The sequence below is a fragment of the Notechis scutatus genome, chromosome 6 (genome assembly GCF_049901735.1).
Source record: "Notechis scutatus isolate UNSWTSFEM ecotype Mainland chromosome 6, rNotScu1.2, whole genome shotgun sequence".
Classification (NCBI taxonomy): domain Eukaryota; kingdom Metazoa; phylum Chordata; class Lepidosauria; order Squamata; family Elapidae; genus Notechis; species Notechis scutatus.
Genome location: NC_142014.1, coordinates 44,236,644 through 44,308,732, shown reverse-complemented (window position 1 = coordinate 44,308,732; position 72,089 = coordinate 44,236,644). Strand labels below are relative to the sequence as shown.

At 37.0% G+C, this 72,089-nt stretch overlaps 1 protein-coding gene across 1 annotated transcript; it reads left to right on the top strand.

The window, feature by feature from the left end:
- The first annotated feature begins 20,438 nt into the window (after positions 1-20,438).
- Positions 20,439-68,906, top strand: KITLG (KIT ligand). The gene is made up of 10 exons (XM_087968071.1): positions 20,439-21,030; positions 48,867-48,980; positions 57,672-57,734; positions 59,696-59,878; positions 60,762-60,921; positions 62,218-62,307; positions 64,063-64,172; positions 65,312-65,388; positions 65,852-65,938; positions 67,705-68,906. Exons 1-9 carry the CDS (start codon positions 21,016-21,018, stop codon positions 65,889-65,891), a joined length of 852 nt encoding a protein of 283 aa, XP_087824197.1. The 5' UTR covers positions 20,439-21,015; the 3' UTR covers positions 65,892-65,938; positions 67,705-68,906.
- The last annotated feature ends 3,183 nt before the right edge of the window (positions 68,907-72,089 follow it).

Here is a 72,089-nt window from a genome sequence, read left to right as displayed (position 1 = left end):
CAGGACTGGTAGATGTTTTATGTTCCTGCTGGGGGAAGCTGAAGTGTGGATATACTCCCTATTGATTTAGAAATAGCTGTGGTCTAAGTACTTTTGGAAGGTTTCTCCCAAAATATGCCATGTCATTTCCAAAATAGGTGGCCTTATTTTGGAATTCCTGTATTTAAAGTTATGTGCTATAGAGAGACATAATTGGAAGTTTCTGCCTTCAGTGTCTACTTAAAATGGCTTCATTCATTTTTGTTTCATATGATATATTGGCTCCTGCTGATTTTAAATATTTTGTGTTTTAGTGTAGTTAAAATGATTTATAATATCATCAATTAATAATGTAATAATTTGGAATAAATTCTAGTTTTAGATTTAAGTTACACCTGAGACACAGATTCACTAGTGTAGTGATATTTTAAAACATTTGTCACTTAATACTAAGATCCCTTCTGTTCCGAACTAAGCAGACTCGTAAGCCTGCAACTCTAATAGTTTTCTTTCCACGGCAGGATCGTAATCCTGCACTTTTGATTGGTCCATGAATAGCGGATCGTGATTGGTCATTTTGGGCTAATCCGATTGGCTAATAGTGGGCCGCCGTGATTGGATGCTCCAAAGCACGGCAAACTCAAATCATTGGTTGATGATACAGCAGCCAGCTCTATAAAAGGAGCTGCTGCTGCCCAAGTATTTTCAATCTGTTCTGAAGTCACTAATAAAGAGTTTGGAGTCACTATTCGATGCCTCGTCTCCGTTCCTTGCACCCACTCTCCCAGATCTAACACTGGCGACGAAGGTGGGATGCGGAGACGATAGAGCTGACTGAGCACTCGCTGAACACTAACAGAGCACATGGCTGAGAGCGCACCAATAGCGGCAGAATGACCAGCGGCGCCATACCACCCACTCCATTTGATCCAGCCAACGAAGACTGGAACTCGTATATGGACAGGTTTCAAATGTTCCTGGAAACCAATAATTTGAAGGATGCTACGCCTGGCAAGAAACGAGCTGTCTTCCTAACCCATTGCGGACCTGCCATTTTCAAGATGGCAAAGGCACTCGCCAAACCAGCAGAAGTCAAAACGATGGACTGGGATACCCTTGCTCCCATCCTCAGGGTCCATTATGCCCCAGCGGTGCCAACCCTCATTAGAAGACACGAATTTTACCAGAGGGACCAACGGGAAAGCGAGAGCGTTGGAGACTTCGTAGCGGACCTCAGAAACTTGGGTGGACTCTGTGGCTTCGCAAATCTGGAAGAAGCCATGAGAGATCGGATTGTTCTGGGTCTGAGAGACCTCACCACCCAGAGCAAGATTATGGCGAAGGGGACATCGCCCTCGCAGATGTCATCGCCGATGCTACTGCAGCAGAAGCAACCAGGAAGTCAGCAGCCCGTATGCGCCCGAGCGAACGGACCAAATCGCCAACTCGCCAGCGACACTACTCTTCCCTCGGAAAGGCACACAATGGCCACCCACCATGAAGACCTCGAATCCTCATCAGAAAGTGAGGAAGAGGAAGTCAACAGACTCAGGTCGGAGCACGATCAGCGAGACCAGCAGAGTCGTAAGCCCCCGTATCAGTGTGCTGGATGCGGGGGAAACCACCCATGGTCAGACTGCAAGTTCCTAGACACCTTCTGCCGTTCCTGTGGGAAGAGGGGCCACATTGCAAAAGTCTGCAGGGGCAAGAGAGGTTCCAGCCAAAACCGAACAGAAAATAGTTTCCGGGAGGCAACAGGCACCCCACCATTAAATCAGGACCGCCCAAGCAACCCATGGAACCACTACAATAGAAATCGAGCACCAGCCACTTCTACCAGACGAGAAGAGGCACACCAGACCATCACCATTGGCCACGCTTCATCCCTTGATGCAAGGAAAATCCGAGTAAGAGTCACCATTGAAGATCGCCCATGCATTATGGAAGTTGACTCCGGGTCTTCCCTATCAATGGTCTCCTGGAAAACCCTCAAACAGCTGATCCCTGACATCCGCCGCCAGGATCTCAGCACTCAGAAACTTATATTGAAGGACTATCAGGGAAATCGAATCCCAGTTGCCGGTTCCAGTCACGTCCAAGTCTCCTTCAAAGACCACACCGCAACCCTACCTCTCACCATCGTCGACAAAGACCGACCCAGCTTATTAGGCTTGCAGTGGTTCGCGCCGCTAGGAATCGAGCTGGCAGGCATCAACCAGACCGTAAGCGATGACTGGGAGGCGGCCCTCGTCCAGGACTTCCAAGAAGTTTTGTCCGAGAAATTAGGCAAGTACAAGGGGTCCCCTATATCGTTTAATCTCTGCCCTGATATTGCACCCATTCGCCTTAAGCCTTGTCGAGTGCCCTTTGCACTCAAACCAAAAATTGGACAAGTTAATAGCCCAGGGCATATTGGAACCCATCGACCATGCCCGATGGGAGACCCCAATTGTAACCCCCATAAAACCTGACGGCTCTTTGAGAATCTGTGGGGATTACAAGGCCACCCTGAACCACGCACTGCAGCAGAGCGCCTATCCCGTGCCCGTGGTCCAACACCTTCTTCATTCACTTGGGGGTGGAAAAATATTCGCGAAGCTTGACCTAGCCCAAGCGTACCAGCAGCTGCCCGTAGATGCAGAGACCGCAGAAGCCCAAACTATAGTCACGCACAGAGGTGCGTTCAAATGTAACAGACTCCAGTTCGGAGTGAACGTAGCACCTGGCATCTTTCAAAGTCTGATGAAAAGGTTGCTGCAGGGCATAAAAGGGGTTGTACCCTACTTCAATGATGTCTTGATAGCTGCCCCCACAAGAAGCCAACTAGAAAAACGCCTAAGGATGGTCCTTCAAAAATTTAAAGATGCAGGCCTAAAGGTTAAGAAGGAAAAGTGCACTGAGAGGGTTGAATTCCTTGGTTACCTGCTTGACAAACAAGGAATTCACCCTACTGAGAAGAAATTGGCTGCAATAAAAAAATGCCCCAAGACCTAGGAACAAGACGGATCTCCAAGCCTTCCTGGGACTCATTAACTTTTATAACATCTTCCTACCCCAGAAGGCGACCGTTGCTGAACCCCTGCATAGGCTCCTCGACAAGAAGGCTTCCTGGTTCTGGGGACGAGAAGAGCAGGCTTTCCAGCAAGTAAAAGACCTTTTAACATCAAACGCTGTATTGATACAATATAACAAGACTCTACCATTAACTGTCACCTGTGACGCCTCACCGTTCGGAGTAGGAGCCATCCTGAGCCACGTCCCGCCAAACGGGACGGAGGCACCAATTGCATTTTTTTCAAGAACTTTATCTAAAACTGAGAGAAACTATAGCCAATTAGATAAAGAGGCCCTCGCTATTGTGTCTGCAATCAAACGATTCCACAAGTACGTGTATGGACGATCCTTTTCCATAATCACCGATCACAAACCATTGCTTGGCATTTTGGCAGGGGATAAACCAACTTCCCACATCCTATCGCCAAGAATGACACGCTGGTCAGAATTTTTAGCCGCATACAATTACCAATTAAGACATCGACCGGGGAAAGCCATTCCCCACGCTGACGCCTTAAGCCACTCACCACTACCTGAATTCCTAGACGATCCAGCTCCAACCATATCCACACTGCAAATCGAGACACTCCCTTCACCACCACTAACTGTGCAAGACATCGCATCAGAAACAAAGAAGGACCCTTGTTTGGCACGGGTCCTCAGCTGGGTGGAGAGAGGTTGGCCTGACAGCGAACCCAATGACACATTTAAACCTTTCAAAAACAGACAGATAGAACTTTTCTCCCAAAAAGGGTGCGTGTTGTGGGGAGACAGAGTTATCATCCCAGGAAGACTACAAAATAAAGTCCTGAAACTACTGCATGATGGACACCCGGGCATCGTGCAAATGAAGGCACTAGCAAGGAGCTACGCATGGTGGCCAGGTATGGACAGACAAATAGAAACCTGGGTGGCCACCTGCAACAAATGCCAGGAAACACGTTCGGATCCACCAAAAGCACCACCAACAGAATGGGAAACGCCCAGAGTTCCTTGGTCCCGTATCCACATCGATTTTGCGGGACCTACCAAAGGACATACATTTCTCATAATAGTGGATGCCTATTCAAACTGGTTCGAGGTCCACAAAATGAAGAGCACCACCACAGAGGCAGTCGTTAAAAAATTAAACAGACTGTTTGCTACACATGGCTTACCAGATGTCTTGGTTTCAGACAATGGCCCGCAATTTACTGCTTTGGAGTTTGAACAGTACCTAGCAGACCGGGGGATACGCCACACCTTAACATCGCCTGCTCACCCTGCGGCCAATTGTAGGGCTGAACGCATGGTCCAGTTCACAAAGAAAACATTACACAAAATGGAGCAAGGAAACATCCACGACAAAGTCACCAGGATGCTTCTCCTTCAACATATTACTCCAAACAGCACCACGAACAAAAGCCCAGCCGAACTCCTGATGGGCAGGAGACTTAGATCACATCTCGACTGTCTGCACCCTGCCTACACGCCCGGAAAAGCCCCTGGGTTCCAGCAGCAAATATCGCACATTTAAGGTAGGCGACCCGGTTTTCGCAAAAAACTTTACCGGTGACCCATTGTGGGTTCCCGCTAAAATAACACAACTTACGGGTCCCCGTTCCTACCATTTAGAAACCACAGATGGGAAACTGTGGAAGCGCCACATCGACCAACTACGCTCGAGGATGACACCTACCCCCTTCACAAACCCTGAACTCCAAACCAGGGGGGGAAGGGAACTCGAGGGGGTTGAAAACGAACTAGCACCTGACCCAATACACGAAACCCCACAATCAGTACAAACAAGCCCAGAATATTTACCATTCGAAGAGGAGCCGTGGCAGGTGGTCATCTCTCCGAGAAACAGCAAAGCGAGATCAACAAGCCCAGAGGATCCAGAGAACAGCCTTGAAGGGAGTAGTAATGGCACCCCCGAGTCGCCCAGCACAGAAGTCAGGTCACCCTTACAGCGGGACACAACAAACAGCCCATGGGAACCAGAGTCCGGGCAAAGACTGGTTGAGCAACGCAAATCAGGTAGACAGGTGCGAAGGCCTGCCTACCTGCGAGAATACATCACCCCACCCTTGAGACGGAACCTAGAGGGGAGGGGTGTTCCGAACTAAGCAGACTCGTAAGCCTGCAACTCTAATAGTTTTCTTTCCACGGCAGGATCGTAATCCTGCACTTTTGATTGGTCCGTGAATAGCAGATCGTGATTGGTCATTTTGGGCTAATCTGATTGGCTAATAGCGGGCCACCGTGATTGGACGCTCCAAAGCGCGGCAAACTCAAATCATTGGTTGATGATACAGCAGCCAGCTCTATAAAAGGAGCTGCTGCTGCCCGAGTATTTTCACTCTGTTCTGAAGTCACTAATAGTTTGGAGTCACTATTCGATGCCTCGTCTCCGTTCCTTGCACCCACTCTCCCAGATCTAACACCTTCTATGTTAACAAATGATTCATATTTATTTATTTATTAGATTTATAAGCTTCCCAAGCTCAAGGCAGTATACAGAGTACTCCCTCTACCCATGGCATGCCTGTCAATGTTTGTGATAAGACTGTTGTAGTAGGAATATATTTGGAACATGTTCAGTACTAAAAAGCACTCTAAATTTAGCTGTTTAAAGATCAGGATTTTTCTTTGGCCTTCTTCAGAGTGATATTGAAATAAATAAATAAACAATCAATAATTTCTAAAACACAAACAGAATAGCCCCTTACCTAGTGAGCATAAGTAAAGAGGGAAAAACTTTAATGAGATTTAAGAAAAAAAGACAGAATAAATCAATGCTATTGGGCTTTGAACATTATTAAGCTTTATTCAGATGATGCTGAAAGACTGTGAAACAATTCTAAGAATCTGTTTCAACCAATTTTAGTTCCAGTAACTTCAACAGGTACGATCACTCTTTCTTCTAGCCCTGATGTGGCAGAACTTTGTACTTCATTAAACAAAAAGAATGACAGGATAATGACACTGATTTAAACTGTGTGCAGAATTCAGTTAGCTGTTCATTGTTTGAATGTCCTACTTGCGTCATTTATGTATTCGTGAGAACAGAAATATAGACAAGTGATGTATAATGTGACAAAGATTACATGGATTGGCTGAGCATTAACGCCTACCCCAGGAACTTCCTTATGGACATTCCTCAGGCCTCATATTCAATCAAGACCTGACATGAAGTGACACAACTCCTTGCTTGTTTTATGCTTCTAACTTGTTGCACCTGAATTTAATCACTGAGATGATACAGGTAATGACAGAAGAGCACAAAAACTCTCATATAGCCTTTAAAAAAGACCCTTGCTTCTTTTGATAGAAATCAATGTTGCATTAGGAAAAATTTCCAAAGAGATACTATTTTCCAACGAATACAACAGAAAGACTTGCAATGATACCTAAAGGACTAATACATTTATTGTTGCATAAGGTTGTTTTATTTATTCACTCCATTGCTATGCCACTAAATCAACTATTGACTCATGACAGTTTATTTTTTCACCAAAAAAATTCACCAAAGACAACTACCAGAGGTGAATTAAAATCAATACAAGCAATAAATACAAACAATAATGTACAATATAAAAACCCATATTAAAAATATCATAAAAGTGAAAGTGCAAATCACAGGATAAAAATGACTGCCTCAACAATAGAGCCATCTGAACAGGTCCCTGGTCACCTGGGAGGCCCCAACATGACAATGTAGCAAAGACTTGGGGGGTTTTCAGAATACCGAAAGGGATATAGCTAATCTAATTTTGGGTGGAAGAACATTTCATAAGAGTAGCACTGCAGCTGGAAAAGCACATCTCCTAGGATCATCAAATGAAGGTCCCTGGCCAATGGTATCTGCAACATGTCTATGCTGATCAAGTGGGTTGGATGTATAATCCTTATTAGTCCCTCAAATAACCTGATCTCATGCTATGAAGGACATTAAAAATTAAAATTAGCACCTTGAACTGAACCCAGAAGCAACCAATGTAGCTCACAGAGCAGAGCTCTACTCTAGAGGTGCATATACCTATCTGTCTACTGTCTACTGTAGTTTTACAACAATAAAACATTTATAATTTACCATAAGGATTTTAAATATTCATTGTAAGACTATAATAAAAGTCCCTAGAGCAAATGTAATTAAATAATGAAAGCAATGCCTATCAAGTACTGAATAAAGAGATAACATTTAGAAGTGGCTCAGGTAGATAGCTCACTAATTTACTGGTGTATAAAATGTGGAGTGGGTGTGGCACAATTAGACTTGAAATATTTTGTTATTTCATCCAATCTCAACAAAATAGTTTGTCTTCATGGGATGCTTATTTTCTAATCGAACTGACAGTGAGGCACTCTTTAGCTGAATTTGAACTACCCTCTCAACAGTCTCTAAAAAGTGAAGGTGGATCCAAGGAAAGCTTCTTCAGGTGGGACCATACCATAGTAGTTTTCAAGGCTGCCAGCAAAGGGTCATTAACAATTTCCTGGATTCAATCAATCATGTCTCCATCTGTTCTCTAAAGCTTGTGTGAATCATTAGTTGCACTAGGAAAAAATGCCATTTCAGTGAATGCTGTCCACAAAACTTATGGAATAGAATAGAATTCTTTATTGGACAAGTGTGATTGAACACACAAGGAATTCGTCTTGATGCAAATGCTCTCAGTGTACATAAAATAAAAGATACATTCATCAAGAGTCAAGAATCATAAGGTACAACACTTAATAATAGTCATAGGGTACAATAAGCAATCAAATCATACTAGGAAACAACCAATATAATTGTAAGAATACAAGGGACAAAGTTACAGTCATACAGTCACAAGTGGGAGGGGATGGGTGATAAGGAGTGATGAGAAGATTAATAGTAATAGCAATGCAGACTTTGTAAATAGTTGGACAGTGTTGAGGGAATTATTTGTTTAGCAGGGTGATGGCGTTCGTGGAGAAAACTGTCCTTGTGTCTAATTGTTCTGATGTGCAGTGCTCTATAGCGTCGTTTTGAGGGTAGGAGTTGAAACAGTTTATGTCCAGGATGTGAGGGGTCTGTAGATATTTTCACAACCCTCTTTTTGAGTATACACTATACACAGGGGTGGGATTCAAATTTTTTAACAACCGGTTCTGTGGGTGTGGTTAAGTTGGTGGGCGTGGCTTGATAATCATGTTATTGGCTGGGCAGGGCCAACTCAATATCACTCACATCGAGGCATGCATCTCCTCGCCTGGCCTCTCATGACTGTGGGGATGCTGCAACAATCATAAGTGTGAAAAATGGTCATAAGTCACTTTTTTCAGTGCCATTGTAACTTTGAATGGTCACTCCATACAAGCAAAGTACCAGCAAAGGAGGGGAAAAATACTCCAGAGATGTTCCTGAGACAGGAAGTCTAGTCCTGCCAAGAACGTAATAAGGATTAATGGAGAGGCAGTTTCTGTAAACAACACCAGAATGTTTCCTTCCTGCCTTCCTTACAGGATTAGGCCAGTAATTTCTTCTAACAACTGGTTCTCCAAACTGCTTAGAATATTAACAACTGGTTCTAGCGAATAAGTGAGAACTGGTAGAATCCCACCCCTGAGTATACAGATCCTCATGCAGTATACAGATCCACAATGGAAGGAGGTTGTTAGTAAGTGTTTTTTCTGCAGTCCTAATTACTCTCTGAAGTCTGTGTCTGTCTTGCAGAACTAAACCAGACAGTTATAGAGGTACAGATGACAGACTCAATTATTCCTCTGTAGAACTGTACCAGTATTATCTGATAACTGTATTATCTGAAAGCAATTTGATTTAAAGTCTGATTCAATGTACTTAAACAGGAAGGAACCTTGCATAACATACTTATCCCACTTCCAAGCAATTTCAGGTGATACCTGGGAATCTATTGTTTTTGGAAAGAAGTCATGGAAATGAAAGGCATTGTTTAATAAAATATTGTGCAAACTGAACATAGGTGAGAGTTCCTGAGTTCACGTCAAAAGATTCCTGCTCCTATTAGATTTCTAAGAAAATCCTTTTGATGATAGAATTTCCCACAGAGGGCAGAAAGTAGGCTCTCTATTTGTTTCAGACCCAGTTTAGCACAGATTCTTCTTTGTTGTGCACACTGGGGTGAATATGTGCAGGAGAGATCATATATTCCAGCCATCACATCTTCCAAGATGGGCTAAGAATTGTTTGAACTACAATCCATGGTTCTATAATCCCGGCCCATGTCTTCAGGGACTATAAATTCAGAGGTGTCAAACTGGCGGCCTGAGGGCTGGATGCGTTATACATAGGCCATGCCCATCCCAGTTCCACGAAAGCAAAACATGTCATGATACATCACATGACATTGTGACATGGCAAGTTTGATACATGTGGACTATATGAATCTCATTCAAATACATCATCAAAATGTTAATGGCTGTTAAGTGCTTTGTGTCAGCCTTCAAAAGCCATTGTTTCAAGGATCCCAGAAATCTCTGTAAATCTATGTCAAGAAGGACTGACAATTAGGATTTAAACAAATCCAATGAAGTCACCTTGACCAACTCTTAGGCTTGTTACGAAATACTTCTAAGAATGAAATTCTTAAATCAACACACACACATGCTTTTTCCTTTTTCCTTTTGGTCACTTTTGTATTTGGAAAAGACAAATGGGAAAAACTAACAAAGAAAGAAATCATGCTTTTCAAATAACATTCCAAATAGATAAAATGGATTAAATAGATAAGTCAGTACTGAAACTGATAAAACCCAGGGGATGCTTCAGGAAGAATTAGTACATTTTTGATATGCACAATATGATTATATTCATATAGAGACAAAGCAAAGAAGGGTGAAAGGCAATATGATACTGAAGGCAAAGCAAAGGGATTACTTATTCTAGAAGCAAAGGTTAAAGAATTGTTGATTTAAAGATTTGTCAGAATCCAAATGAATAACGACTCCATTTCTTCTGGTCTGAAACTGTTCCTCCCAGAGGTATGATTGCTTTCCACCATCTTCTTCCTCAGGAATGCATCTAAAACTAACATGCTTTTGGGACCTGATTCTGGGTTCTGATTTTTCATGTTGGTTTTGTACATTGCACATTGCACACTGTTACATTGGGGCAGTTTATAAATGCTCCTAGACAAATAAATAATGTTTGCATGCCTTGAAGTATTTTATTTACAATCAGGGAAAAATATGAGAATAGTAGTGATAAATAGAGAAATTTTTAAAACATGTTCTTCCATGAACTTTGCTATGAGAAATTGCTCCTTTCCCCCTTGGAGGAGCATTTTAATTCCAAGAAGAAAGGTTCTGTTGACGCCAATGGTAGCTTGTCTTCAAATAGCAGGGTTTAATTTATTTTTTAAAGATGGGATAACTTTCACTGCCAGGTAAAAGGTCGATTATTCTTTTTTACAAAATGTGATCCTAATCCTTATCAGCCCTCCAGACCACAATAGTACATTTATGATCAAAAATCTACTATGAGAAAACATTTATTGTTGTATTCATAATGTCAAATAAAGAGAATTATAGTAATGTTATGATAAAATACTGATTATAAAAAGGGACATCAGCAGAGCCTTTTTTAAAAACTCAGTGATACTCCAGGTTAGAGGCTCATTTGAGTCCTCCTTCTCACTGTAGTCACTGTCTGTATGTCTGTCTGTCTGTCTGTCTGTCTGTCTGTCTGTCTGTCTGTCTATCTATCTATTATTTGACCAAGTCATAGAATCTAAACATACAGTCCACCATTAATACTTGCATATATAACAGTACATACATATATATAAGGAAAAAACCCTATAAAATTAACAATTCACACAATGTACAAAATGGTTTCTCTAAGCTAGGGCTATAGATAAAATTTTTGAAACACCTGTTTATTGATAATTTAATAAGAATACTTCAATCTCCTTGTCATGAATGGAGTGCATCAGCCTCAAAATAGGTATATTAGTCCCAATTACCAATGCAATTAGTGGGCACTTTAAAAGGATATGTAAAAAAGACTATCTGTATATCTGAGCAGATATATATTCATGTATTCATTCCATTCAAATGGAAGGTTGACATATCAGGTAGTTGTCACCCTAGTAGGGAGAATGATCCAAGGTAGGGAGAAGAACTTTCTATGTAAGGGATACAGAAATATATAGGAATGATTGAAGAGTCTCCATGGACAGAGAACAATTTGTCTGTATGACACATGGAAAAGTTTTGTTCTGTCTACTTGGTTGTCTAAGTCCCATACCAATGGTTAAGTTCTTTGAGGGTTTTTTTCTAGACCGAAAGCAAGTTGGCATGATATTGACTGTCTGTACTGTTTCAGGTCTTGGATGATTTTTTGCTGCTGGATTAGATTGTTCTATAGTTAAAGTTGAGTAGGTTGATTATCAGTCACCTGCTAGGAAAGAGTCCCTATTCTCTTCAAAATTGGCAGGGTGGACTATAAACTCTTCGCAGTTCCCACGCCTCTAGCTTTTGCCCAAGCATGCCTTCAAGCAATTTGTCAAACAATATTTACTTGATTTGGTTTGTTAGGCTGAGAAATACAAGAAGATTCTATTTTCTATATGTGCAAGTTTAGGCTTGCTTATTGCCTTAAAATTGTAAATATACAGAGTTTAAGAATATTTTTAAAATGCTTGCACTATTCTGCATTGCATTGCATTAGTATTAGCTTTACCATTTTTACTCCCAAGATAGGCGCTATGAAAGAGAATAAAAATGGAAATTTCTAAAGATTTTCTAAAGAGACTCATAGAGTTGTCATTTCTAGGAAACTGAATTGAGAATATGCTGAGTAGCCAATACCATCAGTGCCAGAACTGAAGTGCAGGAAAAAGAACCCAGCAGATATCATACACAGATTTAAAACATAAGTGTTCTAAATCGTTTCAAAAGTGTGTGATTGAGAATGAGTGTATCAGTTTAACTAGTTCCACTCATGTTCATGTTGCGAACCTGTAATCTAAAGAAGATGGTGTTTTCAATCTGCAGATTCTCTGAATAAATAAATTTTCCAAATATTACATTTATATTTAAACTTAAAGAATCATAAAATAATAAAATAGCAGCTAGTATCTTGATTAATAGTATCAGAGCAGGCATACAGGATATTTAACCACACAACAGCATTTTGTCATACAAAATAGCCTCTAGATTCATGGTCCAGCTTGCACAGAATAGTGTAACATAATGACAGAATTGGAAGGGACCTTGGAGGTCTTCTAGACCAACCTTCCTGCACAAGCAGGAGGCCCTATGCCATTACAGACAACTGGCTGTGCGTCTCTTCTTGAAAGCCTCCAGTGAAAGCGCATCCACAACTTCTGAAGGCAAGCTGTTCTGAAGGAAAGCAGCATGTGTAAACATACTGAGAGTAACACTGTGATTGGTTGTATTTATGATGAAATACCAATGGGCCACATAATCAGTGGTAGAGGCCCATTTTAGTAAACATGACAAATGGATGATTGCAACTTGAACTGTAAGAGAAATAAATGATAAAGGAAGTGAATGAATGAAAAATAGCAATGATGTACGTCTGTGAAACTAACCCCAAGGAAAAGTATGTAAGAGGGATGAACGAAAGTAGTCAGAGTTTGAGAAATAGAATTGACATGCAGGGAAATGAATCCTTTGACTTAGGTATGAATGAAAAAGACATGTTGGTATGTCAGAAAGTATAAACTGATGTCTTCTAGATAGATTTGCGTGAAGGTAGGAAACACATTGATGACAGTTGCATGTCATACTCCAGTGAATGGTGATGATGGGAGGACTAGAAAGGAGTTCAAGAGGGGAACTGGGTCACATTTTGAAATAATGTAATTTGAGGGGGAAATGAATTTGTGAGGTGACATAAATTGGAATCAAATGTAGGGATACACAAAAAGTAATCATGACATTCAGAGACTGAAGAATGAACGAGACTGGTAAGTGGTCAGTATCTGTTCAGAAAAATGACAATTGTGAATTAAATATAATGAATACTTAAACATAAGTGTATTCATGCATATACATGGTAAAAAAATTACTGTAAATTTAGACTGATAAATTTAGAATGACTATTACAAGCATAAGAGGTTCTAAGAGGGAATACTATTTTGGAATAATTTTTGGAATAATTTCAAAAATGGACCCTGAGGAAAATGAGCATGGGGAGGGGGGGGGAGGAAATAAGTGACAGAAAATATATTGAAAGTAAAATTTCTTGCAAAAAACTTGAATTTTGCCTGAAAAAAAAATTAGAAGGGAGATTATTCTCCCAACAAACTGAATGAAAAGTGAATATAAGGAAAGAGGAAGAGGGTGAAATGAATGTTACAGAGCATGCTTTTGTGGAATTACACTTACAGTATGGGAATTGTGATTAAACGGCTTTATGGAATGATGATGAAGAAGAAAATGAGAATGAATGCATACAAAGAATGATTATTGGAAAAAGTGAGAATGAGAGAAAAAGATTCTATGTATTATGTGTTCGGAGAGAAAAAATGCAGACTGAAAAAATGCAGATCGACGAAAGACAGTTCAAACGTAAGGGAGAGAAAATGCAGCCTGATTTAGGTGTAACTAAAAATGTGATTCAGGTGTACTGTAAGTAAAAATGATTTTATGTTTTATTTTCAAGAACTAAACAACAAGCATCCAGCAGATTAAATAGAACTAAAAATAAAAATGTTGAAATGGTTTGAAATAAATCTTAGGCGGGAGAATGCTGGAAGAAGCATTTTAGAGATTTGTATTGGAATGATAGTGATGTCAGAGTAGAATTGAAGAAAATACTAAGAATGCTAGTATCCAAGAAAAAAATGATAAAAGGGGGTAAAATATTATGAAAACATAAAAATGTTAAACAATGTTAAGGCTCTTTCTAATTAAAATTTTATTTTATTTGTTATGAATGCCTTTATGTAGCTTCAGTCATCCAGATCCACACATACAGTACACTATATATTTATAGTACATATTGTAATAACTGAAAATCTCTACAGTATGGATAGATAAATACAGTAGTATACAATACAGCATATGCTAAAATATACTTTAACATTCATCATAAAGTTTGAAAAAAAGTTAGTCAATTTTTCAAACTTGAGATATAAACTGAATCTGATGGATTGTTTTCATATTAAGAGGCTATTCACTATTTTACAATTTGAACAGTATCAATTTTGCTATTTTGTTTATTGTATAGAGTTATGTGAACTAACTGTGAACTAAACAAACAGATATACTGCAGGATCCAATCTGGGTAAGTCACCAGGACCAGAAGTTTAGTCTTCCAAGCTTTCAGACTTGTGCTGGAGCCCATGATCCACTTCTGGTCCCCAGTGACTGATCCAGATTGGATCCTGCAACATTATCCTGGAACATGTATATTCGCCTTCATTAGAAACAGAAATGTTATTTATGGCTAGTAATGTAGGTGATATAACAAGAAAAACATTAGAATAAATATTCTATGATTTATACCTTTCAATGAGTGAAGATAAAATCTCTGCTCTGCTCAATAAAAGTATTACTGTTCTCCATACATATGGAAAAGTAGCAAGAATGAATGACTAAGCTATAGGGATTTATCTCATATGGCCGGAAGGCGGTTTGTAAATTTCTGATTGAAAGCATTCCAGAGGTGATACCGAACACAATTTTAAAAATGCAATGCCACTATATTCCAGGCAGGAATATGCAGACCAGATTTTGGGTCTTCCACAAACCCTTGAGAGATGGAGTATGAGAATCTGCACCATGCTTATTGCTGCATATCCTCCAAAGGCAAAGCATCATGGATATGTTTATAGTTGTCCATGTTTGCAAGTATATTAATTTCTATCAAAATTTGCATCATGTTTTTTTTTGTGACGATTTATTCTTTTTGAACAACTTTAGTATATGATTATCATATGGATATCCATTGGATTGTTTGCATTTAATATTCTTTCTTTTGGCTAATACTAGACCTAGAAGTCATGAGGTAATGATTCAAGAATGCAGCACCATGATCCATAACTGTTAGTCTCAGATAAATATGTTACATAAAAATCTATGCTGTACTAACAAGATTGATTCCATGGCTGAGGGACTATTAGTACCAGCAATCTGTAGACAATGATACTAGATACATAATAGGTTCATTCTTTCTGTGAAAAAATATAATTAAATATTGCTTAATAATTTAGGAAATTGGGGTCATGTTGAATATGCTAATGATTGGTTCAAGATTCAACCTCCCCACAGTCAGGAATTTATATTTCAAAACAGAGTCATACTTCCAGATGGCAACCAGGTAAATATAAATTGTACATAAAAATGCAGATAAAAATTCCATTACATATTTTGTTTGCATTATTTAATAAATTATGTGTGCAGAAGGTATTCATGGAAACACACATGTACAGATGCACATACTTACTAAATGTAGCCACTCATTATGGCAGTATTTATAGCTGTAGTCCTCCAAAAATTAGGGGTGTGTTTTCTTTTGTTATAGATCTTTTACCCATTTGTATCAAACTTTTCAAAAATAAAAGAACTTCAGCTAAAGTTAGAGAAGATAGAAACTATGTGTAGGCATAAATGATATTGCCCCTAATAAAATGAATAAAGCCTGGAATTTTAGATATTCTGCATCTAAAGCCTTTGTAAAGCCTTTGATTCAGTGGTACACGACAAACTACTCCTAAAACTAAAATCTTACGGTATCTCTGGACACCTGCATAACTGGATAGAAGCATTCCTGTCAAACAGACAACAAGTGGTCAAAATTGGGAGCGTCCTATCAAATTCTGTACCTGTCAACAGTGGTGTCCCCCAAGGCAGTGTTCTAGGACCAACTCTCTTCATACTCTACATAAATGACCTCTGTGATCACATTAAGAGCAACTGCATTCTCTTCACTGATGATGTAAAGCTATTCAACACCACAGACAATACTGCTACCCTTCAAAAAGACCTTGACTATGTATCAGAATGGTCAAACAAATGGCAACTTCAAATCTCAACAAATAAATGCTCTGTCTTACACATTGGCAAAAAAATCAAAAAATAAAATACAGGCTGAATAGTCAAGACCTTGTTGATGATCCAAACTCTGTCAAGGATCTTGGAATACTCATCTCTAATGATCTAAGTGCTAGAGCCCACTGTAACTACATAGCCAAAAAGGCATTCAGAGTTGCTAACCTAATCTTACATAGCTTTTTCTCTGGTAATATTACACTACTAACTAGAGCATACAAAACATTTGCTAGACCAATACTCGAATACAGCTCATCAGTCTGGAACCCACATTAAGTATCTGATATTAACACAGTTGAGAAAGTCCAGAAATATTTTACAAGAAGAGTTCTCCACTCCTCTACTTGTTGCAGAATTCTTATGCCACCAGACTTGAAATTCTAGACCTAGAAAACCTAGAACTATCGCTGCCTTCAGTCTGATCTAAGTATAATACATAAAATTATATATTGCAATGTCCTACCTGTCAATGAATACTTCAGCTTCAGCCATAACAATACAAGAGCAAACAATAGTTACAAATTCAAGGTTAATCACACCAAACTTGATTGCAGGAAATACGACTTCTGCAACAGAGTGGTCAATGTCTGGAATACTTTACCTGACTCTGTGGTTTCTTCCCCAAACCCCAAAAACTTTAACCTTAGACTGTCTACTATTGAAACTCACCCCTTTCCTAAGAGGTCTGTAGGGGCCGTGAATAAGTGCACCAACATGCCAACCATCCCTGTCCTATTGTTTCTTTTATTTTTTTTATTTTTAATCCATGAATAATCCATGTATTATTCATAATGGTGTTTTTACTTATACCTATTATCTTGTAAGCAATTGACAAACCAAAATAATAATAATAATAAATAAATAAATAAATAAATAAATATGCAAATAACTTTAGCCAAGTAGCTATTTTTTAAGGCATGCCCACATCATGGAGCTGGACATGACATCAAGGAGTAAGAGAGAATGGTTCTTGCCATTGGGGCAAACATTCAGTGATGTTTTTCTTCATTGTGATTCCCAAATGGTGCAAATGCACATACACAAATACAAAAGAAGTAAATTCTATCTGCAATTATGTTTTGGAAATAGCTATATTAATCAGTTATCACTCTGAAACTGTGCTAAAATATTCATTTCTGACTATAAAAGTAGCTGTACTCATTCAAATTCTTGTTCTTTGGAACTATGACTTTATATTTCCTTTACTAGTAAGTAAGTGTAGCTAGCCAGTTCATTAGATAGTGACTCAACTAATATTGGGAACTGACTTTTTTTTTAAAAAAACTTTTTTTTACAAATTCCATAGATATTGACCTATTGCTGTATATTAACTGGTTTTTCTGTATTTGGTTTGTGAGAATGGAAGGCTAGATTGTTGAGATACTTATTTCTGTGACTTTTATTTCCTACAGCTCACTTCCTATCTCAGTTAAGGTCTTTGTTTTTCCCATCACTAGCTCATAATATTTTTCATGCCACCAATTTGCCCGGTCATTACTTAATCTTGTGGGTCTCTGTTTCTTTCATTCTGTGTGATTTGGCTCCTTACACAATTGCTGTTTTCTAAGTCCTGAGTAGATGAAGGAAAGCTCATACAGTACACCAGTGACAAAGAAAAAAAATGTTCTAAAAAAATTAAGATCCTGCTGCATTTTCCCTGGATTATTATGCTTTTAACAAGGAAGATTAAAAAAGGGAGGCAACAATGCAGCTACCATTAATATGTGAAATTGCGATTGCAGTAAGTTTGCCAATCAAATTGTGTCTGATGAATGACAAAACGTTTATCTAACATTCATTCATTTTATCTAGTAAACAAACATTAAGGAATCTTATCGGTATAAGAAACATCATCTGCAGTATTGAAATAATGTGCTTCATTTATGAAGCTTCACTGTGCTTCATTTCTGAATATCTCTCCATACAGAAAAAGAAGTTAGGGAGAAATAAGAAAGTTAAAGAAAAGATCTTCCAGTGGCCTCAATGAAAACAAAAAGAGGTCCTAGGAACAGCATCAGCATCACCAGTTTGGAACTATGCTGAAAAGAATTATCAGTTTTATGATAATACAGAATTGACATTCATGTGTTTTCGTAGTGACATGAGTGAATCACTGAAATAGAAGTGTCTATTTTTAATTGTCCGTTCCTATACTAGATCCAGGGTTGGTATAAAGTTGTGCATGGCACAGACAAACCTGAATGTGGGGAAATTGCAATGAATTAACACTGACATCCACTTGACTCACCAGAATGTGAGGGCGGGATATGTTACAGGTCCCCTCTCTTAAGGAACTCCATCTACTGGGACCAAGAAAACGGGCCTTCTCCATGTTGGTTCCCTCCCAGTAGAACATCATTCCCATAAAGATAAGTTTGATCCTCACCTTAATATTCTTTTGAAAGGCTCTGAAGACATGGTTTTGCCAGTCAGCCTGGGGACTCCAGGATGATACAGAGCCCATCAAGTTATTTGTTTGATTGTTGTCACCACACGGACAGGGTTTCATGGATATGCAGGCAAAACAACAAATGAACCTGGTTGATATATCAAATGTGCCTGTGAGGCGGAGGTCTGTTGGTGTGAGGAAGGAGGCCAGAGAGAATGCTGCCAAAGTAATAGCTGACAGTTCAACACCATTTCCTGGGGATGAGCAACCTAAGCGGGGCGCGGTAGGGGAGGAAGCAATAGGAGTTAAGCCTCCATCGATTAACATGTCTGAAGTAAAAATGATAGAGCTAATCACAGGTGGAAGGTGGGTGGATGGGCCCATTATGCATGCAATGGCTAAATTGATCAATGATGCATATACACAGGGGTGGGATTCTACCAGTTCGCACCTATTCGCTAGAACCGGTTGTTAACATTCTAAGCAGTTTGGAGAACCAGTTGTAAGAAGAAATTACTGGCCTAATCCTGTAAGGAAGGCAGGAAGGAAACATTCTGGTGTTGCTTACAAAAACTGCCTCTCCGTTGACCCTTATTACATTCTTGGCAGGGCTAGACTTCCTGTCTCAGGAACATCTCTGGAGGTTTTTTCCCCTCCTTTGTTGGTAGTTTGCTTGTGTGGAGTGTTCAAAGTTACAATGGCACTGAACAAAGTGACTTATGACCATTTTTCACACTTACAGCATCCCCACAGTCATGAGAGGCCAGGCAAGGAGATGCGTGCCTCGATGGGAGTGATATTGAGTTGGCCATACCCAGCCAATAACATGACCATGAGTAAGCCATGCCCACAGAACCGGTTGTTAAAAAATTTGAATCTTACCCCTGCATATACAGATATCCTTGACTTGTGACCACAACAGATTATCATTGTCATAGTAGCAAATCATGTCACCTACATGACTGATACTATTTTATGACCTTTTTTTGCAGAGGTCATTAAGTGAATGTCACAGTACTTAAGCAAACCAATAGTTTGCCACAGGCTGTAAGAAAATGCCAGTTTTTCGCAATATCATTGTAAGCATGCCATGTGACTGGGGGATCATTGCAAATGGCTGTAAATGCAGGCCAGTTGTCAAGTGTCTGACATGTGGTCAGATTACTACTGGGGGTTGCTGTTTGGTATTTTGGAACTGGGTTGTAATTACTTTGAACAGTGGCTAAGTGAATGGTCTTAAGTCAAGAACTGCCTTTATTCTCATGTGATATTCCTATATATGCACTCAAATGGCTCTATCCTCTTTTGATATATATTCCCTGGTGGAACAGCTCCATTCACATTGTCTCTCAGGCAATTCAACTAGCATAGTTTTCAGAGGAATAAATTATCAATTTGGGTTATGAAACTTCTATTAGATCTTTAATTAGAAAAACAAGAATATAGCATTGAGCTGTTCCAAAAGGATCAAGAATGTTTCTACCACAGCAAAGAAGCCAAGACAATGGCAATAGAATTTCAAATCCATTCTATTGCTAGCTACGTTTATTTCCATAATAAAATGAGGTAAAATCTTCCTCAAGTCCATCTCAAGTGCCAGTGGCTTCATGAACCCATCCCACATTTTCTTGATGTATCGTTTGCCACTTCTTTCTTCTTTCAATGTCCTAATACTGCCAACATTCCTGAAATTCCTAAGTAAGACTCCATCCCAATACAACAGGGGCAACTTTGCTTAGCTTCCAAGATTAGCTAGATACATTGTGGGCTTTTCCCCACCTTTCCTTAACTGCGACAGGACTCTGCCCCGTTAACATCTTTTCTTCTAAGACTTCCTTGTGATGTTGCCTTCATCTCATCATCCATCTATAGGTGACACACTTTAAAGCGTCCTTTGCTATACCAGTGTTGAATTTGCATTTTTGACTTGGACAGTGTCCAAAGTTTGCCTTAAGGTGTGTAAAATACTTGCAGGAAAGTCAGGTGACTCAAGTGACCGGGAACAGGGGCAGAGAGGGTGGGGACAGCAAACTGCATGCGGCATAGTTTTCTGCCTACTCAGTGGTGTGTGGCTAGCAGTTCAACCCAGGCAGTGGAGAAAGGCTGGGACTCTTTTTTTTTCCCCCTCTCGCTCTCCCTGTCGGCGTTTATATACAGCAATTGTCGGTCTGGTCCTGCTTGATTCCGTTCTCTTCCTTTCCTCGGGCGCCTCCACCGCTCCACTCTCCCTGTCCCCTGACAAGGACTCACACAGAAGGCGTGTCCTCTCGGGGCGGTTGCTGCCGCTGCGGAAGGCAGCTTAAAGCTATAAAAGAAGTGATCGGGTGCCGGGTTGAGCTGCACTTCCCGCCTCTGCTTTCTTCCGAAGGACTTGGAGCCGGTGCCGAATAGAGCAGCAGGAGCGCCGCCCGCGTGCTTGGGGGCGAAGGGAAGGCCAGGGCACGGCACAGCACAGCCATAGAGGGCGCTAGGCAAGCCTCAATGCGTGGTCTAGGTGCCTTTGCAACATGCTGGAACTACAGATCAGCTAAAAGGAGTTTGCACACCACTGTTGGAGCTGGATTGCAGCGCTCTCTTTCCTTATGAAGAAGACACAAGTGAGTAGTATCCAGTGAAGAAGTTTTGCGTCCCGGCGGGGACTTAACTTGGCGGTGCTCGTGATGGTGGTGATGGTACCTGGACAGACTTATTCAGGGCGGGTGGGATGTGCGCTCCGCGGGGAAAGGCGTCCAGTGCCCAGGCAAGTGGAAGTTTAGCGGGGAGAGCGGGTTGTCTTCTATAAGAGCCGGATGAGCGATCACCTTCTGACTGTTGAGTTGCCTCAGTTTCTTGCAGAAGCGCCGCTAACTTCCCCCCCCCCTCGTCTTGCGCGTGGATTTGCGTGGCGGAGTGTTGTAAGCCGCCTTGAACCAACCTCACGCTTCTATTCAACGGGATCATTCTAATTCGGAGGCAGTTAGGTAGAGGAGGGGGTATCTTGGTGACGACGGCTCACTCTATAGCAGAGGGCAAAAGCATTCTTAAGGCCATTGGGGCTGATGATGGTTTTTCAAATCTCCCCTTTCCTGCCCTGTGACTACCTGGTCGTTTCCACCTGGCAGGATCCTAATTAACAAACAGTTCTTTACAGATGGAATGCAAATACTGGATCAATAGGTAAACTGAAATTGCTCAACACCAGCCAGAACTAAAGGGTAGAAGTATTGCTTCTTTAATAATCATGCAAAGAATGCCTGTTTGGGCTGTTCCTCTTTGCTTTTATCTTTCATTAACACCCCCCCCCCCCCATTTTTTAAATTCCATATCTGAATAAGCTCCTTTCTCTACAAGCTGCATTTTGTGTCGTAATTTCTTTCCACGAGGGGACTGGCTGTAGAACAGCAGTGGAATAGGAATTGAAAGAAGATTGTCCAGAATGACAAGGAATTGCTGACAAGATTGAGCTAAATGAGTTTGGGACCCTAGAAGAATATTTAACCAGGCTCCCTTGCAATAGATAGATGATAAATAGATAGATGGAATCTCCCAATGTTGTTGCCTTGCCAGTTTTCACACAACACTGCTATCTTCACCCTACCCTTTAATCCCAATGTTTTCCTAGCTACTTTCTTTGGTCTTGGTTCATGTGCTTTCCTGCTGTCTTGGCTCATGTGCCATTTTGGGTCTTGCGTAAGCCATGAAACGAAGGGATTCAGGCAAGGAGACCTGGGTGGGATCTGCAACATTTATTCGGTGTCATTCAAACAGAAGCAATGGAATTAGATTGTTTAATTGGAAAAGTTGTGAAACAGAAAGGGATTTTGGGATCAGTAAGGTGTACAGAAGTATTAATTATATCTTCTGCATAATTTGAGATCTTGCCATATCTGCAATTGTAAGATGTGATAGGTAGATTGAAAAACATCACATCAGAGTCTTGAGGGGGGGTGGGAATGCTTTGTGCAGTCAATATATATTTTATACAAATTATAGTAGCGGCAGTTGCTGCTTAATTTTGCTTAGTTTATGCTAATGTCTGCTCAGAATGGAAAGTAGGAGCTGGGTTGGAGAAAATTCCAAAGTCTGTACTCTGTATGATGGAAAGGGTTTCTTAAAAAGGCAAAAGTGTTACTTAAAAAGGAAGGCAAGTAGAATTCAGTTTGCAAGCTGTTGAGTTTCACCCTACAGCTCCATTTTGCACATGTAAATATGACTTTGAAAGTTACCAGTTGCATAGCAGATTACTGGAGATGAGGTACTGATTTTATTCTAAAAACTGGTGCAGTAGTCTTTGGTGGGTTCAATAATTCTTTTCTGTGGCTTATGAATCACCTTCTGACCTACCAGCTTTCTTCTAGTCAGAATTCAGAGGTGCAATTGAACAGAGAACATTTTTAGGAAAGAAGGATGGATAGTTGCAGACAAATTTCTCTGATCTTTCTTTATTCTGTTAGGTGATGGGAAAAAAGGTCAGGTTTAATTGGGGAAAATGTTGGGTTTCAGAAGTTAAAATACAAGAAACCAAGATAATAGTTTATAATAAGGCAATGTTTCATGTTTAGGAGAAGTGGAGATGAATCCTGTCAACAGTGCATTGTATTTCTCTTGTTCTTTTCCTAGGATGCACTGTGAACTGGGATTAAGGAAGCTTCCCTGCAGATTGTGCAGTGCGGGTTTAGGTTGTCATCAGATTGTAACCATACTGGCTGATCTCGGCCTCTTCAGCGCCTGAGGGAATTAGTCACTGTTCCATGCTACCTTAGCCATTGTTTTGTACCTTTCAATCTGCTCTATTGTTCACACTTCTGTACTGCTGAAAGCTCTGGGGGAGGGCAGTAAGGGTGGAAGGGAAGGGAGGGAAAAGCCAGTTGAATCTTTTCTGGTGCAGGAATCTTTTATTACAATTGGTATTAGATATTGGAATTCAGATTTTTCTTCTGGAGTTTTAGTGTATTTACTCAGAAGCAAATCCATCTATATTTCTGCTTAGTAGCATAAATTATGGCTATAGTAGAATACTATACTTACTATGCATGCTTACTATGTGTTAATCCTTAGCTTTAATCATTAGCAATGCATTAGATGACCTGACAGAAAAATACTTCTGTATGTAAATGTATTTTCAACGGGATATTTGATTGCATTTAGAGATTATATAATTATCAACTCTATATGAAGATATAAAATTCTGTGTTGCCCATTTATAGTTTGATCGTACCCATTCTCATTTGGGATAATTGTGATGATGTCATCTTGTTGAAGGATTGTTCTGATGAGAGGCTTTGCATGATTATATGCAACAGTAAATGACTACTAATATAAGAAACAAATCTGTGTAATTGTACCAGAGAAGGATTTCAAAATACTAATTTCTGTAAACATGCATTTAATTTTTTTAAAAAGCAACCTGATTGATAGACATTTTTCACTGTCAACTTACTGTAAAGACAGTATTTCATAATATATTGGGGAAAGTACTTTTTAGAAGCATGGGGTTGATCACAACAAGTTTGGAGATGACCAGGCAGATTCAGAAATTTGACCTGTTGGCTAGACATGCAAACTTTAGGAGACCTTAACAGTAGAAAAGAGCTAGAGGCAGAAAGAATACAGCTTTCTTTTGCTGAATGGGTACATTCATTGCCAGCAGTTATATGACCTTCAGGGCTTCTTTGGGAAGACGTCCGAGTCCGAATAGTACAGCATTTTTGCTGTTGGAAGAGACTTTTGGAAATAATGAAATAGATGGTGCACAAAATCCTGGGGGAAGCCAGTAATTTATGGAGGCATAATTGTATCCTGTTCTGAAAACATATGTTGCAAGGGGCCAGGATCCATTTAGCTTAGACTTACAGACATTCAAAGTAGGCTTTTGTGAAGTAGATGTATACAAAGTTATTCTGTTGAAAAGAACTATGTTCCTATGCAACTAGGATTGATATGCATGACTGATAAGTCTATATAAATGTCAATTCACAGGTTTATAATTAAGCATAGCCCTCATTTGTTAGAAACAGCAAACAACAATCAAATCTACTAATCAGTGTTGCTAAGAGAGTATAGAACATAAAATGAATACATACAAAGAAAGACTCAGGTGAAGGACTGGTAAAAGTTGTTTTACAAATCACAAGGGATGGACTAAATTGAAAATATAAAAGAATTTTAGTTTCATTTTTGTCTGAAGCTGATGTAAGAAAAGTCATCCTTCTCTTAAATTTCACAAACCTCGGTTTGGAAGTATGTTGGTTGTGGCCAATAAGTCTTGTTAATAGTCAGTTTTAAATCTGGATGTGTTTGCAGAACTAATTCAATAAGTACTGTTGTTTTTACAAGTACTTAACTGTAGGACATGCAGCATAGTAATATTCATTCATTCAATCAATCAATCAATTATTTATTTATTTATTTATTATTTATTTATTTATTTATTATTTATTTATTTATTTATTTATTTCCTGCCTTTATTATTTTTCTAAACAATTCAGGGCAATGAACATATCTTATACTCCTTACTTCCTTCTATCTTCTTCCACAACAACCTTGTGAAGTGAATTAGGCTGAGAGAAAGTAACTGGCTCAAGGTCACCCCCGCCTTTCATGACTAAGGCAGTATTAGAACTCATGGTCTTTCACTTTCTAGCCTGGTGCTTTAACTACTAGACCAAACTGGCTCTCATTACTGATATATGTAAAGTGAAGTTTCTTTGGGACAAATGGATCTTAACTACACTTTTGCAAGAGTGGGGATTGAAGAAAGGATTCCGTGTAAATTTGCACTTCCTTTACACATTGCTTTGTTTCAAATCCAAGACTATTTGCATCGACTGTATCTTTTATAACATTCAGAGTACTTAGTTTGGTATTTTTGGCACACTACTCTTAGTGTTTAAAACAAACATCAATCATTTTGGTTGCTGAAAGCCTTTGGCCTCCTGTGTTAACTAGCATGTACATGATTCAACGTTAAAATATGAAGTTATATTCCTACAGTTCAAGCAGGGTAATTTGGTAGTTGAAATTGAACAACATGGGATAACATATAGTAAAGTCAAGATTTAAAAATGACACCCACTTCAAATACAGCATATCAACTCAATTCACCTAATCTTCAGTTGTGTTTTGTTGGGAGCGTCCATATTGCTAGTGGGCGTTCTGCAAATGAAATGACAAATCAATAAATATAAAAGAACCTAATGAGAGATAGAATAAAGGTTATATTAATAACCTTTATTCCCACACCTTTTTTCTTCGAACTCAGCATGTACTTTATTTAGCTAGTCTAATGAAACTAAGGATAATCTATTTTAATATAGCATTTCCTGGAAACATTTATCCAAAAATCTTTGCATTGCCCACTTAAAGCTTGTTAAGTGTAAATATTAATATGATGTTTAGATTAAAAAATGAAAATGAATCCAAGAGTTGCTGGATGAGGGGTGGTGATAGGCAGGAGATCTTCCCTGAATATATCATTTGAAAACTATAAGCATCCACAGGTCTTAATCCTCAAATTACTTGTTCTTGCATGGATCCTTAGAGGTTATCGGATCTGCTTCTAAAAATTATTTGAGATCTGTAGACTGAGTTGTTTAAATTTGTAGGTTAAAAAAATGAATTTTTAGTTTCTTATGGCATTAATAGCAATCAATAAAACGCACTGTGGTTTCCAATATTTGTAGTTACTCAAGAAATATTAATGCTTGAAAATTAATTTATAAATAATATGTTTTTAACTTTTGTTGAAGAATTCATCTGTATTTCTGTTGATCTGGTAATCATTTCTGCAGCTGGCAAATGCTCAGGAAATCCAGGCAGAGGATAGTTAGATATTATACCCTGAAATGCCATGCTGTGGAAAACAATAGGAGAAGGAAACTCTAGGAAAAAAGTGGGAGAGAGACTTATTGGTATACTACTTGTGTTATGTAGTATACTAAGTGAAGACATAGGAGACACATACTCCAACAGCCCCCAAAAACAATACTGTGCTCTACTTATCTCCAGTGCTGAGCATTATGCAACCATAGGATTGATGAGCTAGACATGCTCCAGGGGAACTTAATGAAAAAGACTTTCAGTTATTGCTAATCCCTGGGTGGTAGATTAGATAGGCCTTTTTCTGATCTAATATGGTTTTTCATTTTACTTGGGTAAATATTTGAAATACAAACAGAAGAATGTAGATGGAACTAGGCATTATAGGTAGCTCTTGACTTAGGATGTAATAGAGTCTGCCCATTTACATAGTTGCAAGTTATGACAGTTGTAAAGTGGGCCACCATTTAACAAGGTCCATTTTTATGACCTTTTTGCAGCAGCCATAAAGCAAATTTAAGCTGCTGCCATTAAGCAAATTCTTTATTCTCTATATTTTTGTAGAATACCAGAAGTAAACACAGCAAAACAGTTGTTAATTGTGGTTGTCTAACCATGGGATGCTGTAAATGCAGGCCAGTTATCAAGCACTCAAAATGTGGTCATGTGACTCTGGAGGGGCAGACTTCAGAATTGGGTAAAACTGGTTACTAAGTGACCAGTCATAAGTCGAAGACTATCCATATATAAGCAACAACAAAAACAAGGTAAAGTGTAATATTCATAGGAATTTCTAGAAATTTGTGACAAAATGTTTATTTGTTTTAATTTATTTGTTTTAATTTAATTTAATTTCTATACATTTCTATATATTTGTTTGTTTAGAAAATGTATACAGCTGCCCAACTTAAGTGAATAATTCTAGGTGATTAACAACAATACAGAGTTAAATCCTTTGTAGAGAAGATTTTCCTTTGAGTTTTCAGGTATGCATTGCTAGTTCTTATGAGTCTATATGAATATGTGTGCAATTTACCATCTGTTCATCTGTAAGGATATCCTTTTCCAGAGTTTATATTGGTAATTTTTTAAGATAGAGTTTGTACAGAAGAATAAGAAATAGAGAGAATAGATGGGATACACCGGTTGAGTTCTCTCTTGCTTCCTTGGCAATTAGATCTGAGAACTGAGATAGCTAGTCAGAAAAATATAACTTACAGATTTTTGAAGAACTATTGAATAACTACACAGAAGTGACTATATACACTGTGTCTTGTTTCCAAGGCTATATTCAGTAGGTCATCCTCTTGATTAATTGCTCACAGTCTGTACTGGATGTAGATGGGCAAAACAGATTTTCTGATTGCTTTCCAGTTCTGAATATTATCAAGAAAAATTTAATTATAGAAGCAGATTTGAGCATGTATGTATTTGTGAACTTCTAGATGCTGATATGTGATCACACTCCACAACTTGCTGCATTTGTCAATTCAGGAAGACAAAACTTTAAGTATATTGAAAGAGGCTTCATTGCCAGAATTGCAAAATGCCATGTATACAGTGATCACAGAAGAAAGTATGCAGAGGCTGTAGGTTTCAACAGCAACTGCTGCCCTTTTGACAGATGCATGCTTCAGTACAAAGTATACACTACTGTATATAAACTATGAAAATGCAGACAGAGAAGATGGTTTAGCCAAGATACGGTACACTGCATATTAAAAGCATATTGAAATGTTCTGACAGACTCTTTCCTGAGTTTGTCTGACATACTCAGAAAGAAGGATTAAGAAATTAATTATCTATTACTATTTCTGCAAATTGAAGGTTTGTTTTTTTTAAAAAAGACTAACATATAAGATTTTCTGATCATGTGTTTTCTTTAAACTTGTTTGCAATATTGGTAATGAAATAGACAAATGTTTGTTCATCGTAATATTCTAATGGTACAGATTTTGTCATCTGCATATTGTCTGTCTGTCTGTCCGTCTATCTATCTATCATGATCTAGCTAGCTAGCTAATCTCAAGAAAGAAAGTAAATACTTTGCTTTCTTTATCAAAATCCTTCCTCACAGTTTAACCTGCTAAGCTGTTTCTTGCAATGTAAATAATACTATGGTACCTCCCAAAAATTGCTTAGGAGCTTATGTTTATGCTTTAAAAATCCCTGAATATCTCTTTTTGTGCTATCTAGAATGTATTAGGAAGTGTAAATTGCATTACATAGTGTGAAAACAGCAATTTCTTGTGATGTTAAGGTTTGATTTTGAAGTATAGGGAAGGGAACTGAGTGTAATAAAGATATGGTCCAATTTATCAAATGGAGTTCAAAAGAATTTAAAGGAAGCACAATAAGTAAACAAGGTTAAAATAAAAATAATAATAGGATTGTGTAAAAGAAACATCTACCGAGAATATGTAAGCGTGTTCAGAATGCAAGCTTCCTTCTGTACTGTTTCTTTTCCCAAGAGAAGATCTTTAAGATCTGCTAATATGTTATTTCAGTCTTGACATTTGGTGTGTATCAGCAATAATTTAAGCATATTCATCATATTTGTATCCCTTTTCTTGAAGCAAAATGTTCATAGCAGCTCTCTCCACTATACACTATCAATGATTATTTGGAAGCTTTTGTTAATATAATTGCAATGTCTGTCTATATTTCTGTTTGTTTTCCTTTCAATGTAATTTTATTTTTTAATACTAGTTATATGAGTAATTTTCCTATTGCAATACTCCCTTCAGGCTTATTGTCTGTGGGCTATACTTTAGCTACCATAGTTCTATACTTCCTTTTATTCCCATGTGGATCCCACTACTTTCTTTGCCTTCTGTATAAATATTTGCCCTTTGTCATGGGGGGGGGGGGCTGTTCATGGAAATACAGTGAGATAAAAACAGCCATTATATTCCTAGTAAACTTAAATGGCATGAAAAAGGAGTAAGGTGGCTGCAGGCCTTGAATTGCCAAATAGTTGGAACTTGGAGATTTCTGGACAATGAAGTTCTAGTTAGCCAGCAGTGAGATTCTAATTAACCATTGTAGAGTAAAATATCATTCATTTCTCTGGACTGTTTATACTCACAACCTCTTGCATGCATATTTTGATCCAAAGAAACATGATACATTCTCAAAGTTAAAGTCAGTAGTAGGCACCTTCCTGCTCCTTGAGCAACACTCATATTTAGAGATAAAGAGGATTTCTCTTTCAGCCAAATTGCCTGGCCTCTGTCCAAGCTTTAGAGAAAACAGTTATTGATCTCATCTTGTCCTTCTCAAAGGGGTCTCCTTTCACTTTAGAGCCAAATCTCTGGACCTGGTGTGTGTTTGTTGTTCTGCAGTGGCTCTGATATCCCTTTGCCACTACTCTCCTTGAAGAGTAAACCAACTTCTACAGAATTAATGTTTTCTATGACTAATAAATCTTAATTCTTGGCCATAGTCCAGAATGATTTGACATTGTCTTCTTCCATAGTGGTTTTTCAATCTCATTTCAATGTTGGGTCCACTTAATTTTTCTGAGATTAGCAAAATGGCTGCATCTGATAATGTATAGGTCTATATTCCTATCTCCTTTTTTACTTATGGTTGTTGTTATTCGTTGTTTGATAGCGAGATGTTTTCTTGGGAGGGTGACTATTATTTTATGATGATATTAAACTGTCTATTAGAACTGTAATTAATGCTGACAACTTGTTACAATAATCATATTAATTAGTTTGTCTTACAAGTAATGTTACAGGCAGAAATATGTTCTTACTCATAATTTTAAAATTCTGTTATATAAAGCTGGGACTTATGTGTGTATATATGTTTTTAATAGAATAAGATTGACACCCAGAAAATAGAAAACAAGGCAGCTCAATTAGATTGCCATAGCTTTCATTCATGAGCAACTAGGAGTAAAAATTAATAATGTTGCAATCTTAACAAACAGCCATAAGGTAGCATAACTACTGAGTATACGGTATTTGGCAAGCAGAAATTCAGAATTGCATAAGTTCATATACAGTATAATCATGAACCACACTGAATAGCAGGGAGGGAGGAAACTGCAAAAAAAGTCTTCTTTTGTTTAACCACAAGTTATGAATTACTCCAAGCTAATTTAATTAAATCCATTTGCATTTCTATGTCTGAAACTTTTAATTTGATTTTGACTTCAAAGTGCATAAGAGTATAGATTAGTTAAGCAATGCTAACATTACATTTTCTTTTTTAGTATTCTAAGAAAAAGATTTTAGCTGGGGAATTGCATGTTATCAGCTTATTGCATCAGAGGGCCTCATAATAGAACTTTTGAATGTTTCTTCATATTTAAACTACCAAACTTACGCTACTGGACTATTGGCCTCCTCTGGCCCACAGACAGACCTACTCACAGAAATGCTTATTTTGTGAAGTATAATAGGCTGTTGGCTGGATTTTTGGTTGATTCTCTTTTAAGAGTTTGGACTTTTATTGGTCTAGAGCAGTGGTCTCCAACCTTGGCAACTTCAAGCCTGGCGGACTTCAACTGCCAGAATTTCCCAGCCAGCAAAGCTCTAGAGCAGGGGTGTCAAACTTGATTGCATTGAGGGTGGCATCAGGGTTGTGTTTTACCTTGGAGGACCGGGGTGGGGCATGGCCAGGATGGGTGTGGCCAGCTTGATGTCACTTGTGTCAAGGCACCTGTGGTGGCCAAGTGCTAAGGCAGGACTTCCCTAAGACCCTCCCTCACTATCATTATAATCTTCCTTCCTTCCTTCCTTCCCTCCCTCCCTCCCTCTTCATTCTTCTTTCTCCTTCCTTCCCCTCTTTCCTTATTTTTCTTCCTTGCTCTCTTCCCATCTTTCCTTCTTTTTCTTTGTTTTTCCTCTTTCCCTTTCTCCTTTCCTGTCCCTTCTTGCCTGCTTAAATGCAAAAGGGGAAACATTTCCTCTTTTGTTTTGTTTTTGGTTTGTTTTGATAGCCCTCTGCCAGCGAAAATGAAACTCAGGGGGCTTCTCTGAGCTCTGTTTTCATTGGAAGAAGCACCGTGGACCGGTCTGTTGCTGTTTCCAGGCCCACTTCATGGGCCAGATCTAAGCTCCCCCACGGGCCTTGAGTTTGACTCTCCTGCTGTAGAGCTTGGTGCAGTGCAGTATATTTTGGGGTTACTGGTCTGATTATCTTTGAGGCTGATCTCTGGTTTTGTTTACGATCTGACTTTGGGAGATTGTACAAGAGAACATAAGAGTTGTGGAGAAGATTGAGAAGAGTCAGATTGACTATGTCTGTCCTTCTCTTCTGGGTGAGAGCTTGTGTGTGTGTGTGTGTGTGTGTGTGTGTGTGTGTAAATGTCCCATTCCCTGTTTGTGGGTGAGAATGATCAGAGAGTGTGGTGTTTGAGGGTTGTATGGATGTAAGATGAATGTTATAGCGGGATGAGGAGGTATTTGATGTGACATCTCTTTTGTTGCAGTAAAGAAATGGTAGTGACTTAAAGGCACTTAAAGGCACTGAGAATAAATTCTACAGCACCTGTTGAACTCACATTCTCAATATTTAGTACTGGTCTTATGTTCCAGCCCTTGCATTCATAGTGAAACCTGAGTGGGTTTCAGAAGGAACTGCAGGTTATAACTGAGGATCAGGCCTGGATATGGAAATGTCATTGGTTTTGCTTTTTGATGATCTCTAGTGGGATTGGGATGGAGTAGTGTGTCCATCCTTGTTCTACTTGATGTCTTGGTCATCTTCAATACCATTCATATCTTTCTGAAGTAGCTTCAGGGTTGGGAATGGAGAGCACTGTGTTGTGTTGGTTCACTTCCTTCCTTTGACCATTTTCATTCAGTGTTGATAGGAAGTGAAAGTTTCCCACCCTTAGGTTAGGTACTTTCTCTGCTTTTGTTTAATATCTACATGAAACCACTGAGTGAAATTGTCATCATTTGCTGAGATATCATCATGATGGAATGTAGTAAGGAGGTGGAAGGAGACATGTTAAAGAAAGTAAGACAGCCCCACCCTAATAGTTTGCAGAGTATATTGTAGATGTCAATAGTTGAATGCTCAGTCTGACAAGATGTTGTCTTTTGGGGGTGAAACTATAAAAATTCAGCTTGGAAGAATCACCATGTGTCCTTGATTTTGGGTTTACAGATTTTCAGCTGTATGTCTCAGCTGAAATTAAGCAATGTCGAGTCCTCCCTCTTGCAGCGCTTGGAGACTGTTAAGAACTGATTAGGGAGCAATGGGCTGAAACTGATCTTTGGTAAGATGGAATGGCTCTGGATTAGGGTTTTTTTGTCCATGGAGATTTGGCATCTTTGGCCTTGGGTTTGTAATTCAGGGATTCTCTTGGACTTGCAACTTGTGTAGCACTTGTGGCCAGGAAGACCTTCGTGCAACAGTGAGCTGTGAATTAGCTATACTCTTTCCAGGATCAAAAAAGCCCTCCTCACAATCATCCATGTCCTAGTCCTCTCTCAACTTGACTACTGCAATGTACTGTACCTGGAACTGCCTTTGAAAAGTATCTGGGAGTTTCAGTTGGTTCAACATGTGGTTTTGTGAAGGTCTAAATTTGCACATGTGTCACCTCACTTGCAGGAACTGCATTGGTTGCCAGTTTGCTTCTGGGTCCAATTTAAGCTATTGGTTGTTAGCTTTAAATTTCTACATTACTTGGGGCTGGATTAGTTGAAGGATTATTTTTCCCAATTATATCTACCCAATCCACCAGAGTGGGGACATAAGGTATGTTATGGGTCCCCTCTATTAATGAGGTCCATCTAGTCTAGTGGGACCAAGAAGCCTTTTCCACTATTGCTCCCTTCCTGTGGAACATCATCCCCACAAAGATAAGATTGGCTTCCTTGATACTCTTTTGAAAGGCCCTGAAGACATGGTTTTGCTAATGGGCCTGCAAACCCCCGGCTGATACAGAGCCCATTTTACTTCTGTAAGATTATTTGAATCTCTGTGAGTGAGTTGGGGGCAGTTATATAAATTTTCTTAATAAAATAAATAAATCGGCTGGTGCAGTTCTAGACTTCAATCAGTTTATTTTAAAATAAATATACTTATACATATTAATAAAGGAAGAATGTGGACTTGATTTTAGTTCATCCTTCTGCCCCTTCCTGCATCTCCAAGGAGAGCCACAAAGAGTGATAATTCTGTATTGTGCTCAGCTGCTGAATTGCAACATTTCCCTGTAATTCTACTGACTATATGTTGCCTACTGATACTCTTCTGAATTGACCTTACTTCTGGTGATTTCAAGGACATCTGTTCTGACTCAACACATTGTCTCTAAAATATTAAAGTGTAGTATGTGTGTGTTTGTATATATGTGTGTCTGTGTGTGTATGTATGTGTGCTTCAGGAGCAAAAGACCAAGGCTATGCTTTAAATTCCAGTTAAACTGATTTCTTATTCATGCCCATGTACAGGAATCTAGTCAATTAACAGCACTATTTTGACAATAATAAGAGTTAAAAGAATTCAAGATGGGTTGGACTTGTGGCAATGTAGAGACTCTAGACTGATTCCTCTTTTGACTCCTCCCCAGCCTTGCCACTCTTACTCCCACACACACACACATACACGCACACTAAAACCAAATAATAAAATCTCAGTATCAAACTGGGATAACAAGTTGCCCTTCTCCAAAGACCCATTTTAAGAGTTTTCCTAAAAGACAGCAAAATCAGGCTCTGTGCATTTTGAAGGGAGCATGTAGTATCACACAGCATATGGGCAGCTCCAGGAAAGTGACATTTCCAAGAACTTCCACGATAATATAAACTGCACATTTAAATATACAGTGGTACCTTGATAGTCAACTGCTTTGAAACTCATTAAATTTGGTCCTCAATGCATTTTGATGTGAAATTTTTGTCCCAGTATTCATTGGTTTTTGGGTATTCAATGCACAAGTTATAGCTTATCAGTGTTGGCTTCCTGGTGACTCACTATATTATTCCTTATGGAAAAAACTTATTTGGTACTCATTGTTTTTGGTACTCATTGTGCCTCCCAGAACCAATTAACAATGAGTATCCAGGTACCACTGCAAAGTTTAAAAGGTTTGGGTAGCATATGAGCTATATGAAAGATAGTTTTAAAAAATGGGAGATAGCCTATCTTATTAATTTCAAAGGGCACTTTTGAATTTCCTCTGTCTCTAACTGCAGTATCTTTATTTCAGAGGTCTTTCCAAAATTGACAGGAATTGGAAAGAAAGCAGACTAAAACTAAAAATATCACCCACTGTCTCCAGATATATCTATGAAACTGTCCTGTTATTAATAACCTGTTCCAAATCATGAATACAGTAAAGTTGCCTTTTCCTTTTTATTATCATTCTGTTTCTCTACAAAGGCACCATCCAGTGAAATAAACAAAGTTCATTTTATTGTATTTTCTTACATCATTATATTAAATTAAATCTGGAATCCAATGTGGTAAATAAGACCTGGCAGCCTGGAGATTTTTTTTTCCTAACTATAATTCTTAGGGTTTTAATTTATTTTAGGTTCCAAGAAAGCAGATGGAAAAAGTAACTAAAGCTAAAATAATTTCTTATAGCTAAGAAAATTTGAGAAACATTGAAATAATTGAAAGTACAAAAGAGAATACCCTCTTGCCCCCACTCCCTCTCCCTCTCCAAAAGGCCTGGTGTTATTAAAGTATCTATAGTGGAGACACCAGTTATAGTCATGCATTCAACATGCTATGGTGGGGCTTTTCTTGATTTTTTTAAATACTGCAACAAACTTTTTCTGTACTGATATACGTGGGACCCAAAGGAAGTGCCAGCCTTTTGCAAGGCTTCTTTTTAAAAGATGGCTACTAATAAGGAGACAGGCCACTTTGACATATAAAAATCAGTTTCTTTGTGGCTTTATGTATAGCAGTAGTAAATTCAAAGAAATATTAAGAGTCTTTTCATTCCTCAGGAACAGAGATATGATACGATGTGAAAATCTTAAAATACAGCACAGTCAACAAATAGCATTCTGCTTACTCTGGTACTACTTGTAAAAGTAATTGTCTTATGACACATTGTGATAATCACTTTCATTCTTTCATTACATATCTCTTATGTTTGTGCTTAATTGTTTCCCATATTGCATAATATTTTAACTTGTAGTAACATCAATTACCAATAACTTTATTTGGGGCCATTTTATATCACAGGGAAGTAGTTTTGCTGCAGGTCCAAATTACTTCCAGACAAGCCCATGTGTGACACTTTTGATATGTACCACAATAGGAAATCACCACAAACCAAAGAAAACATAGTTAAAGCTATTAGTCACAAACAGACTCCAGGATATTTTTCTCATGATAGCAATAGCACTTAAGACTTATATACTGCTTCACAGAGCTTTACAGCCCCCTCTAAATGGTTTACAGAGTCAGCATATTGCCCCCAATCATCTGGGTCCTCATTTTACTGATCTCGGAAGGATGGAAGGCTGAATCAACTTGAACTGCCAAACTGCTGGCAGCCGGCAGTCAACAGAAGTAGCCTACAGTACTGGCATTCTAATCACTGTGCCACCACAGCTCCTATGATGGTATTTTGCAATTGTTCCGGACATTGGGGTTCCATGAGTGCTGATTGACTAAGCCCATGATGATCAGAAGCTTTTCTAGAGAAGGCAGCTTGCTCTGGTACAGTCTGCAGAAAGAGTTAATTAAGTCAAGACTTGATGCTTTTCATGGGACACTTATGGGAAATATTTCATACTGAGGACAAAGTTATGTAAATGCCAACATTGTCTATGAACATTCCAAACATGATTCATAAATGAAGAAGCTGTACACTTGTGCCATTGATTGTAATCTATATATGAAAAGGCTGTTGGTAAGATGAGGGAGAAACAGCACTCAAAAAGAAAACTATTTCTAGAAGAAAGAATACAACTTGTTAACCAGATAATTGGGGGTATCATATATTTTGACAGTAGATTAAATATGTGTCCTAAAAGGCATAGAAAACATACATATGAACATAGCAAAATATCCATAGTAATGTAATAATATTTAGAATGTGAATACTGGACTGCCTATAAAAAAATAAATGGGACTTTTTATACATTCTTCATACCTGCAATTTTTCCAAACTACAAATTAATACATCTAATTTTATATGAAATGTTAATCATAAATAGCCTTTAGGGAACATCCCAATTCTTGATAGATTTGAGAGGGGGAGAAAACCCAACCACAATTGGTTGGTTATGCAATAGTTTGCACTATGGACTACAGTTTTTAAACTTTGGTGACTAAATTCATTCTGCATGTCTAACAAAAATCAAATTGAAAACTTCATACTTCACAGACTGTGTAAGCCCAGATTCACACTACATTAAGCAAAGCTTCTAAGCCTACTTCAAGTGGAAATCCCCACACAGAACTGGATAAGTAATCCAGGTGGGATGACTGAGCAGATTGCATACCCTCTCCTTATTAATTGATGATTTATTGAGGATAGGATCATATGATGCCTTTCTCTACCAATATGCAGTTTACTGGGAAGATTATTCATTTTTTTCCTGCTGTGCATCAGAAGTATGTTTTTGCTCTGATTATTACACTGATTGCTTTCATTTAATTTATTAATGGATCAGTAAAAATATGTACGTGTTCTGAAAAAAAAAAAAAGAACAAAAATGATCCAGGAGCAGTGGTGATCTGCTGACTGGTCGCATGGGTTCGGGTGAACCTGCAATAACCTCGCTCGTTCTCTCCACCCACGTTGCCCAGCTGAGTGCCGCACCACCCCTGCTGCACTCACTGGAGCTACCAGAGTTGATTAGCTGCATGTTTGAAGCTCCGTTTCAGTCCGAAAGGGCGCACGCTCACAACCAGCGAAGTGGTTGGTGACATAAGTGCAGCCCACCTCTGTCCAGGAGAGATAATTAAGCAGGGAAATCTACCCAGCAGGGCTTTGGTAATTGTGATTTAAAAAAAAAATCACTAGCCAGAGTGGAGAAGCAGGTTGAAATCTGGAAAAGGGTTTTTTTAAAGCTATTTTCCTGCCAGTTTACACACAGGAAACATGCTGCTGAAAGTTCCCATGTGGAAAAGTCTGTAATTAAAGATAAGAAAAGGCTGCTTTTATGGGAAGAGAAAGTAAATAATGGCTTGGTCCATGACTTTCTCTGGCCTATGAGGAGTTATGGAGGGATTTTGTTAGTTGGATCTATAATACCTGTGAATCTGCTGGACATCTGGTCAGCATTCCCATAAGAGGGAAGTGAATATTGCTTTTGCTTGCACACATTGCTGAGTATTGTATTACTAGAAGCTGTAGTATTCTTTACTGGTGAAGAAGAAAAAGATTTTGATAGAGGAATAACACTTTCTACTGAAGAGGTATGGAATGGAAAGGGAATAAATAGTTTTATCTAAAAATAATATCTTTTTATTTTGTATGTGGATTGGGGAAGTGGGAGGTTTTATATCATGTGAAAGACTTATATAATGCATATACATACAAAAATTAGGGTATGTACTATATAATAGATCTGAAAAGCAATATGTTGGCAATGCACCCAGCCTGTTCTACACTCAGGCTTCTATTTCCTGTATGTTCCAAATGATTTTCATTATAGCACTATTTTCTCCTGTGTGTTCAAAATATAAACAACATGAGAGTCAAGAAATATAGATTGAGTATTGTTTTGTTCTTTATTAGTATGTGAAATTTAAGTGTTCTTCTCCTTTAACTGTATCCTTTTTTTTCTGGTATCCAACCTATCTTATCAATTTTTTAAAGAATTCAAAAGAACAGTATCTCTCAGAGATAGGATTCTTACAAATAATTTTAAAATATTTTGAATCCATCTGCATTAGTCCATTTGTAACTTTCCAAAGTGAAATTTTTAATATCCACCTTTTGCTATTTATTTAAAAAAAAAGATTTTTTAAAAAATTCATTAGTGCTATTTAAAACTTTTTTCATTAAGAATTGAAGGAAATTTACCAAGAGCAGTAAAACCTGCCATTCGAAATAGCTGAAAAGCAGTTAATAAGCAATTTCCAAAGGTGATTAGAAAAAGAAGTACTGTAGGTGAATCCTGTGTCCATAAAGGCACCAACCACAATTTGGGCAAAGATGGCATTGCCTTGTCTCCAGATCTCTAAACCTGTTGGAGACTGTTGTTTCATTCTCACCTTGTGAGAAACATATAACTGGAACAATTGTGGATGAGCTGTGGCGACTCAGTGGTTAGAATGCAGTATTGCAGGCTAATTCTGTCAACTGCCAGCTGGTCAGGAGATCGATCCTGACCAACTCAAGGTTGACTCAACATTCCAAGGTCAGTAAAATGAGGAGTCAGATTGTTGGGGGCAATGTACTGACTCTGTAAACCACTTAAGGGGGGCTGTAAAGCACTATGAAGTGGTATATAAGTCTATGTGCTATTGCTATCCCAAATCTTCTGCCTGTTGAGAGAAGAATTCTAAAGAATAGAACAGAACAGAATACTTTATTGGCCAAGTGTGATTGGACACACAAAGAGCTGGTCCACCTACGACTCTTTGCTCCATTGTGATTATGAGACCAGAATCATCTTCAGTTCACCAATTCTTCCTTGAAAGTTCTCCATTTTTATTTTTATTTTAAAAGGTTTTGAGTACCGAAGCATTCTTAGAAATAAAAATGGTGCTGAAAGCTTGCACTTTGCTTTGTAGCATTCAAACTTCCTTTTTGCATACTAAAAATACTTTTAAATATTAAAAAAAATCAGGTAGAACAAGAAGCCTGATTGTTTCCACAGAAAGTGCCACTATACATTTTGATGTTTATGGAGGCTAGGTTTGGGATCCAGACTCTACACTATCCTTGTGCCACATTAACATTCTGCTGGTAAAAAGTCTGCAAGCCAAGGTTGAAATTGTACAGGATTGATATTAATCTAGTTTCTTCACATGGATTATTAGTCTATCCACTAGAAGAAGATTCTGCTCATATATTGCAGTTTTTTGTTGCCATATGATCACATATAGTCTCCAAAATATCTGACCAGAGACTCCAAGCCATTTCTTCTTCGAGTGGTGATAAATTATGCTACAAAATGGTTGTGCATCTATATTATAATTTAAAGTGATATTACTGTGGGAGAGCTAAGTACTGTGACATTTCTAGTGTAGAAAATATTCTCTAAGTATGAGTGGTTTAGAAATAAAAAGAAAAGAAAATGGCAATTAGGAAATTAATGAGGAAGTATGTAAATATGTATATATGTTATAGAAAAGTTTGAAGTGTAAGATGAAATATATTGATTTGTAACAAGAGTAAGATGTATGGTAATGGAATAAGTAATCATATATTGAAAAATGTAAGGAAATGTAAAAGATGTCTTGATGTTGATAACAATGCATATAGTTTTATTTTATGTTTTTAAACTTTGGAATATCAATAAAATATTTTAAAACAGAAAGTATTCCCTAAGCCAACTAGATACTTTCAACTGAAAATTCTGCATCAGTTCTAAACTAGCACCATAGGATTATAGAACTGGAAATGATCACACAGGTCATCTAGTCCAATCCCATGCTTGATGCAGGATCCACTAAGCACTCTGATAAATAACCATCCAGCCTTTGTTTGAAGGCCTATAGCAGAGAACTCACCCATATCATGTACCACTGGACATCCGCTGATACATTCAGGAAATTTATCCCAATATCTATCCTGACCTTCATCTTCCTTTTAGTTTTACTTCATTGCTTCTGGTCCTGTAGTCTGTGGCAGTAGAGAACAAGTCTTTTCTCTTATGAGTGACATTTTGTTATGATACTTTCCCTTAGTCATCTTTTCTGTAGGCTAAACATATGCAAATCCTTTAACTCACAACTCGGTTGTGCCATCAGACATTTAAAGAGGAAAAGTAACTTTTATTGTCTTTGCAGGTAAAGTGACAGGTTTCTGATAGTTTTTACTTCTGTGTGGCAGGAAGAAGCTGGGCATCATCATGCCACTGGTGTCAGTACTGGATACAAAATACACTTATTATTGTATTTTTAGGGAATCCTAGAACATCTAGGAAAATATTTCAGGGGATAAAGAAGTTTTCCTTTGCAATTAGTATAATTCATCTCCAGTTGCATAGATCTCAGAAAAAATGTTTTAATCTTTACCTTCACAATTCATGCTTCTGTTAATCCACTTCCACAATTGGGTTTGCAAGATTACATGGTTTATATCAGAATGTTGCTAAAGTTAAGCAGTCCAGATTTTTTTTCTACCCCAAGCAGAAAGGAAAGGAGAGTGATGAAATGTATGTAATTTGAATGTTTAAATATATGAAAAGATAACTAATTATTGCTCATATACAGTTCTCCATTGTTAGATCTTGGACTGGGAATCTGAATTATTTTATGGGAAAAGACCAAATAACTTTAACCACAGAGAAAAGGATTGACAACCAGAGAATAAAAATAACAAAGGAAATAATAACCTTCTTCCCCCAGGTAGGGACTGAAGAGTATGAATAATTAATTGTCCACCCTATCTCTTGCACAAGAATACTTAGAAGCTTATATTGTTGCCACCAGAAGACTTCTAGTGGGACGGGAAAGACTCATAATAGCTTTATTTTATAGTTCTTTATAGGCACCTATTTGCACAAAATAATTGCCAACATTACTCATTAAGTAGATAAAAGTTGTAATCTATCGACTCAGTCAAGTTTCCAGCATGACATCAAATAATAATAATAATAATTTGAATCCACTAGAATTCTTTCTTTCATAACCAAGGTAAATAATGGGTGGCATACATGCATATTCAGTGTAGAGTTATACTATTATTATGGTTTGTTGTGCAGTCAGCCAGAAGTTTATACTGGATTTGGCGTTTTCATCCATCTATCAAGAGTTTGCCAAGAATCTGGGTTAGGCAGATGTTGTTTCATAAAGTAGAATGTAAACTGTAAAGCCACTGTTTGTAATTTTCTGTCGATAATGTTGACAATGCCATTGTTATTCAAGTGGTGCTCCAGATGTTTTGGGATTGCACTCAAGGCATCTCTTCTGATATTGTTTTTCCAAGAATTAGTGCATTTCATTTCAAATATCCTTCTTTTGTTGGGCTTGATTCATAATAACAGAATGTTATTTATTTGGTTTTTATTTCTGTATATTGTGATGGGTAAACCCCTTTTTCCCAATAGTTCTGCAGCTGTTGGTCTTGGTAGTTCAGTTTTATCAGTTTATTTATTATTAAGTTTTCGTGGGTACTTACATGTATGGCATTCAGCTTTGTTCGGGTATTTTCCCACGTCATTGTAGTTGCTACAACTTTAAAAGCACAACTACAATGACGTGGGAAAATACCCAAACAAAGCTGAATGCCATATATATCTATATCTATATCTATATCTATATCTATATCTATATCTATATCTATATCTATATCTATATCTATATCTATATCTATCTATCTATCTATCTATCTATCTATCTATCTATCTATCTATCTATCTATATCTATATCTATATCTATATCTATATCTATCTATATCTATCTATATCTATATCTATATATCTATATCTATCTATATCTATATCTATATATCTATATCTATATCTATATCTATATATATATGAGAGTGACCTATTCTTTACCTGATCTTTCTTGGGCATTACCACATTAAAACCAACCACAAGGCCTAAAAGCATTGGAGTTTTTTAAAGAATGACATATTAACAGAAGTAAAGTCTATCTCCCCCCCCCAAAAAAAAATAAAATAAAAATAGGAGAAGCATATTAGTTGCAGTTTTTTTTGTTCTGCTAAAGAGATATAAATTGTTGTTTTTTCTTAGTTTAATATGTACGATAGATCTGAATAAATAACTAAAATATTGGAATATTAATGTGTTAATGGCAAGAAGTGTGAATTAAGGAAGACATCCTTCGGTCTTTAGATCAAAGCTGAGAACATGCAGTTTCTCCTACAAAAGATCCATTGCAGTAATCTGGAGCTTGAACCCTAACTAGATGCATATTAGGGTTCTGAGATTCTCACATCCAGTTTCCTAATAAAATATGTACTTCTTTGGATCTTTTCTGCATACACAGCTGAAAGAAATGCTACTTTTGTCACTATTGACACTATTTAAATATACAGTATTAAAAACAACACTCTCAGACAGAACACTACTTCAGTACTATTTGTAAAACTTTACAAATTTGAAAATTGGCAATTATAATTTATCATTGGGGCATTTTCTTAAGTTTTCAGGAGAGAGGATATAAAAGAGGAATTATGTTAGAGACAAAGTGTGATATATCTATATTTATAACTATGTCTATATATCTGTAACATCTATGTATCTATTCACCAAATAGTAATGACAAAATCTGTTGTTTATCAATGATATCAGTATCACCCACCAGATTTGCCATGATAATGATGATAATGAAACAGTTGCTAGTTTAAGCTGCTTTAGCATCTATGTAATCTGTTCCAACATTTATGTTGGAAGAATAAGTAAAAACAAGTAAAAACCACAGTAAAAACAAGTTTCTTCTTAATTTCACACATACTTATTGAAAATACTGTATATTCCAAACTATTAGCAATGTAAAATTTGGCAGTGTTTCTTGGCAACTGTAAAATCAAAGAACTTTTAACTGGATTATATTTATGGAAGACATCTTGTGTTTTCTTTTCTGATATATCAATTATCATTCAGAAATGTGTGCTTCTTTCAACACACGATTTCCATGAGTTCACTTAAATTACATCCAGGATGCTTAAAATTGCCACAGAGCAGGGCTATTTGATTTTTTCCCCTCTACTCTTCTTCTCCACAACACATTGGGTATTTTTCATTTAATGTCACACTCAGGACAAAAGTCATTTGCTTGTGCTTCCTGATATTTCTGTGAAACTTATTCCTATGAAGCTATTTGCCTAATGAATATAATATATTGCCTGGAGGATTCACAGACTTGATAACATTAATCTAGAATCATTTTTTAAAACTGCAACAATGATTGCAGCTGAATTAAATTGCTTCTCCTTCTCCCTTCTTACGTTCCTATAAGTATAGGAAAGGAGATTATACTTCAATAGCAAAATGCATGCTTTACAAAAGACCCCAGTTCAATCCTTACCTTTCTAATAAAAGACATTAGGGAAAACTATCATGCAGCAACCTTAAATAATATTGCCAATTAAAATATCCTAATGGTAGCTCCATATATAAAATTAGAGATGGATTGGGGTTCAAACAGATCCTAACCATATAAGTTTGACCTATGAACCTCACTATCCAAATCATCTATCTGATATTAGACTGATAGATGAACATTTTGTCTTTCCATACAGCAGAAAAGGATTATTTTGATGAAGAACATTTTGCAGAAAAATGTGTTAAATATTATCTCCTCCAGATAGGTGTTTCTTGAACCTGTTTTACACTAGTGATCCACTAAAAGTCATATTCATTATCTGAGTAAATTTGATCATTTTCTAAAATGTATTTCAATCAGTAATTTTCTTTTGTTCACATTTTGAAGAGAACCAACTTTGTACTTTTTACTTTAATTTGCTGATTAAAAAGCAGTTCTCTTTAGAATTTTGTGCTTCTCCTAAAATTGCAAAACTGTCCTGGATGGCAAAAGGTACCAGCATGGGCATAAGAATAATTTGTTTAAGAGCATGTATGTTGCAGATAAAAGCTTTTAAAGAATTTTACTTAAATACCAGTTCTAGAATCATTTGTTAAAATTGTAGGTCATTATGGAAATAGTAGAATAGTCAAGCTAAAGTAAAAGTATAAATGGATGCAACAAGAAGATGCTCCTAGAAATACTTACATAATATTATCCACTGTGAGTATTTATTAAATTTATACGCCACCTATCTCACAGAATAATAGTAATTAGAAGGTTTTCATGAGTACAGTTCCACATGGGTTGTACATTGCAGACAGAATCCCTGATAAAGCAGAGGTGCTTCTCATGAATTCTCCATAGCAGTGATCCCCAACCTTTTTGACGCCGCGGCCCGGTACCGGCATCAGCTGGGCGCCGCAGCCAGACCGGCATCAACTGGGCGCCGCCATCTTTTGCGAGTGCTTCGTGACCTCACCGAGCACCGCAAAAGATGGCGGCGCCAGCGCCCGGTGAGCTTTTGGTAGAAATGGCTTTCTACCCGGAAAAGCTCACCGAGCGCTGGCGCCGCCATCTTTTTGATGAAAAGTGCTTCCGGTGAGCTTTCTACCGGAAAAGCTCACCGGAAGCACTTTTTTACCAAAAAGATGGCGGCGCCCAGCAACCAGCGCCCGGTAAGACTTGTTCCACGGACCGGTGGTTGGGGACCCCTGCTCCATAGGATACATGTAACACTGTTCTCCATAGAGCTTTTAAACTTTTTTTGTTTCAAAGATAACATTGGATAAAAATTCAGTTTCAGCTGGAAACATAGTATCAATCAAATCAGTGTTTCTCAATGTTGATAACTTTTAAGTTGTGTGGTTGGGGAATTCTAGGAGTGGAAGTTTTACACATCTTAAAGTTGCCAAGGCTGAGAAACTGAAACAAGAGGATATATCACAATTGGAGAGGAAACTGATCTCAATTTTTTAATATAATTGTTTTATAGTTGATTATAGCTGAATAAAAGCTTATGGTGTAAGGTTAAGGTGATAAATCTAGGATTATTTTCAGCTGACTCTCAACTCAACTGTAAAACTCAACTCAACTGTAAAAGACAACCTGGAAAACAAAATACTTGGTGCTTCTCCATTTCTGTGAAATCCTGATGCCCTGCAGCTGTTGCTATTTTAGAGGCCATGCTTATAGTATGAAATAGTTGTCAAGCAGAGAACAGGATGGCTTGTTTGGCTTTAACCACCCAGAAACCTTTGAAAACTGAGTTACTCCAGTGGCCTTGTGGTAAATGATAGGATATCCTATACCACTTAAGTAATTTATATTCTAGAGCACATGGTTTTAAGCACACCTGTATGCTTTAACCTATCTGTTTGACTTGTTTATTCTTAATGAACTTCATTTCCAAGAATCCCATTGATTGTGCCAGGTAGAAATAAATAAATGTCAATCTTGCAAGGTAGTACAGATAAGAAGCACACCCAGAATTACTAGATGTAAGTATACCTTTATTGTAAGGTTACATCAACAGAATCTTGCAAGTCTAAAAGCATATCTCAGGTATATGGTATATCAATAAATATAAATAGTGAAATGGGTGGCATATAAATTAAATAAATAAAATATATGCCCTGCCTTGCCTTCAAGAAATAAGTTCAAGAAATAAGGAAGGCTCCCTTCTGAAAGTTTGTCACGCCTTCATTCCTTCTGTGAATTCATCTGTTGTTTATCTGATCCTTTGTCTCCCAAGGTCATTCCTACATACCATTGCAATGAATATATATGTTGTCTTAAACTTCTGGAGAAAAGTTGGGATATCAGCCTAACATATAAGCAATTAAATTATGGCCCAACTCTATCCCAAATTAAGGGATTACAGGGTTGTCAAAAGGGAATGTATTGTTCCTATTTAAAATACAGAAAGAAAGCTACATTTAGCACAGTGGAAAATCAATTCATGGTAGGATCCTAAAAGAGCCTTTCACAGCTCCTGCTACTCTTCTAAATCTGTAATATTAACAGAATATCACTTTTAATTGAGAGAAATCAGTACAATGATTCTTTTACTATATATTAAAATTTATAGCATTGCTCTAATACGTGCTGCATCAAAACAGAACTATAGGTAATTTTTGACTTGATTAATTGATTATGTGTGCCATCTAATAGTTACAGGTAGTCCTTAGCTTACAACCATAACTGAGCCGAAAATTTCTGTTGTTAAGTGAGACAACAGTAAAGTGAGTTTTGCTGCATTTTATGATCCTTCTTGCCACAGTTGTTCAGTGTATCAGTACGATTGCTAAGTTAATAACAAAGTTGTTAACTGAACCTCTCTTCCCCATTGACTCTGCTTGTCAGAAAGTCCCAAAAATGATCACAGGACCCCAGGATACAGCAACCATCATAAATATGAGTCATTTGCCAAGTGTCTGAATTTTGATCATGTAACTGTGGGAATGCTGCAATGATCGTAAGTGTGGAAAATGGTAATTTCTCTCTCTGTTGTAACTTCAAATGGTCATTAAATGAACTGCTGTAAGTTGAGGACTACCTGTATTTGTCACAGCTGGAATCAATTCAATGAAAGTTAGTATAATAAAATATTACAAAACATTGCATTGTGCCAGTTTTTGAAAATATTTATGTGTGCAAAACGTAGTCACCGAACCGGTAGTAACACCGTTTGAATCTCACCCCTGTACCACATATTGAATATCTTTGTTTTGCTATGATAGAAATTGATTTATAGAATGTCTCCTCCACATATTGATATGGTATAATCTTATACAGGCCAGATAAGCATATAGGTGAACATGAAAATCAATTCTTGATTATTACTCCTTGAATTTGTCTAGAATGTGAGTTCCCATCTCTTGCCTCAGCTTCTTCCCCCCTAGCAGTTCAAAAGTATGTTATATGTGAGTAGATAAATAGGTTCTTCCCACTTTGGTGGGAAGATGAGCTGGTGCTTCGTGCAGATGGTCAGAATCCTACCAGCAGTTGAACTTCCTGTTTGCGATGCCCGTTTGTGAGTCGGCTTCAGTGGAGGGAGAAGGCCCTGAAAAATGCTGCAGGTTAGTCTTTCTTTCAGGTGTGGAGCTAGTCTACATTGGGTTAGCAGTCAGGCACTCAAACTAGTCTCTTGGCTAATGTAATATCGCCATATGCCAAATAAATAAAAATAAATAAAAATCACATAGAAACAATTTCAGGAGACTTTTCAGGCACAGTAAACACGAGAAGTAGGTCCTGATTTTCTTTACTTTCGTTAAAATTACTCATTTGCTAGATATCAAGTATCAAAATCTATATAAATCTAGTATTCCATGATAAGCTTTAATTATACCCCCCCATCAGTTCTACTCTTGACATACTTCATATGCACATTACTCTGCAGAGATTTAAACTGAGTCCCCAATCTAGTAGTATGTTAGGCATTTTATGACAGGAAGTCAGTAATGGAAAACTGTTGATCAAAAATCATTTTAGGGAAGACTAATGTCTTAATTCGTTTAATGTTTGTGGTCAATAGCTAATTCCACAAGTATTCCAGGAGGTGAAAAGCCATTGGCCTAATGTGTGAGTTAAGTTGTATAGTGATCTCACTTTTCTGGCATATTAGAAATTAGGACTGTTCATTTTTTTTTTATCTTAATTCAACTTTTCCAGTTCCTAGTAATCTAAACCTGATTATTTTATTAATGTTATATTCTGAGTTCTTATCACAGATAAGATTTAAATACCCTAAACATCTCTCTGTCTCACAATTTAACCCCAGAATCATTTCTCACTTGTGTCAAATATTCAAATATGAAATTGGTAGAAATTCTGAAGGTTTTTTTATTTGTTAATCTCTTTAGATTTCTTTGAATATTTATGTGTCTTTTGATTTATTTGAAACCCTGTTCTACTCTGCTTGGGGCCACGAACAGTGTGATTCTTGGTGTTACATTTCAACAGAATGGAGTCTTTTTTTTTTTTTAAGGTGTGTGTGTGTGCTTTAGACAAAATTTAAACAATAAATAGGTGTTTTATGCATTTGATTTTTTTTCTACAGCCTACTGAGAAAAACTTAAGGTGTTATGTCCCAGAGTACCTCCCATGAGAAAAATCTAGTTATTACAGATGACCATGTGTATGTTCTTACCTATTGTATAGCTCCTACCATTTAACTAATTGAATAAATGATCCTGTAATTATATTATGAATTACTAATAAGCCTCCATAGTCAATTTCCATTATGTAAGCATAAAAAGAATTGTGGTGAATTAACGTATTATAGATTTTTATGTATCTATTTCTACTGTCATCCTAATGCAAGCAGTGCAAACACTTTATAGTACTGACAAACATTTTATATGAGTATTATTATAAAAATGAAAAGAAACTAGTTATTATTTCTATTTTTTCATCAACTAATTTTTGGGTGTATTCTCTGCACTTTTTTTTTCTAATTGTGCAATTTGCTTTTTGAGAAAAAGCAATAAATTCAAAAATATCAGTATTTTTCAAATTTTCAGCCTTACCACAGGCTTCTGTGGAAGCACTGAATTATGGTTTCTTGGTCACTTCCTGATAATTCCCTGCTTGGAATTGTTCAGCCACAGCACAACAAATCAAGGTATGTTTTAAACCAATCTTTCCCAATTCATCACGATCAGAATCTATGTAAAATAAGATTTTTTCCATCAAAGTGAAAAACATATTTTTCTGCTTTTTTTCCTGAGGTGATAGCAATGTTGATAGATTGAGGACATGATAAAAGTTTTAAAGTTTACCACTTTTAAAATTATCACATTTGCTTCGGAAGTTTGTTTTGGTTTCTGAAACTATTGCCATCTAAGTCCATAGGTTACTTAACATTTGTCTCAAGTTTTATAACTTAAGAAAATGGTTTTATTTAAAGAGACAAAAAGAAAATAACTGTACACTTCAACTGTGAAGTGTACTTATATGTTGTTATTATGTAATTTGTCTTTACTATAGTTACCAGTTATTCTTTCTCTCTTTTCACAGACTTGGATTATCACTTGCTTTTATCTTCAATTGCTCCTACTTTATCCTCTAATTAAAGCCCAAAGTCCCTGTGGGAATCCAGTGACAGATGATGTAAATGAAATTGCAGTACTGGTAAGTGGCTTCTTTCCAAATTTCTCACTAAACACTGTTCTATACAATATGAAAGGAGATATGCTTGGCAGAAACATGGAAACTCTTTTTGGCTTGTCTTAATTATTAGTTTCAGATCATTTTTATCATGTAAAAAAATCTAATAAAGCTATCTTATTTTTTTTTTAAGAAATGGAGAGAGGACCCTGCAAATCATTACAAAATTCATGAGTCTGTTTCAAGCCATAAAATAACTATGTTGTTTCCCAAGCACCCTTTTTTTGCCTACTTACTAAATTCTCTTCAACTCTAAAATACAAGGAATATTTTCTATGCTTTTTATCATACAGGGGTGGGATTCTACCAGTTCGCACCTATTCGCTATAACTAGTTGTTAGCATCCTAAGCAGTTCGGAGAACCTGTTGTTAGAGGAAATTACTGGCCTAATCCTGTAAGGAAGGCAGGAAGGAAACATTCTGGTGTTGCTTATAGAAACTGCCTCTCCATTAACACTTATTACGTTCTTGGTAGGACTAGACTTCCTGTCTCAGGAACGTCTCTGGAGTTTTTTTCTGTTCCTTTGCTGGTACTTTGCTTGTGTGGAGTGACCATTCAAAGTTACAATAGCACTGAAAAAAGTGACTTATGACCATTTTCCACACTTATGACTGTTGCAGCATCCCCACAGTCATGAGAGGCCATGCGAGGAGTTGCGTGCCTCGATATGAGTGATATTGAGTTGGCCATGCCCAGCCAATAACATGACCACCAAGCCATGCCCACCCAGTCACATGACCACCAAGCCACACCCACCAACTAAGCCACACCCACAGAACCAGTTGTTAAAAAAACTGAATCCCACCCCTGGGTAAATATATATGTTTGTGCCTATCTTAAATCATCTGATCAAGAGACTGAAAGTAAGAATGTCCTTTAGAGGCTATTCAGAGCAAAAATTGGAACCAGAACCTGGGTCGTTGAGTAAAGCAGCCATGAAGCAGATTCCCATGTGACTGCTTCTCTCAATGACCACAATCTCAGCCCTCTGTCATTAAGCAATTTCTTGCATCATCAAGTGGACAGAGTTTCAAATAAGGAGTGCTAGATAATTCCTTGGGTGAGGAAAGATGCTGGGAGGCTCCACTCTAGCACTAAAAATCTTCTGCAAGTTAGATTTTCAGTGTCAAAGCAGAGAGACACTTATGTGCTGTCTGAGGCAGGTCTTCCTTGCATTACTTCTGCCTCTCTACTGAGGCATCTGCTGAAACCAAGCATGCGATTCCTTAGGTTTATGCTTGGGGTGGGTGGAAGAGGCCCAGTGCAGTCTCCACAAAAGTGCCTCTCTGGTGTGGAACTAAAAATCCTCCCTGCTGAAATCCAAGCAGAAAACATTGACTTTCTGCGGAAGCCAGCATGGAAGATTGTAAATGATGATCACATGATTGTGGGGCCCTTGGAAACCTGTCTTAAGTGTGAATGGATTGTGAAGCTCCACATGATGGAGGGATAGTGGTGCAATGTTTTTCAGTGGTCAGAACTGCTTTAAGACCCTTTCTGAAGCTATTGTAATTTTAAACTGTTAAGTGACCAAGTTATAAGATAAGGACAACCTGTAGTATATATCTTGCCACATGAAACTGGTCTTCTGTAGTTCAGCTTCTCTCTCTTGCTGGGCAATTCCTCATAGCCAATGCCAGTATTTCTTTGCTTTATAGAAGATTGTTCACTTTCATCCAAGAGTCATAAATGGATGGGATGAGATGGGACTGGAGAATATATTGTGGTCATTACAATTTTCTACTAAATGCTAGCTTGAGAGTTGTTGCTCTAAGAAACAGCAGGGAATGGAACAATGTTACAGAACACAGCTTTCAGCATGCATTGTGAATAATATGCATATACAAACAGTATATGAAGGAAAGTCAACCTCATTCAACATAGGCAGCTTAGACTGAGTGAAATATTTATGCAACTTTGTATGTTTTTACAAACTGTACTTAACTCAGGTCATGCATTATGCAAGCAGAACCCATTACTTCTTTTCTTGGCATGCCGATGGTCCCTTTCTTGTTAGAAAAAGACATCCAAAGATGTGATATATTTTTACAGAAGTTGTTTCATGCCTGCAGCAGTCAAGACCCAACAAGCCAAAGCAGATCAACTAATCTTAGGCTGTGACTGTTAGAGATTTGATTCTTCCTTTTGTTACATATTTTCCTCATCCCTTCAATTTCTAAGGAGTCCACAAATCCAAGTATCAACAGCAAGCTCTCTTTCCCATCAGATAGCACAAATCACATTTTTCCTATGGCATGAGCAATTCCTTTTCCAAGTATGAATATGAATGTGAAGATCTACCAAGTAAAAATAATTAATTGATTGGGATTTTAAAAAGTTCCTTTTGAATTTTGTGGCATGGAAATCAGAGGTGGTATTTAGCAGGTTCTGAACAGTTCTGGAGAACCAGTAGCAGAAATTTTGAGTAGTTTGGAGAACCGGCAAATGCCATCTCTGACTGGCCCCACCTGCATCTATTCTCTGCCTCCCGAGTCACAACTGATTAGCTGGGTCTTCTTTTGTTGCCCTGCACAGGAGAACAGAGCTGGAGAACAGGTTAGTGGGGTGGGGGCGGAATGGAGATTTTGCAGTAACCTTCCCCCAGGAGTGGGATGGGAACAAAGATTTTACAATATCCTTCCCCTATCCCACCCACCAAGCCACACCACAGAACCGATAGTAAAAAAAATTGAATCCCATCACTGATGTAAATAATTCTAGTTTAGCCATCAACTGCTTCTTATTAACAAGAAATCTTATAAGGCTCTTCTAGAGTCTTGTTATCATCTAAACTAAAAAGTGGGCAGGCATCTTATGGCATTGGAGGACACAAGAAAGCATCAATATATTTTGTCATTAGTAAAATAACCATTTCACTTTGAGTTCAAAACAGAGCATGGAGCAAAAGTAGGGCAGAAAGATTTTTTTTAAAAACCTAGTAAAATTGCAATGGTGAAAAGATAGGAGGATTAGAAAGAGAGTGTGGGACTAGGAAATTCAAATATGATATTTCTATAATTTGTCACTAAATCCTATGAATTTGCAAATGAAATAGAAATGGATGTCACACCAAATATACTGTTATAGTTTACTCAGTATTTACATAATTTTAAGTTCATGAATTTTTCTCTGAATAAGACAGCATGTCTTTTCAAAGATTTAAATTTGTTACAAGTTTCCAGCTATGTCTCTCTCTCTCCCCATCTCTGTTTTATTTATTAAAATGTTCATACTTCTTCACTTTGTAATCTTGTCTACTTAGGTTTTTTTAAGCTGAGCTGAAAAGAGCTTGACAGGCTTTGATTCCAGAAAAGTAGGTTATATACATAATGCATGTCCATTCTTGTTGTGCTTCTCGATCTGGAACAGATTTAATCTTGCACTGATCTTCCTTAAAGAAATACATGATTGTTGATATTGTGAAGCCTCTACTCTCTCTGAGGATACTGAATAAAGAAAACAGGAACTTCTTTTTTGCTTAAAGTGATATTGGACCTGGCTAAGAGAACCCAAATGCTCCTGTGTTGAGATGAATCTGAATGGTTCTTTTGGCCATTGAACTACCCTTTTGCCTTCCCTCCTCAAATCTACACAAGGATATGGATATCTTCCAAATCTAAAATATGGTTTTGAAGTTGCCTCAAAATCCCGGCTTCTTCCAAAGCTGTGAACCATAGTTTTCTTATTTAGGAAAAAAGGAAATTACATTTAGTGTAAGTTTTCTCAAATGATTGTATGATATTATTGAGGCTGCAAGTCAAAAGTGGATGGGACCCAGAACTAATTTGGGGAGTTAGTTTCAGAAAATAAAGCAGTGAAATCTGGATCAAGTCATCATGTTTACTCTAGTGTAAAAAAGAAGGGAAAGGAAAAGCATTTATACAATCCCTATGTTATATATTATACAGTTTGTTCTTGAGCCAAAAGGATATAATACAGAATTATATAGAAATTAAAAACTAATGCAAGATTTATAAGCCAGCATTGTACAGAGTAGATTTAGTTCAGAACTTAGATTGTTAACTTACATAATCATTGATTTATCTGAATTACTTAAGTTCAACTAAGTCTGAATATAACCTAATATTTAATTTTGCATTAAAATCATATGCAGAGATATGTGCTTTGATAGATTATCCTAGGTATATCCATTTCTAAAATTAATTAAAGTGGACTATGAAATCCCCATTTAAAAATAGTTAAAAATATTGGTTCTTTAGTATCAATAGAAAGTGACAAATTTTGTAAAAAGTTCACAATCCTAGGAAATGAATATTTCAAACTAATTTTACTGTTTTCTTTTGAATATTACTTGTTTTATAGGATTGAGAGATGTAAATGACATTATCTTGCCAAATACTAGCTCTTCCCTTAATTGAGTGACCTCTTTTATTAATTAGACAAATGAGTCTAGTATAACAAATTTAAATGGGATATGTTACTTCGATTAGGTACTAGTTGAACTCTAGCTACTTACCTATTAACAAGGATCTTATTAGCACTGACTGATCGTTAAGCACATTTTAAATTGGCTCATTCTTTCTGAAAACTGTTGGACAGTATCCAAGAAGCCAAACTCTTCTATAGCATCTATTTTGGAAAAAAAAATCATGCTTGAAAACATGGCAGATGCCATTCAGTTTAGAATGCAGATGAGCAGCCCAGAACCCTACAGGCCTAAAAGCCATCCCAGAATAAACATAACAATAATTTTCAGACCCATTGTTTTCACTTTACAAAATTTTGGTGGATTGTTTAATACAGGGGTGTTAAACTCAATTTCATTGAGGGCCACATCAGGATTGGGCTTGACCTTGGAGGGCTGGTGGGGGCGTGGACATGGTGGGCATGACACGGGACCACACATCCGCAGATATGCTTTTATTATTATATTCTTTCAAGAATGAACTGAGGCAGGCATTGAAGAAAGAAACAATGTTTATTGTAACAAAGAAACAGGTTACCCTAGTCTGCTGATATGTTGCTGAATCGGCCAGCTGACAGGTAACAGCTGATGTTGTCTGACAGCTACCTTTTATAGTTCACTGTCAGGCTGCTCAGCCAATCAGAACAAACAAAACTCCCGGTCAAAATGTGGACCAACAAATAGAACTTCTGTAGAACACAATATTTATAAACTTATAAAAATAGGGAGGTGTACATTTCTGTGATTTTGTTTTTTTTAAAATACTTACTTGATCTACTTGATCACCTTATGAGAGAAAGACCAGATCAAACTGACTCCATAGGAAGACTAGAACTACAAAATAGTTGACATAGGCTACAGTAGCAGAATCCTGCAAGCCTAAAAGGTAAAGTATTTTATTTTTCCACCCTTTTATAACCTTCTGAGCCTAGAAGGTTGGGCCTAGAAGGCCTCCTGGATCACTCTGGAGGTTCTGTTTTGAGCCTGGAAGGCCTCCTGGACTACTCCGGAGGTTAAAAGCAGTTGTGGGAGGGGCGCACCCTGCCCACACCCCATTTTTGCTAGCAGAGACACTGCGAGCCGGTCCTTTGCTATTTCCAGACCGGCCCCATGGGCCAGATCTAAACACCCCATAGGCTGGATCCGCCCCATGAGCCTTGAATTTTGACTCCCCTGGTTTAAAAGTTATAACTGTATACCTTTAAAAAGAAAAACAAACCCATTTTAGATCCATTTTTTTTATTTTACAGAGTTTTCATGGATTGTTTAAAAGTTAGTATTGTATCACTTTTAAAAAATCCCCATATTTGAAAGACCCAATATAAATTAAATAAATTTCAAGGTAAAATCCCTTTTGAACCCTTATTCTAGCTCAAAATTAAAGTAAAAAAAAAATCTGGAATGTTTGATCTTACCAACTCTGGTGATGCCATGCCATCACTGGGTCCTCATCCCCTATAACCGCTAATCAGGATATAAAAAGAAAACGTTGCTCATTCTTCTTTTGGCGAAATTCATTAGTAGAATAGAAGTGCTGTCAGTTTGAGAACTATATATAGAAGTTATAACTTAGGATTTATTGCACTAAAGCATGATTTGTTTTTATTTTTTTAAAAAAAACATAGTGGCTAGGTTCCACAATGCACTAAGGCTAAGCCATGAAACATTAAAAGCAAGTGCAGTATGGTGGTTAGAGTGTGACTGGAGATATCTAGGTTCAAGTGTACCCACAGCTACAAAAGTTCATTAGGGACTTGAGGCCATTCATTCTTTCTCAACCCAACGTACCTCTCAAGTTGGTGTTTGGAAGGAAAATGTGGAAAGAGAGAACAGTATGCATGCTATTTTTAGCTCATGAAAAGAAGGCAAGATAAATATCTGTCTACACATAAATGAACTAAAATGATCATATGCATACACATAATCAGGCAATGAATTTGATTTTTGCCTGATTATGTGATATGCATAATGATGATATTTCAGCTCTCTGTGAAATCATCAATATGATGAGCTCGTTTTATGTCCAAACTGAGAGATGAAGCCTATGAAATAATAACCTGTTGTTAGGAGAAGCAATTATATAAGAATGCTCAATTAATAGGACCTGGGCTAGATTTGTTACAAACAAATTTTGCCAGCTTAACCTTATCTCCTTTGACAAAGTTGGAAAATACTACAGACATAGTGCACCTGGACTTCAGGCACTTTGACATAGTGCCTTGTGATATTCCTCGACATAAAATGGTGAAATATGAGCTACTGTACCTCTGTTAGATGGGCCTACAGTTGGCTAAATGATCACATCCAAAGAGTGTTCCAGACTGGCCATGCTTAATTTTGGAAGGAAGTATGTAGTGGAGTAACACAGCTCTCTGTCCTGGTCCTTGTGCCACTGAATATTTTTATTGGAGACTTAGGTGACTCCCTCACCCATATATAACATTTGCAGGTGACTCATACATTTTTAATAAAAGGCAGAAAATTCAAAAAGCTCTGGACAGACTTGAATAGATGACAGAAATGAATAGGAAACAAAGAAACATAAGATTTATGCATCTATATAGGAAGAATGTAAGGCACAAATGGGGGAGTCCTGGCAACAGTACAAAAAGGATTTGGGTATACTGGATGACCACAAATTAAACATGAACCAGCGGTATAATAGAGCTGCTAAAAACATAAATGTTATCTTTGGGGCATTAACAGACGATGGAGTCAAAGTAACAGGGAGTAATTATTCCATTTTATGCTGACCTGGTTGGATCTCACTTGGAATAGTGTCCACCACACTTTAAAAAAATACAAGAACATATTAAAAAATTTTTTAGAGAGGGACTATCAAGTTTTGTGAGGAGTATGGAAATCAGGCCCTGTGAGAAGAATGATTACAGGATCTGCGGATGTTTAGATTACAAAAAAATATTACTAAGTCATATTATGATAGCAACCTTCCAATTAGAATATGAAGGCTTTCAAGAAGGGCTATGGAAAAAAGGAATGGGGCAACTCATCGCAGCCAGTTCAGCATAGCCAGGTCACCTGTTGCCAAGTCACTGCAGGACAACCACATGGCTAATTTGCCATGGGGATAACTCACTGCAGAAGACCAGAGGAAGAGTTGGGTGAGTGAGCAAGTAGTGGGTAGAGCGCACTACTCCAGGCCGTAGAGACTAAGGACAGCAGCAGTGGGCAGGGCAAGCAGCTGGGAGGTGGTGGAGGCTGGGCCATCCCATTTTCACACATCCCACTGCTGCTGTTCTGCATTGTGTTCCAGGCTGAAGAGACTGAAGATGGCAGTGATGGGCAGGGAAATGGCCACGGGGGTGTCCCATTTTCACATTCTCATTGCCACCGCCATCCCCAGCCTCTTTGGCCCAGATTTTGGCACAGCAACAGTAGCAGTGGCAGATGGTGTGAAAATGGGATGTCCCTGGCCACTGCCACCTCCCTGCCGCCCATCCTGCTCACCGCCACCATTCCTGACGTCTTTTGCCCAGAGCTTTGTGCAGCAGCAGTGTCGGGTGCGGGGTGAAAATGAGAAGCCCCTGGCCGCCACTCTGTGCTCTGCCCATCCTCTCATTTGCTCATTTGCCTGGCTCACCTTCCAGCAACCTGTGGCAAGTTGTATATGTAAAATTGTCCTGCAGCAATTTGGTGGCAGTGAGTTGGCAGAGGCGACTTGGCAACAGTGAGCTGGTGATCCTGAGATAGCCACAGCGAGTTATCCTAGAGCCATGGAAAAATATACTGACTCACTACAGAATTCAGATAAAACGGCAAAACAAGCCATTGTGAGACTTAGATCATGTACTCCACCTCTTTCTCTTTCATAGGCAAGAGAACAAAGCAGAACAAAGTTCAGTTTGATATTTCACATACAAGTGATACCCTGACAAACAATAAACCAGGATTCAACCTAGTGCCCTTCATCATTCACAGTAGCAAAGGATTAAAACAAATATGGTCAAAAATACCGGAAAGGCAGTTCTTCAACAAGGAACTGAAAGAAGTTGTTTGAAAATAAATCTGAACTGACTCTATTGGGTGGTACATAATTCATTAAAAAAATATTAGCATTAAAAAATGCTCATTGCACTATCATTCAAATGGCATGTTAGGTAAACATGTTAAGTTGTCACAGGCATGATTGGACTTTATATGTTTAGCTTTGTTTCTGTTTATTTCCTTAAATAGCTAAATTGTTTTTCATGTTCTTTGTTGTCTGTAGGTTGGAAATCTTCCAGATGATTATATGATAGCTCTTAGATATGTCCAGAAGACAGACACACTGGTATGTAAAGCTATTGGAGTTATTTCAAAACATAAACATACACAGCATCAATTATTCTTGCTTTTAAATTTTTGGAAATGCAAACAGGTTGTGAACGTTTTAATTCAAAGACTTTTCAAAAGGTTTTTCTTATAATATTATATTCTGGCCAGAAACCATTACATTCCTGTTGGTAAATTAAACTTTTCCATTGAAATTCTATTAAAATTTAACATGCTGCATTTTAACTGGTTTTTCCCCATATATTTTATTTAATAATAACTTGAAATAAATATGTACAAAGGAGCAATATAATTTTAATTATTTGTATATGCGTAGTAATCAGATGAGTGAAGCAGCCTATGACTCAACCTATCTAAATCTTCAGTTATATAAAATGAATCATTTTCCCATGGTAGATGGGAACAGGAAATCTTTGATTTTATGCAGCAGGAATGTTGTAAGATTTTTATGCCTGCATTTCTTCTGTATCCTCTAAATTGCAAACTTGGAGGTGTGTGGTTACTGACATACTCACAGTATTAATAAGGAATTTTGTTCATCTAATTAAATTGTAAAGAACATAATATTATAAATGGTTTCCTGCCAAGCCTCTGATTTTTCCTGGCCAAAAAACAGACATAACTGCAATGTTTTAAGGTTGTTTCTTTGCTGCTAATTAAAAGCCTAATTAAATCTGCTTGCTGGCAGAGAGAATAATAACTTTGTACGTGTGAGAGAGAAAGATAACCATCTTTTCTTTAGTGAGTACTCAAAAACATCTTGTGAATACACTTGGTTTTATTTGCCATGGTGGCAGTATTCTATGGGCTTAGAAGCACCACCAGTTCCAACTTTGGACAAATCATTTTTTTAAAAAAAGATATGTAGGGCTACACCAGATAGAGCCATGGTGGCAGAGTGGTTAGAATGCAGAATTGCAGTCTAATTCTGCTGACTGCCAGCAGTTTAATTCTGACCAGCTCAAGGTTGACTCAGCGTTCCATCCTTCTGAGGTAAAATGAAAACCCAGATTGTTGGGGGTGATTCTGTAAACCACTTAGAGAGGGCTATAAAGCACTATGAAGCATTATATAAGTCTAAGTGCTGTTGCTACAACACTTCATATAACAATTAGGCAGGAAAGTCTTATAGGATAGAGATCTCAGTAGATGCTCAATAATATCTTTTAATACTAATAATATTAATAATAATAACTTTTAAATCTAATAGTATTTTCAAACTGAGTTTGATGTTCATAACTGGAAATCAATGTCTGTCCTACAATATTAATGGGATTTGGTACTATTAGGATCCACACAGTAGTGTAAGTCAAAATCAGACAAACCTCATTATGACTTATTGTGATGTATGAACACACTTCGTGTTAGTAAAATATGTTCACTGTTACGGTGAACAGAGTCTATATATAAATGAAGCAATTGTTAATGCATAGTGGTTCTGACATGTAATTTGTATTCCTGATATGCAACATGAAATGCATCTTTAAAATATAGGACAAATTCAGTGCAGCATGAATATTGGATCCTGTACCTTGAAAATGTTGCTAAGAAAACTGTGTGGAGCTTTTTATTGTCATCACCAGTAGTCAAGATTCATAAACACACTGAATTGGGATGAACAAGATAAAATAGATCTTAATTCTTTTTCTTTATAAGTAAAAGAATAAATAGATGAAATTAGTGGACATGGAGAAACAAGTACAATTAGCAGAAATCTGCTGACAGTCACATATCCATGCATATTAATGGCAGTTGAATATTAGTTTAACAAAGTGCAAAATAATGTTTCCAAGGCAGATTAGGTTGAGGTAGTTTATAAATGTTGATAGGTGGATAGATAGAAAAAGAATGAATGAATAAATGTAATAGTGTGTTGAACTACTTTTTTTTACAATTGTACATTATTAAAGCATGCACAGAATATAATCTCTTTTTTTCCTTTGTTATCATTTCTGATAGCCTTACCACTGTTGGTTGCATTTGATGGTCCCTGAATTGTTAAACAGTCTACATAATCTGCTCAATAAATTCAAAGAATTTCCAGATATGTCAAATGTCTTGAGTAACTATTCAATTATCAATAAACTAAGAAGGATCATCACTGATGTGATGGAATGCTTATCTTCTACCACATATAATAAGGTAATAATATAAATCTGAACTTTCCTCTATATTACTAAATAATACTCTGAGATATTAATGTATAAGAATGGGTGATTGTAACATAATGTTTTTGCAGAGATTACCTTGCTATTATAATAAACCAAACATTAATAATGGTTTATTAAATCATGACATCTTATAAGTAATTCCTTCATTTATTTATATATTTAATTATATATAATTTCAATGTTTACATATATTTATGTATTATATTTATACCCTCCCTTGTGTTTGTTTGGTTGTAGTGGAACATAAAGATAATATATAAATAATTCTTGCATGCAATTCAATTTCTTCTATCCCTGTATTTAAATATGTCTATTTAACATATACATAATATTTTGTACATATATTTGATGCATTGAAGTTGTGTCAAATTCAGTAGGACTTATTTGAAATGTATTCTCTGAGTAGCAAGTATAGCTTGCTTGCATTGCTAATAATTCTGTGGAAACAATACTTTGTTTTCATTAGTAATAGATGAAACAGAAATTTGGGAATATGAGTTCTCCAAGATACATGCCATACCTTTCCCCACTATACACCTCTGATTTAAAACATAAAATATGATATTGTAACATAAAGAAACTATGATGTCTAAAGCCAGCTTTAAACTTAGCTGCTTCAATTTGCAAAGTAAACCAAACCAATTCATGCTTTAGTATTTTAATTGTGTATTTAGTATTTATATAAAAAAGCTTTTCAGATGAATATGAATTTGCACAAAAGCACTCCAGTGTTTTTACCACTTCTAAATAATATACTCACCTAGGAAGGAATTGCTGCCTTATAATTTTCCCTGCATAGTGATATACTAGGTGGCCTTATTTTCTTAAAAACGGGAATCTATCCTCTTTCTCAGAATTATAGTCAACATGATCATCTATATGAAGAAGGTAAATTTGTTCCAGAAGAATTCTTCAAGCACTTTTACAGCACTATTAAGGCCTACAAAATCTTTTCAAAAAGACCAGAACAAAGTGACTGCATTCTTCCCTCAACAACAGAAGTCTCTCCAAATGGTAAATGTTCTTTTATATATAGAAATATTCACAAATGTCATGAATCACCTTTAATGGATTGGTGCCAAATTCAATATGAGCTTGTATTATACAGGGTAAATGTAACTTGGTTATATGCTGTTTGGAATAGAGCCATCTAGAAATATCAGTAATAAACAGTGCTTTGACTTTATAGACCCATACTCTGCTTTACCAAGGTCCTAAAGACACTGAGCACGTCAGCTGGAAAGCTGACAGCCTTGGTTTGAGACCAGAGTGCTATGTGACAAGGTGAGCTCCCAGCTTACTTGCCCCAGCTCCTGCCACCTAGCAGTTCAAAAGCATGCAAATGCAAGTGGATAAATAGATACCACTTTGGTGGGAAAGTAACAGTGTTCCGTGCACCTCAGCACATAGGCATGCTCACCACATGATCACGGAAATGTCTTCAGACAATGGTGACTTTCTCGGCTAAGAAATGGAGAAAGGATCAAAATCTTTCTACACTATTTAGCCCATTATTCCCTAGAACAATCCATATTCAAAATTCATGACTGTTATTTAATTTTTAAAACAAAATAAACAGCGGAATAATTTTATTTACCTCTTTACATCACTTTCATCCCAGTCTTCAATTGAGAAGGTTCCTGAAGGGTTTCCATGCAGGGTTTCCATGAAAGAGAAGCCTTTTTCACAAGTTTTTTATATCAAAAGTACAGGTAGCTAGAACAAAATTGATGATGACATAAAGCAAGCCTTCAGGATTTTGTAGAATATATTTTTTGAACATAGAATAGCAATAGCACTTAGACTTATATACTGCTTCACAGCCTTCTCTAAACAGTTTCCAGAGTCAGCATATTGCCCCCAACAATCTGGGTCCTCATTTTACCACCTTGGAAAGGATGGAAGGCTGAGTCAACCTTGAGCCTGGTGAGATTCGAACTGCCAAATTGCAGGCAGGCAGCAGAAGTAGCCTGCAGTACTACATTCTACCACCATGGCTCTGAATATAAGAAATTTAGCTGCTCTGTTTCTATTATAGCTATTTACTTCTGATCACATAGACTTTTTTTTAATTGTCTGAATTGTCTAAATATTATAAAGTAATAAAAAGTAGAGGTTTCCCCCCCGAAATGGGTCCAGCTTTATTGTAATAGGAAACTCCCACATGTGGTCCTCGGTGTATCCAGCTCAGGCTGGGAAAGAATTTCAGGAATACTGAACGATGACCCAAGGGTTTCATTTTGTATTATGCAACTTCCTATGTGCTATTTATATATATAAATAAACCCTGACATATTATTTCTGTCTCAGATTCAAGCATCAGTGTCACAGAGCCATTTTTATTACATCCTGTAGCGGCCAGTTCCCTTAGGAATGATAGCAGTGGCAATAACAGCAACAGTAAGTGTAAACAATTGCTTTCAATATTGTCATATTAATTGTGGAGGTGGGAAAGAAAAGCAGCCATATCCTCAGGATCCATTGGTTAAATAAACTTCTTTGCCAGCTGAGGAAAGAAACAAGCGGCAAACATGTCTAATAGCACTCAACATCAATATAACTTCTTAACATGAAGCATAGAGCTTGGAGAAGAAGCACATGGTTTTGCTTTGGTTGGTGTTAAATTTTGGTAATTAGAATTGTATGGCCTTTATAGAAAATGGAAAATTGAAACAATATACATAAGCTTATTTTAATTATTTCATAACATACCCTTGACAAGTAACATAATGGCACCAGGGTGAGGTTACTTTTCCTCATTCATCTCTTTCTCCTCCCACTTCTGCTTCAACCTGGGAAGCATTAAATTATTAGAGCTTGATGAAGCTGTGATAGTTTTTTTTTCTAAAGTCTAAGAACAAATGTAGTGCTCAATCCCACTTTTTTTTTAAATGAAGGAAGCTTACTAGTTGGGAAGGTGAAGAAGTTTCTTTATGATTTCAACATTTACTGGACTGTATAAATCATAAGATGAAATGGACAAGGAATCAATTTCTTGCATTGCCAGATTTTGTGAGCCCCCAAATCTGCCACTTCAGTTTACAGTCTAGGGACTGTATTTTGTAAAGCTAGGGTCAGGTATATAAGTGATTTTCTCTAAATATTTCAGAATTAAGAAACCAGATGGGAATATCACTATATTCAAAGAAAACAGTAAAGTGAAATGAGGACACAGCAAATGTATGTGCATGTGTGTGTGTGTACATATGCATATGATGGTTGTCCCACATAAGAATAATGCAAAAATATTGGAAGTCACCATACATAGATATAGGAGCTGAGTCACACCAAGATTCCAAATTAAAACAACTTCCAGAGGTAGAATAATTACTATCTTAAAATCACTGCTGTACAAACCTGTGCTAATCATGGTTGGGACAGTGGGGTTCAGATAGACAGCAGGTTGCTAGCTGCTGCTTCTTTTAGCTATTTTAACTTGTAGTATTTCTGATCTACAGTGATGGCTTAGCAGATAGCAATTTTAAGATGTGTGGACTTCAACTGTTAGCATTCCCTTAATCAGCATGCTGGCTGGGGAAGTGTGGGAATTGATGTCCACATGTTTTGAGGTTGCTAAGGTTGAGAAACACTGTTATAGGCTAAGTCTTAGTATAGTTTGCCATTCAAATGTTCAGATAAGCAAAAGTGCCCCATCTATTATTTCAGTAGCCAATGGAATTGCTCTTGCTAATAGTACTCTGTTCTGCAATGAAGAATAGGGGAAATCCTTGTCATTTTCCAGTTCATGCTGCTCTGCCTTTTGAGAATTCACATCTGAGAGCTTCTAAGCATATTTTTTTCTAATAGATTATGTGGTGTACTTTAAATGGGGAGGGGAAAACCTTTAGCAGAAAATCCAGCCAAGAGAAAACAAGAAGATAACTTGGTAAGTGTTCCTTTGCAGATGGTTACATGGGATTATAAAGTTGCCAGAATGTTTGCCTTTCCCGAGTGAAGTGCAAATAAAGCTGTGAATTTCAGGCAGCCAAACACTTCCTAATAAAACCACAAACTATTTTAAAAGTATCATTTGAAATGTAAGCAGTAGAAAAGTATTACCAAATACATGAGTCACAGGTTTAACATTGTTACCCTGGAGATTTTGTTTTGTTTTAATCTGTCTTCATTAATCCAAAATGTTTTTTTTAATTCCAGAAGCAGAATTGGACTTCCTCAGTAAGTCTAGCAATCAAGTATTGAGCATAGCACTTTCATCATTGTTGGCTTTTGTCTTTGGCTTTGTTTTGGGAGCCATATGCTGGAAGGTGAGAAATATCAAATATATGATTGGTTAAAGAGGATACTAAATTGAAGTATCATATATTATATGCCCTTGTGCGAAGTACCTTGGTTTCATGTTAAGCAAACATATCAATAAACCTTTTTCAAACAGATTTGAGGAAAGAGGTGGTTTTTTAAAAAACTTTCTATGTTTCTAGAACTAGAAACATTTTACTATCCTTTCCCTTCCTCCTTCCATCCTATCTAGAGGCAGATAATTTGTTGGCAGAGGATAGTTTTCCAGTGTGGAATTAGATTCCATAGTGAAGAGGAATAGGTTTTGATGTAGAATTGAATGCTAGTTTGGAATTGGCAACAGCAGTGTGATTTCGTAGGCTTGCAATGATAAATATTTTTAAATGCTGCAAAATTCAAAAGCTTCCAGGATTGCCAGGCCCAATTGATGTAGTATTATCCAGTAGAACAGGGGTCCCCAGTCCATGGACCGGTACCAGGCCTCACAGACAAGTGAAGCCCCATCAGATACAGGCAACACACGAAACCACACCCCCTCTGGTCCACAGAAAAACCTCTCTCCACGGAACAGTTCCCTGGCGCCCAAAAGGTTGGGGGCCACTGCGGTAGAAGTCTACCAAAAAATACTCTTAGCTAATCCACACAATTAGGACTATAGATGATTGTGGATATTAGCTGAGAGTAATATTACTTTTCCCAGGATAAAATTACTGTGATTTGAAGTTTGCACTGCCTACAGTTATGAAGAATAGTATCACAATGAGTGGTATAATGTAACCCTTCCACAACAATTAAATAATAACAGTACAAAGAGGCACAAAGGTTATTTTGCCTTCATATCTTTCTGCTATCAATAAATAGTAAGAAAAATGTCGGCTGAAAGAAAATTTATACACATATACATATATTTTATGTACAAAAGCAGTGGAAAACTATTTCCGTGCTTTATGGTTGCCAAGATAACTACATGGACATATGATCTGCCAGAGGTGGGATCAATGCCAAAAAAAAGGAGATTTGACATCTATTCTTTTCCTCTTTCAGCTGAGTTACATGTTTTTAATATTTCATTTTTTAAAAAATTGCAATTGATTATATTGTATTTTTTCTATTTTACCATACATCCTGTTTTCTTATTTTTCTATAGAAAAGGATTTGCAGGCATATACTACAAATTCACCAGACTACACAATCTAACATCAACCAAGATGATAATGAGATAAGGTATTTTAATTTAATTTTGAGTCAATTGTCTGTTAGGATACTATTTCCTCAATTTCAATATATAGTTTGGAACTTTTGATCCTGAAAGATTCTAGGACTCTTAAGATGTGTACCTCATGACCTGTGTTAGACTTTTCTGAAGTTGCAATTCTGCACAGGTTTACTACATGATGGCTACACAATGTAATATGCAAGCATTATAAAATTGCAAAATGGAGAGTTTAGAAGTCTCTGTTGTTGACAGTTCTGTTCTCTTTATGTCTAATTGATGCATTTCCCCCTGCACTATATATTGTTATATTCTAAAACATTATTTCCATACAAATATATTTTAAAATAGGTAATTGTGGAGCATTCTTAACAAATAAGGGCTGTTCTCCATCTGAAATTATTTTTATAATTTCAAAAACAGATTAATCACAAAACACTAAAAAAGCACTTTGTTTTTTTATTTCTTTTTCAGTATGTTGCAGCACAAAGACAAATCGCTTCTACAAGTGTAGCTGTTTCTTTTTTATATATACACTGTTACTGCTTCCTGTCCAGGCAAGTATTGAAAGAGAGTATTTGAATTTATCACTGAGGGGTTTCAAGTGACTAGTTGACTGAACTTTATAGTAATTCTTTTAGGGTTTCTCATATAAACCTATATACCATCAAAACATTGATATTCTCCCCTTTTTAACAATGCAGCCATAGTCTATAAAATAATCTCCCTTCTTACTCTCTTTTAAATAAGCATTTAAAATGATGGCTTATTACATGAACATCTGAGCCTTTGCGCTGGGACACAGGGACAGGCTGTGCCTCTTAGAAACTATAATTTCATCTTGTGCTGGAAGATTTCCCCATCATTGGCACCTCTGTAGCTCAGCTATGATGCAAAAGGAATTCCTGACAATTCCTGAGCAACTTTGGCTTCTTTTAAGACCTGCCCATGGGGTATCAAAGTAAATTCACAGTTGCTAATATGGATAGTCTTGGACTTACGGGCAATTGTTCAGTGACTGGAGTTACAAAAGGATGCTGAAAAAATGGACTTCCACCTATGCCACAGTTACGTGATAAAAATTCCAATCTTGACAGCCTACCCACACTTACATCGGGGCACTTCAACTCCCCCATCACCTATTCCCACCCCCCACATCACTGACCTTTTGGCTGGCTTGCACCCTGTTCTGCAATGCAGCAAGCAGCCTTAGAATGACATGGCTCTGAGGCTATTTACCATACAACAGGAAGCCGGAGCCACCCCAGTCTGCTCTAGCAAACATCAGAAAGTATTCATTATATTGCCCAGTTGTCTTTGCTTCCCAGCCTCAAGTGCTCCCCCACCTTAACCCAGCAAGCACCAGCAAGTATTCATTTGCCCAACTGCCTTCTCTTCTAGCTTCCCACTTCGACCTTTCACCTTTTGCTACTTCCTTTTTGGATCCAGCCTCTTGAGGGAACTTTTCTACTTTTTTCTCTTCATTCCAAAGACAGTGCTTCTTTGTAAAGCTGCACTGTCTTTATAAAGCTTCAATCTCTTTCCAAAGGCATTCCAAAGACAGCACAGCTTTACAAAGACAACACATCATTCAGAAGGCTGCACTGCCTTTCCTAAGGTGTTCCAAAGATAGCTCAGTTTTACAAAAACATGCTGCCTTCAGAAGAAGTAAGAAAGTAAGAAAGGTTTCACTGGAGAATTTGGGCCCAAAACAGCAGCAGCAAAAGGTGAAAGATCCGTGCAGGGGCCTGGGAGGGAGGGCTCTGGTGAAGAAATGTTTGCTGAGGTGGACTGGGAGTGAATAAATGCTGCTGATGTTTCCTGACCAGACTGTACAGTATATGGGCTAGGAGAGAGAAAGTAGATGGGTGAATGAATGCCAACTGTAGTGGGCTGAAGTGATGGAGGCTGCTTTGGCCATGGCAAGTAGCCCTAGAACCGCTAGTCAAGCCTTTGAAATGTATTATTTGTTCATTCGTTCGTTCATTTTATTCATTCATTCTTTATTCTTTCATAATTTTATTTGCTTTTATATTTTGCTTTAGTTTATATGTTTTTTAAAAATATTGATAGCTGCTTTAAGTATGAAATAAATGAAAAGAGTGGCTGTAGGTTGAATAAAGGAGAATGAAACCACATTGTACTTTGAATCAAGTACTGAGTAAAATTGAAGGCTTTCTTTGGGATTCTTTCATTATCAAGGCAGCCTTTGCAATTTCTATGTGAAATATCTTCTACTAATATGAGAAGTTGAACATTTGTCACTAAAATAGCTTTTGAAATATTGAGACTTTCAGCTTTTTCCTCCCTTCCCTCTCTCCAGGCAGCTAACAGTTCTAAGTTTGCTTCATAAATGAAGCAGCTTTAAGCATATTTGTATTCCTTTTGGAGTGACAGACTGAGTCTGCATCTGTTGCTGTTTCCCGTGACTCCATATTCACAATATAGAGCTGTGGATTAAAGCTGTGTTACTGTGAAACCAACGTGGAATTCAACATCACTAGAGAAAAGAGTTTACAGCAAAAAGGATTACCACTTTTAATGTAGAGCAAAGTGGATCTGCAGTGGATTTTAGTAAATGCAGTAAGAAGATTTATGTGATCCAAAATATAAGGAAGTTTGAATTGGATACACAAATGGAGACTATGAATAGAAGAAATATGTGGAAATGGACAAAAATAGGAAACTTCAGAAATTTTTATGTCTTGCAAATAAGTTTATGCAATGGACTAATGTGCTAGTTTTCTTTCATCAGTGGAACTGGGCTAATAGTGAGAGAAAGTTTCATTTAAAATCAGATACAGTAATTTCGAAAGATATAAGTGGAGTTTAATTTTCTGTCAAAAATTTTATACAGTTTGACAATGTTGTTAATGTCTGTTGAGTAGAAGTGATCTAAATGCAAATATTCTAGGTTGGCCCATTGATAGTTGCAAGGAAGATTATCAGTTATATTATCCAATATATGGGGTTGGGGGGGCAGAATATAAATTGTTATCTGGGATAACTATCATGAAACTGAATCAAAGTACTTAAACTATTCTTGATACTAACAGAAATTAGGTCATCTCAAAGATAGTAAGTTTACTTTAACTTTTTATATATGTCCTTGAATATTTTGAAATAAATTTTAAAAGCAACACTCATTACATCATTTTGAATTCTCCATTAATTATTATTCCTTCAGCTCAAGTGGAAAGAATTATTTGTCTAAATATTTCTCAGCCTTTTGATAATTGTAACAAAACTCTGGACAATAATTCCCAGGTGAAAAATTACCAGTCATGAACTTCAGTGAAACACTAAAAACATTGTAACCTGTATATAATGTTAAGTTATTTTTTTTTCCTGAAAATGGATTTGAAGAATTTTATTTTCTATGAAATAGTTGGATTACTCTACATTCCAAACCACTAATCCAATAATAAGTTTAAACTATTGTAAGTTTAATTAAACTATTGTTAAATTTTCCTTTATGGTGCATTGATAAAAAAAAACCTGTGCTGAATAAATGCTTTATTTAAACGTCCACATTTTTACATTTATTTATTTTCATATCTGTCACAGTCTCTTAGAAAGCTATGTAACATATTTAGGATTGACTAAAATAACAGAAACCTGGATTCCTAATTTTGGCTAATCTTGAAACAAATGCATATGGCCTGTATCAATATGCTGTACTGGGAAGAAAGGATGAATGATTTATAAACTAAGGCATAGAGCTGTTCTGTTTATTAAACAGCATTCTCACAATACCAGGCAGTGTTTTATACTGAACCTAAAGGTATAATTCTGCTTATAAACAATACTATATCATAGTCAAATAAAAATCTTTAAAGATCCAAATAAATTTTTCCATGTCATTAATATAATGTTATTGCATAGAAGTAGTCTTGGAAACTGAGTAGCAAAGAAATATGTGTAATAGATAAATAAATGGACAAATTCTCTGCCAGTACATTGCATAAAATCTCAGGATTGGGGCTTGATTAGCCAAAGATTTCCATTAGCTTTTTGGTATTATTGAGCAAAACAAGGCCACCTGCAGAAATTCTTTCATTTCTGTTTTACTAGGAAAAATTGTTTCTCCTTATAAATTTCATATGAAGTGCATATGGTGATGCTAATTTTTATGTGGAATGCAAAAGAGGTAAATAAGGTATAGCCTAATGATAACAGTTTCAGTCTGTTTGTTTTGACCCATTGTTAATACAAACTTGTATCAAATTGTCTATTATTTTCTCAGTATCATAAAACTCTTCAGATGATACATTATATAATCATTAAATAAAAATACTTTTCATACATATTTGAAACTATATTTTTACAATTATGTAATTTATCTACATCCTTTGTAATTTTATTTGATTTCATATTGATATATAAAGAAGTTTATATATTATATTTAGGTTAATTAATCTATTTACTTGTCATAGGAGAAGGATCATCAGCCATTATAATTGTCCTTTTTCTTGGAACAATATAACATTCTAAAATCTTGTCATCTTTATTTATCACAGCTATGTGACATTCTGAAAAGAATTCAAATAATCTCATCATATATTGTGAAGAATATATGTCTATGGATTATTAACACTAGATGCACTTAATGGTTTTAAAAATACATAATTATACAAGTAAACAATAGATCTCTGGTTGTTAACTTAGATCTGCTTGTTAATTCACAAGGATTTTCATTGTTTGATGATTCAGTAGTTCCCTGTAAAGAGCAGAATACAAGTGGAGGGAATTGTGGTTGAATGCGATGGTGCAAGGAGGCCTTGTGATGTGGTGGGGCTTACTCTTAGTTTGCTCAGTGGGGATTCAGGCTTTACACAGCATGAGCCTTTAGAATGTGGATTAATTGAATCAACTGTTCCTGGATGGAAAAAGAAACAACAGCATCAAACATTTTACAGCATCATACAACAATTTACATCAGAATTGCAAGCCTGCTACTCTAGTTTAATAGCAAACAATGTTTGTAACTGTAACAGAAGGAAACAAATCTAATTTTTCATGACTTCTACATTAAAAAAAAATTTTTTAAAAAAATCTGCAGCTCAATAAAAATAGATACTTTTATGTTAGCCCCAGTCTTTGGATGATGTAAACCTTCCTAACTATGCTTTTTATATTGCTACTTTGGTTTACATTACCTGGTTAAGTGTATATAATTCTAGTTGACACATTAACATGGAGTGTTTCCATATGGGTTATCAGGAACTGTTTTGGCAGGAAATTAAACTTGAGGGTTTAGTTTTATTTCATTGTGGCAAAACCTGTTCAACACTGAAACATAATTAATATAACAAATTTAAGATGGTAGTAATTACAGCATATCACAATCTAGATTTTCTAGGAAGCTGTAAAGATCAGCAAATTTATTTTACTAGTAATTCCTTCAGTGCAGTTTGCCTTTTTCCAACAGCTGTGTGGTTCGTGTAGGGAAATGAAGAGCTTCTGGTCATCAACAGAAAATAAAATTGGACTAAAGCTGGTGCCAAGGGGAAAAGCCCAGTATTATGTCTATTACTCTGAAGTGTAAACAGATGAGATTGGAAGAAAAATGACTTTGAATTTGCTTTGTAGGTAAGGGCCTCAAGGGTAAAACATATGAGTCAGTAACTCAGTTACTGAACACAACAAAACTTTCAGTGGAGTTGAGAAAAAGCAGTATTTGCTTACTACTTTCTAAGTTTCCTCTGTTTTACTTCTTGGAGATAGTGTCTTTAATTCAGCTTTAATAACTTGGACATGATAAATACCGAACTGTCTAAATAAACCTCACTCTATTGACAATATTTCAGATAAATTCCACAGAAAAAGAATTGAATGACAACACACACACACACACACACACACAAAATTACATTTTTTCCAGGCATATGTGAGAGGTTGAGTTTCTGGCCAGACTCAAACGAAGCAACATTCTGTCTTTTTTGGCAAAGAGAGGCATTTTCTTGACCTCATGAAATAAGATCCTCACTATTACAAATATCTCTATATTTGCAATCAAATGTGTCATGATGCATGCATTGTGATTGTAAAGTAAGCCCAATTAAAAAAATTAAGAACAGAATATTTTTGTGTCCATTTTAACTGATTATTGCAAATATGGCCAAACAGTTTGCATGTTAGAAATTATTTATTCTCATACTCTACAGTACATATTACTTGGTGACTTTTTGCATTAATCTGTCTTGTTCATTCATTTAAATAATAGTTTCAAGACTACAATTCATAGGCTGTGTCTATGTTGTATGTATTCTACATTGATGATATAGCTGTGGTATTTCCCTTTGCACCTAGATCAAATAAGAGAAAAATTAATTCTTTTTATTGAATAACTGATTATACACTACTGTTTCTTGCTACTTCTCATACTTCAAATAGGAATTTTTAAACACTGTTTAATTTTAAGGTCTACCTTTTATTGCTAGTCTTTTAAATATTTTCTTTTGACCATGCTGCAAGAAATTATAACAGATTATTATTGTTTTGAGGTGCACCTTTTAATATTCTGTGTATCCTTATCCTTGTATAAAAGCAAAAAAAGGTTATTTCATTTTTTAACTTTTATTTTCTCTAGGGATCAGAGCAGGATATACAGTTTTTGCCAATATTTTATTTCAGAACAATTCTTTAAGTTTGGCTAAGTGCTCTTCCAGGCAGAGATGCAGTTCTTATGACAGAGAATGACAAACCTCCT

Bases quoted from the DNA above. Each gene is read 5' to 3' on its own strand.
- KITLG (XM_087968071.1), top strand. The intron at 48,981-57,671 runs GTAAGTGGCTTC...TGTTGTCTGTAG, and splicing joins TAAATGAAATTGCAGTACTG to GTTGGAAATCTTCCAGATGA. The intron at 65,389-65,851 runs GTATTTTAATTT...TTTCTTTTTCAG, and splicing joins CAAGATGATAATGAGATAAG to TATGTTGCAGCACAAAGACA.